Source organism: Daucus carota, chromosome 1, assembly GCF_001625215.2.
Source record: "Daucus carota subsp. sativus chromosome 1, DH1 v3.0, whole genome shotgun sequence".
Lineage (NCBI taxonomy): Eukaryota > Viridiplantae > Streptophyta > Magnoliopsida > Apiales > Apiaceae > Daucus > Daucus carota.
In genome coordinates this window covers 28,953,355-29,025,443 of record NC_030381.2, presented here as the reverse complement: position 1 = coordinate 29,025,443, position 72,089 = coordinate 28,953,355, and the positions used below count along the sequence as shown (strand labels likewise).

At 31.6% G+C, this 72,089-nt stretch overlaps 4 protein-coding genes and 1 long non-coding RNA gene across 16 annotated transcripts in view; 3 read left to right on the top strand and 2 right to left on the bottom strand.

Annotated features, from left to right (window-relative positions):
- Positions 1-14,563: 14,563 nt before the first annotated feature.
- LOC108215051 (uncharacterized) lies at positions 14,564-17,679 on the top strand. 2 transcript variants are annotated; one of them, XM_064079071.1, is made up of 8 exons: positions 14,564-14,702; positions 14,974-15,097; positions 15,216-15,243; positions 15,334-15,426; positions 15,585-15,744; positions 16,614-16,728; positions 16,838-17,039; positions 17,304-17,679. In XM_064079071.1, the coding sequence occupies exons 1-8, from the start codon at positions 14,626-14,628 to the stop codon at positions 17,423-17,425; spliced, it is 921 nt and encodes a 306-aa protein (XP_063935141.1). In that variant the 5' UTR covers positions 14,564-14,625; the 3' UTR covers positions 17,426-17,679. The 2 variants fall into 2 exon arrangements, with proteins under 2 accessions (XP_063935141.1, XP_017242872.1); XM_017387383.2 differs by having other exon boundaries at positions 15,216-15,426.
- Positions 17,680-39,013: 21,334 nt separating this feature from the next.
- On the bottom strand, positions 39,014-40,603 carry LOC108195863 (uncharacterized). 4 transcript variants are annotated; one of them, XR_010289237.1, is made up of 5 exons: positions 40,515-40,603; positions 40,203-40,329; positions 40,067-40,097; positions 39,651-39,869; positions 39,014-39,233 (listed from the first exon to the last, which is right to left on the bottom strand). It is a non-coding gene; the product is annotated as an uncharacterized LOC108195863 (long non-coding RNA). The 4 variants fall into 4 exon arrangements; XR_010289241.1 differs by having other exon boundaries at positions 40,530-40,547; XR_010289239.1 differs by having other exon boundaries at positions 40,480-40,537.
- Positions 40,604-46,920: 6,317 nt separating this feature from the next.
- Positions 46,921-52,511, top strand: LOC108220392 (protein STRUBBELIG-RECEPTOR FAMILY 7). 6 transcript variants are annotated; one of them, XM_064079064.1, is made up of 11 exons: positions 46,922-47,153; positions 47,656-47,785; positions 48,077-48,122; positions 48,181-48,261; positions 48,339-48,401; positions 48,470-48,791; positions 49,178-49,450; positions 49,745-49,819; positions 49,947-50,006; positions 52,113-52,170; positions 52,280-52,511. In XM_064079064.1, exons 2-6 carry the CDS (start codon positions 47,749-47,751, stop codon positions 48,633-48,635), a joined length of 393 nt encoding a protein of 130 aa, XP_063935134.1. In that variant the 5' UTR covers positions 46,922-47,153; positions 47,656-47,748; the 3' UTR covers positions 48,636-48,791; positions 49,178-49,450; positions 49,745-49,819; positions 49,947-50,006; positions 52,113-52,170; positions 52,280-52,511. The 6 variants fall into 6 exon arrangements, 4 of the variants coding, with proteins under 4 accessions (XP_063935133.1, XP_063935134.1, XP_063935132.1 ...); XM_064079062.1 differs by having other exon boundaries at positions 46,922-47,268; XM_064079065.1 differs by having other exon boundaries at positions 46,924-47,268; positions 48,196-48,261.
- Positions 52,512-60,854: 8,343 nt separating this feature from the next.
- On the bottom strand, positions 60,855-65,528 carry LOC108205286 (uncharacterized). Of its 3 annotated transcripts, none has more exons than XM_017375184.2 (3): positions 65,422-65,528; positions 62,920-64,499; positions 60,855-61,535 (listed from the first exon to the last, which is right to left on the bottom strand). In XM_017375184.2, the coding sequence occupies exon 2, from the start codon at positions 64,495-64,497 to the stop codon at positions 62,962-62,964; it is 1,536 nt and encodes a 511-aa protein (XP_017230673.1). In that variant the 5' UTR covers positions 64,498-64,499; positions 65,422-65,528; the 3' UTR covers positions 60,855-61,535; positions 62,920-62,961. The 3 variants fall into 3 exon arrangements, with proteins under 3 accessions (XP_017230673.1, XP_017230671.1, XP_017230672.1); XM_017375182.2 differs by lacking the exon at positions 60,855-61,535 and adding an exon at positions 61,550-61,863; XM_017375183.2 differs by lacking the exon at positions 60,855-61,535 and adding an exon at positions 61,550-61,845.
- Positions 65,529-70,466: 4,938 nt separating this feature from the next.
- The window catches only part of LOC108209189 (uncharacterized), a 2,467-nt gene continuing 844 nt past the window's right edge, over positions 70,467-72,089 (top strand). The window contains exons 1-3 of the mRNA XM_017379976.2: positions 70,467-70,662; positions 70,889-71,199; positions 71,960-72,089. The exon at positions 71,960-72,089 is cut by the window's right edge and continues 162 nt beyond it. Of these exons, the coding sequence (XP_017235465.1) occupies positions 70,904-71,199; positions 71,960-72,089 (426 nt within the window). The 5' untranslated portion in view covers positions 70,467-70,662; positions 70,889-70,903. The remainder of the gene's footprint in view (positions 70,663-70,888; positions 71,200-71,959) is intronic.

Here is a 72,089-nt window from a genome sequence, read left to right as displayed (position 1 = left end):
GCCTTTAGAATGATGAAATTCAAGGATAATATAAGATAAGGCTCTTTGATGACTATTTCTTTTAAAGGTTTCTGATTCCTTGGTTGAAAACTTTATGACCAGTCTCCTTCTAGGGGCTGAGTTGAGCATTGGTCATATCAACTACTGGAACAAGCCCTGCAGAATTAACAAAGGCATCACAAACAGTGACTTGTTAGTCTATACTAAAGAACTACAGCAACAGCAAATATAATTACCCAATGTCTTATCACATATATGTAAGATCTGCATCTGTAGTGTTCGCTAAGTTAATCAGCTTACAACCTGTTATGAAAAACCAAATTTTACAATCAACAAAAGAATGACCAACGGAATGTATCGTAGAGAATAACCTAATCTATATATGTATGAACATTTCTACGGAGAAACTAAAACTTCTGATATATCTCAAACTGATTACATGCAACCATTTATATACTAGTGCACACCAACAGTGGTGGTAGCAAAATAGAAAACTACGTGATAAACTTCAAGACTCATTCATCTACTCAATTTACTCTACTATGCTCCTACATTTCCTCTACTTAATGCTAATCTCCTGATAACCTCCTATTGCATATGACCAAGTCATATTACAAATAGAACACTACGACTAGCTTATTCAATAATAAAATAATAAATAAATAAAAAGATAAGTTAAAGATTAATTTCCAACGATCACCCCCTTAATCTTAAACTTGTCATCAACCCGTTTGGCTTTGAACTTAGCCCGTATGGCTATCAGCTGAGCTTGTATGGCCTTTTTTGTTTGTCCGTCTGACAAATCACTTCAAAAGAATAATCCACCTCATTTTTTCTCGCTTCTGATTATACAACAGAGATGCCACAATAAAAATAATTATTCTCCTTCAATAGTTGCCCTTGTGTCAATTGCCACCTAGGAGGGAATGAGACACCTGTAATCTTGTAACCCTGCACAACAAATACAAAAATATCACCAATATGTTATATATGCCTGAATAAATTTCAACAAGTTAAAAACTAAAATCAAAACACTAACTCAACGAAGAGCAACTTAGAACCCTCAAATTACAAAGAATCAAGTAATACCTTCAAGCTATCTTAGTAGTAAAAACTCAAGAAGTCAATTTGTACAGAGTTATGGCAGGCTTGCGAAGACTTAGAGTCATTGAAAGACTTGACAGTTAACAAATCTGTACCTTAGAGATGACAAAGGGCAACAAAATTCAAAATATTTACCACTATATCTATAGTAAATAAAAATTACAGTGGTAGTAGTATTCTAGTGCTTCATAATACAGTAGAGGAAGAGGATGTGGATTCTTTGAATGTTATAATTGTGGAAAATTTGGTCACTTTGCCAAAGACTGTTGGTTGAACAAAAATGTTGAGGAGAAGGCAAATTTAACAGAAACGGAGCAGAAACAGGAGAATGGTAATCTGTTAATGGCATAAAAAGATGTGATTCCAGAAGATGATATTTTATGGTATCTTGATAGCGGTGCCAGCAGTCATATGTCTGGGCTCAAGCACCCTCTTTACTGATTTAAAAGAGATCGATTCCGGATTTGTTTCTTTTGGAGATTCATAAAAAATTGTGGTTAAAGGAGATTCATCAAAAAAGAGATGTCTCAAAATCGAATGTTCAAACTGAATTTGAAGAACATACAAGAGACATGTATGCAAGTGAAGATGGGGGACAAAGCAACCTTGTGGCACAGGAGACTTGGACACCTACACTATGGTGGTCTAAAGGAGATGTCAAACAAAGGTATGGTTCATGGAATTTCCCAAGTATGGATTTTTCAGGAAGTTTTTGTGAAGATTGTGTAATAGAAAAGCAGACAAGGAACTCGTTCTAGAATAAGGCGACATATCGTGCTACAAAGCCTCTCGAGTTGGTGCATACGGACATATGTGGTCCTATCGCACCCAAATCATATAGTTCCAGGAGGTATTTCCTTACATTCATTGATGATTACTCTCGAAGGATGTGGGTTTATTTTTTAAATGGAAAATCTGAGGCCTTAAAGTATTTAAGAAATTTAAAGTGATGGTGGAAAAGAAGCCAGGCTTGCATATTAAAGGATTGCGTTCAGATAGAGGTGGAGAATACACATCAAATAACTTCACAAAATATTGTGAAGAATAGGGCATTAGAAGGTTCTTGACAGCCCTATACTCTCCACATCAGAATGGCGTGGCTGAACGCAAAAATCGGACTATATTAGACATGGTTTGATCAATGTTAAAATGCAACGAACTTCCCAAAGAATTCAAGGCAATTGAAAAGGAAAAAACCTAGGAACTAGTGGAATTTCGAGAAGGTTGTAAACCCATCGATGTTAAGTAGGTTTATAAGAAGAAAATGAATGCTCAAGGAGAAGTAAAAAGATATAAGGCACGGTTAGTTGCAAAGAGATGCTGACAAAAGGCTGGGATAGACTATAATGAGGTTTTTGCACGCGCAGCCAGAATGGAGACAATACGACTTCTTGTCTCTCAAGCAGCTGAAAACAAATGTCTTATCTACCTGATGGACGTGAAATCCGCATTTTCTGAATGGCATGCTCGAAGAGGAAGTGTACGTAAAGCAACCTCTTGGATATGTAAAGGCTGGAAAAGAAAAATTGGTGTTGAGATTGTATAAGGCGCTATACGGTTTAAAACAGGCGCCACGAGCATGGAACACTTGTATTGATGCTTATTTCAAGAAGAATGGTTTTGTGCAATGTCTATATGAAGCTGCTCTCTATGTCAAGGAAAGGCGAGGTAATTACTAGTTGTTGCACTTTATGTCGATGATCTTATTTTTATGGGCAATAATGAAGAAATGATTAAAGAGTTTAAGAAGGAGATGGCACAAGAGTTTGAAATGACTGACCTAGGCTTGATGAGATACTTTTTTGACATTGAGGTGAAGCAAGACAAGTCAGGTATTTTTATTTCTCAAGAAGCTTATGCAAACAATATCTTAAAGAAATTCAAAATGGAACATTGTAATCTAGTAGCAACACTCATGGAACTGGGAACAAAACTTTCCAAATTTGAGGGAGGAGCTTCGTGGATGCAAATTTATATCAAAGTTTGGTCGGGAGCTTAAGATACCTTACATGTACTAGACCTGATATTGCATATAGTGTTGGTATTGTAAGCATATATGTGGAGGATCCAAAGAAAGCAATTAAAAGGATTCTGAGATACATTCAAGGAACAAAGTCACTGAGATTATTTTATTCTAGTACAACAGACTACAATTTGGTGGGATACTCTAATAGTGATTAGTGTGGAGATGTGGATGATCGTAAGAGCGTCTAGATACTTGTTCTTTATGGGAGAAACAACATTTACTTGGTATTCTAAGAAGCATCCTATAGTCTGTTCATTATCAACTTGTGAGAGGCAGAATATGTCTCAGCCTCTTATTGTGTTTTTCATGCTATATGGCTTAAAAGGTTACTTGGTGAATTATAAATCCCACAGCAAAGATCAACTAAAATTAGAATTGACAACAAATCTGCAATTGAGCTTGCCAAGAATCCAGTTCATCACGAAAGGAGCAAACACATTGATGTTCGATTCCATTCTATTCGGGAGCATGTGAAAGAAAAGAATGTGCATTTATGCCATGTTGTTATTCATGATCAGATAGCGGATGTGCTCACTAAACCATTGTCCAGGACTCCGTTTGATATTTACAAAAAGCTCATGGGAATGAAGGATCGAAAAGAGTTAGCTTAAGGAAGGAATTTGTTAAATAAACTAATCTTGAGTTTCTCAAAATATTCTAAAAGGAAGCATTAAATATCTGAGAATAAATGTAATTTATTGAACCGAGGAGATGTATTCTTATAAATGGAGAAGTTTGAAAAGGAAAAAACATATATCAGAACAAAAATATTCCCAGAAAAATAGTTTTACTATTCCTTGTTATGTTCTGTTCTATACTTTATATACTTAAACTACTAGAATCCTATATACAAAACCAATAGAAGCCACACAAAATTAATAAAACATTAATTTTGAAAATATTATTCTTATTATTTATATTTGTTCATATAATATGTGATAACATAGACTTCATTTGAGTGTTGTAAATCATTACAAGTAAATAAATCTAGTATTTATATATTTAATGATTTCTCGAATAAAGTTCCAAGGACGGTCAAACACTTCGCCATAAGTGACTCATTGCAATGCCTCTCTGCGGTTACAATAGGCCAGAAAAGCATTACAATAGAGTTATTATAACACTAGGAGTGTTACACCTACGAGCATTACATCAGGTCACATGATGTAACACTTTGGAAGTCTATTATAAGAGTAAAAAAAGTCTTAGTACAATAGGACCTAGTGTAATGGCCCAATGTTACATTATGTTCCAATTATTTTAAAAAAATGGGTCCAACATGTAAAATTTTAAATAACAGCCTTGTTCAAACAACATTCCCATATTACACAAATTTACCAAAACATAATCCAAAACACCAAAACTAATACCACAATACTACAACCACCACTCTAATACATATCCAACCTACTATAGCCAACTGCTTAAGTTTTACAAATATGATAAAACTGTGATCCATGCAAAATTCAAACTACCACCAATACCCATGCTGCTCACTTCTTCACCTGTGTTTCCTTGAAAGAGGGCTGCTATGATGCCCTAAGCTATATAAGTTGCTCTTAGAGTCTTCAGCACCTCCTCTATGTGCCTTATTGTGTTTCAATTTCAGTCAATCAGTGCCTTTTCAGCTATTATTGACCGTCTAGCTAGGAACCTTCTTCTGCTTCATATACCATGTAATCCAGTTTAATCACTAATCTGATTGATCTCATAAATCTAGGTGCTAATTACCAAAGTAAGATACGAATCATGTATTTATTTACCATGATCACTAGACTTTAGCTGCAACAAAAACACTTAATGTTTGCTATATAATAAGATATGTTTATGATTTCCAGATTGATATATGAATGACCTTTAAGTTGTGCTTTGGCTCATTAGTGTGCTGTACAAAGTTCACCCATTGTAGAAAAAATTGTAGAAAAAGAGTTTGGTTAAGTGACAGTAATCTTTAGGCTACCAAAGAGGCCTGTACAACCATACGGGACACCCCACCACCAAGAATATCACTGATAACAATCATGACTAGTTTAGTAATAAAAATCAACTGTACGTTGACATCAAATAGATCCAGTCTTCTAATAGTATTTGTTATTCAAGCTTACGTGCATAGATATCTTCACTAATATTCACTCAAGCTGACACTGTAACACAAACAAGTACATTGTAAGTGCCAGAATTCGTTCTTTAACAAGTTGTAACCTAGTCAGCTCGTTGTTATTAACTTTATTATTCACTTGGTTTAAACAACCAACTGATATCATTGCCTTTCACACCCTGTATTTTTAACTTTTTAATAGCATAAGAACAAATTGATGTGCATGATTAGATAAAGCAAAATAGACTAGTAGTATTGAGTATGTATGAAAAAATATGGTGCATATACAGATTGTATATGTATTATCCATGAAATTAGGATCTTGATCAGAGAAAATCAATTCCGAACGTCCGAAGATTTAATTTAGGCATTCTCATACACAGTGGAAGAACGAGAAACCCCGGTAAGGAGTGACATTATTTATTGTTATTTTTAATAATTAAGTATTGGCCTTTTTTCAAAAATAACAAGCTGCAAATTTTTTTTTGGAAATACCGTGCAACCTCATTCGCAATTCCAATAACCAGAAAATCAAATGATTTCAACGAACGGTGCAACGACATATGCGACTTCGTCAATATTTTTGAAAATAAGTTTGAAAACATGGGTATTTATACAAATTTCTCTTCTTTTTTTTTTTTTTTGAGTAATTATACAAATTTCTCTTAATCATTTTTTAAAAGAATATCTCTGGACATAAAATGGTGTTCTAAGTTTGATCATTAATGTATTTGCTAACTATAGACCTTTGTAGTAAAAAGTTATATGGAGACCACTATTTTATTATAGATTTTGGATATCATATACGTACTACAAGTAGAAATGGTTATTGCATATAATAAATTTTGTAACGTTCTTTCTTGCGGTAAATATATAATCCCCCTTCTCCAACAAAAGTGTGGTCACCATTTAAATCAAACCAGCGGTGTATATTCTTATATATAGAGCAAGTACAAATATATTTTACACGAGTAATACTTAAACAAATACTCTGCTAATCCTTAAACATAACACCATAAAGTTTAAGGAAGGGGCAAATGACTCTTCGGTAACTATGCACCTTCAGCCACCGCCCGTACCTGTAGATTTAGACTCTTTAGTATCCATGTTTGAGACGTTGCCTCCGGTAATATCTGCATTCTGCTTTGACGCTTGAATATGTAGTTATAACTAAATCTTGATTTGAAAATTCATGAAGGCTCATGCCCCTCTTGGACCCATGATAAACCAGCACCTTGTTGCAACCTGTCACGATATAGTGGCAAAACTCATTCACCCATTGCGTCACAGAAATCGTAGGACATATTAACAAGATAGCCTTCACTTTTGGCAACTCCAGACATGAACTTGGTGGGGAGTACGCTCCATCCACTGCTCCACTAAATTCCCGCTTTGCCAGTACAAGTCTAATGGCTTGAACTTCGTTCTCACATATTCTTCTTGCCAAGCTTCCCGTCATCCACCGACTCAGTAACAATCACCCCAGCATTCTTACTTTTCCTCTGGTTTGACTGCTTGTTTTCAATAGCTTATTCTGGATAACTGATAAAAGCTCGATGATGAGCCAACAATGCTTCATGAAATAACTTTCCACACCACGTGTATATTTGTTTCTCCGGCAACACATATTTCCTGTATTCAGCTTCGACGACTGAATACGTAGTAATAACAAAACCATGATCGGATAATTCATCAAGGGACCATCCCCTCTTGGATCCATGATAAACCTAGAACCTTGTTGCCACGTGTCAAGGTAAAGGGCTAATCTCATTCACCCATTGCATCACAGCCATCATAGGGCATATTATAGGGATTTATAAGACACAGCTGAAGAGAACAAGACTTACCTTATGGAGCTGTTGAACAACCTCCTCCTGGTCATTTTCACCAGAAATTTCAAACCATTTATCAAAAGTCTCTGAGGAACTAAATATCTCTGGTAGTAGAAAGTTCATCAATAAAGACCAGAGTTCATGGAGATTATTCTGTAAAATAGAATATAGGATATATCAAAAAACAGAACAAAACGTATGTGCATCAAATAATTAATAACTGTATATAATCAGTCATTACAAAAGAATGTGCAAGAAAAAGTAACCTCTCATCTATTGGTTTCATGATGGGTGCCAAGAAGTATCACAAAATGACAGACAATGACAATTTTTTTAATCAAATTACATATATGGGGCTAGTGGATTTCATCTAGAAACAAATACTATTAAAATAATTGAAAAACTAGGCTTTCAAAAGTTACATTCACCACCCATAAAAATAAATGAACTATTATAGAAGTACCTAAAGTGGAGTTCCAGTAATAAAAAGGCGATAGTTAGTATTAAAAAGTCTCATGATTTTTGGAAGAAGTGAGTTCTCATTCAACCTATGAGCTTCATCAATTATTATGTAGCGCCAGCTAAATTGGCCCAAGGCGGACTTCTTTTTTATAGCCATTTCAAAACTGGTGACACAAACTTCCCAGCAGCTAGTAACTCTTCGTGTATGTATCTCTGGAGAAACATATGTAGTATTACTGATTCAGATCCAGTATCCAATGAAGAAATGATAATTAATGAAGCATGGAGAAAACAAAGAAGTTTTTTGTCTGTCCAATATCAAAATTAATGGATTTAAGAACTGTATAGAAAATTATTCGATTTAATCGAAGTCGCAATCAGGTTTGTCTATTTTCTCACACAACAATTCCAAATACTAGGTATTTGCCTCACCAATACACCCTCTTACATTTTGCAATACTAGTCACCCTCACCCACTATTGCAGTTGCCAATGCATAATATTTGTCAAGTTGAATCTAAATATCAGAATTTACGGTTGCATTTCAAAAAATTAACCCTAACGTATAGTAGAGTCTTGGAAAGTATTTATTTGCTTCCACAAAGCACCTGGCTTTGACAATTATGAGTTATCACATAATATGTTCAAGTGTAAACTGCAAAGGTAATACCACATGACTACAATTCAAGTCATACAGATAAAAAGAACATTTATGGCATACTCACCGACCGTAAATTGTTGTTCATTACCAATAAGTCATCAGAAACAATTTCAAACAGTTAATTAATTAAGTATCCTAAGAATTTGAATAGTTAATTTAATCATCACAAAATGTTGTCTAGCCATTCAATCAAACAGTTTGAAAGTAATCTCCAACTAAAGCTTATAAATTAAACAAAAACAAAATTAGAGAACTTTATACCAAAATTATAAATCAAAGAATAAATTACACTTTGCACCCCATTACTTTGAGCGCTTTTGTGTTTTGATCTTCAATATTTTTCTTGGAAAAACACGACCCAATGCTTAATTCCTACTTCAGTTTGCAACCTTTTGATCATCCGCTGTTTAACTTGACTGTTAACGTTAGCAGAGCCCAAAGTAAAATAGTAATTTCCTTGTTCCAACCCCATTTGAAAACAGAGCCCTTCTTTTCTCACTCTTATACAAAATCACCTTTCTTACATTTGTTGAATTTTCAATCGAATTGCTCCTCATTTCTCAATCTCCTCCTTAATTCAGCCAAAATCCATATGAAAATGGCTCATATTTTGAACACTTCTTTCATCTTCACCACCAAAACCCCGTCTATGTACCGCCCAGCAACTCTTTTAGCACAACCTCAGTTCAAAAAACCCATAAAAATCCAAGCCAAGATCATAGAAATTTTCATGCCTACACTTAGTTCTATAATGACTGAAGGGAAGATATTGTCTTGTGTGAAATCAGAAGGTGATAAATTATCGAAAGGAAATAAATAATATTCAAGCTATCATCAATAACTAGCCATAATCAACCTCTCATTGTGTTAGGATTCTAATAGAGCAATTGTGCGATTTTGGGGTGAGAAGATGATAAGTTAACTATGAATTAAAATTAAATAGTGTTTATATATTATGATTGTACACATTTTTTGATAAGTAAATTACAGAATTGACCTCTTGACTTAACGTTAACGGTCAAGTCAAACGGTGGATGGTCAAAAGGGTGCAAACTGAAGCGAGAATCAAATATTCAGTTTTATTATGCCAAGAAAAATTGTATAAGACCAAAACCCAAAAGCGCTCAAAGTAATGGGGTGCAAAGTATAATTTACTTTGGATCAAACAAACAAAAAACATGAGATTCAACTTTCAATGGCCGGAAAACTTTATAACCACAGAATTTACAAAAACAACAAATGTTGACTACAAACTTTCAATCGACTAGAAATGAGTGGCATGTGACTTCAATCGCACCTTCAATCGAAAGGTGATGTGGTTTGCACATAGATCAGTCATTGTTCAATTTAAGGGGAGGGGGAGCGATGGAGAGGGAGTGATATTGCATCATTGTTGTAGCTGTTTTACGAAAAAAATTATCTCCTCGATCAGTGTAGTGATTTTAATTTTTAATTTTTCAGTTTTGGCATCGTTGAATTTTGGCATCACGAATATGACCGGGGCCTAAAATTATTATTTGCATTGTTTAAAAAATAACCGATGCCCAAAAATATTATTTACATTTTGGTTTATATAAAAATGATGCCAAAATTCATCATCGGTGCCTGATTGGTCGATGCCTAAAATTAAAATAGGCATCGGGTTCCCATTGAACCCGATGCCAAAAGCAGTTTTGTACTAGTGTTTTCATGTTGTTTTCAACAGACATTTTTTCTTTATCACCATCATAATCCACATCTAAAATGTTCAAAGCCAAATTATCTTTATCTCAGCTTCATTCTGATAATAATCTCTTGCTCAATAGTAAATCAGAGAGTGATGTAAGTATTATCACTAAATTCAATTCTATTATGACAATATTAACATTCGATAAAAAAACATAACTAAAAGATATCATACCTGTAATGATGCTTCATAATTGAAAAATAATTGTAGATGTATTAGCGAGCTCAATCATGATAGATTCCATGTATTTCATTCCCTAGTGCTGAAGTAAGTCATTAGCGTGAAGACTATTAAATCAATACGGATGAAAACAAGCTCATATGATAAATCGATGTATAGTTGATAAATCTCTATGTTCAACAATCTACTAATGTAAATTGAATGAAGATTTGTTACTTACTTATCGTGCTTATTGACGGCCGCATCAAATACCTAATTTTCATCTTAGGGGATTATTGGGATTTGGCAAGCCCCGTTGCTCTTTATATGAGCTTAAATATATTCCTTATATGTAGAAATAAGAATTTATATTTTTTATTCATAAAACAAGAATTTTTCATTATATATAAAATAAATATGATTCTTACCTATTTTATGATTATAAAGAGTAATTTACACTTTGCACCTCATAATTTAGGCGCTTTATCGATTTGGTCTCAAACAAAATTTTCTGTCAATACCCACCCCTAATGTTTAAAAAGCGCTTCGATATGCACCCCTTTGACCATATTCCGTCAAGTTTAATGTTAAAATTACTATTTTACCCCTGCATCCGTTAATTTTGTATGAAAAGAATCAGTAAAAGGAAGTCTACAAAATTACTATTTTACCCCTGCATCCGTTAATTTTAACAATTAACTTGACGGAATATGGTCAAAGAGGTGCATATCGAAGCACTTTTTAAACATTAGGGTGCATATTGATAAGAAATTTTGTTTGACACCAAATCGAAAAGGCGCGCTTAAACTTATGGGGTGCAAAGTGTAAATTACTTGATCATAAATGATGCTTCTATTAAGAGTAAAGTTTACTTTGCGTAGATATACTTTGGTCATGGCACCAGTCTTAACATTGGAGTTTAAAAATAATTTATTGAAATATCAAACTTTGAAAGGTTTTATACAATGTGCAATTCCGTCTATCCTAATTAATTTATTCATATTTTTTGAGGGTATTTGCGTCTTTTGTTTCTCTAATGACTTTATGGCATATTTAATTGCGTAGACTTGCCCAAAAAGTTACGCAATCTTTTGAAAAATCCTAATTTTTTTCGTTGTTAACACCCAAAGTAAATACTAAATTATGGTTTGCAATAAGATTGCCTAATATTTTGGTATTGTATGCTTTATTAAATAGACCACATGGGGGAACGAATATACACAAATACCCCTAAAATATATTTAACAGGGTTAATAAGAATAGACAAAATTACACATTTTGTAACTAATTTCAAAATTTGATCTTTTAATTATTTGTTTTTATACTTTAATAGTGAAAGTGGTGTGACGATCAAATATAGGTACACAAAGTGCACCTAACTCTTATAATTAGGAAACCTGTCAAATCAAATTCTCATTCCTTATTGTTAATAGTTGACAATCTATTTGGTTAAAATATTATTAAGTTTTGTGTAACAAACGAAAAAAATGTAGAATCTAGAACAACCATGTTAGGTTCCTTAAGCTTGCATAAGACTATATTTAAACTTTCTTGATTAAGAGCACTCATTTGAATTTTATATATAATATATTATAAGAACAAATATATATAGTTCCAGTAATTTCATATATTAATAATTCTTAATAAGTGTAAAATATTTCTACTATAACATTGTAAAATATGATTCAAGTGCTTTCAGTTGTTTCGTAAAACTTAAATTTATTTGAAATTCAATATTAAGTTTGACTATTTCATTTAAAATTTCATGTGTTATTTTTGAATTACATCAAAAAAGGGAGCCAACAGACTATATTAAGGTGCTCATCATTGTGACTAAAATATTCTTGTACATATTTAATTTCAAGCCATCGACCTAATTTCATGTAAGAGTAAGGATAACTTGGTTTTACTTTCAACAAAAGCTGCCTATAGATCAACATGTTATGCAATTATATTTAATATTTTTACGTATAAAGTATCGTATTGTATTTAACATCATCTTACTATTATTTTTAATATTCAAATCAACATATATACATGAAATTATGTCAATTTACATTGAATTCGTAATCAATATATATTGGAGTAGCTATAATACAAGTATGATTTAGTATAATTATAATTATATAATTAAAATTTGATTTTGTTTAATGCCAAAAACTCTCTATAAATTAATATTTATTAATTTATCGATTAATTAATATATCTATAAATTAATAGAATTCTCTGGTCCCAACTATATTAATTTATAGAGTTTTTACTGTATATTTGGTCTAGTTTGGATTTTGCTAATTGTTTTAAAATTGCTTTTATTTCTTCCTTTCATTCAAATATCGTATTTAAAAAGTTTTTGATAGACAATTAGCATTACACCTCTTTATTTTTGGATTTTTATAAATGTAAGAATTAAGAATCATTATTCACATTATGGCAAGATTCGGAAAAAAAAAAGAACACAAAAAAATTAGAAGACATGGCCTAATTGTCTATATGTTTGATTTCTATTCCATTAACTCCGTTTTTTGTTGCTATGCTTTAATTCTTCTTTAGATTTTTCAAATAATTTTTAATGTAGAACTTACCAATATAATTATCGATCTATCGTATTTGTTTAATCGCATTATAATAGTTTCTTCTTACATATAATTGTTTTGTATATATACTGTATTTGGTCAAGTTATGAAAGTTATTTGAAATTAATAATCCGTTATATATAACTATGTTTTCAATGAATATAGCAAATGCGAGGATGCTTATGGTTAAATGTTATATCAGAATTTTGTGGACAATATTTGAATCCTAAAGTTACATATTCTAAATAAAGAGTTGCTATCTTAAAATAATTTAATGAATATATGCAGTACATAACCAATAATTGAATACAATCATTGTTTAAATATCATAAAATTATATCCTCCACTGAAATGGAGTCATAATATACATCACATCAAACAATTGACTTATAATATATGCAATTTTTAATTAAATATTTACGAGACATTCTCAATTAAATTACATTTAAAATTATAGATATAAGAATTTTTTAACATCATAACTATTTTTACGATAACTAAATCTAATCTAAATTTTCTAGGCTAAATAATCTTTTAAATCTTAAAATATATATAATGTATATCAAAACTGTTTTATCCATAGTAATGCAAACATATCGTTTTACTTTTAAATCGGTCGATTTATGTCTATTTTTATTTTTGGTTTTAGGATAAGAAAATAAGTTTTCATTATTTAAGGGAAAAAAGATACGATTTTGAACTATAAAATCTGATGAGTATATTAATGCAAATTTTAAGATTTAAATGGACATTAATAAGCATTTTTTATGACATAATACAAATTAAAAATATTAGATATCACACTATTAGTATGATTATTGACTTATTTATTTATGATATAAAAGAATATTCTACGCCCGTGCGCGGAGCGCGGACAAAAAATATTAGTATGCTGATTAATCGAAAGTTATCGAAAATATTGCTAATCTATTTTTTTTTAACTTATTTTGATTTATTTCCTCAAAAAACAAAATTTATTTTGATTTACTTATTTTTATTAAAATTAATTTTAAAATATAATTTTTTAATTTAAAATTAATAATTTAAAATATTAATATTTAATAATTATTTATTTTAATTTATTTAAATTAGTTAGTCATAACATATTTTTTTTCAATTTAGTTTTTTTTATTATTTATATTGATTTAAAACATAAGATAAGATAGGGCCAAACTTGATAATAGCTCAGTTGAGAGACTGACGGGGGTGTATTCGATGGGGATTTTAATGAATTGTTTTTAATTTATGGATTTTAATGGATTGTGTGTGATTTTGATTTTGTGCGGATTCTTGATAAAATGTCGCAGAGTTTATAAGATTTAAGCACAATGCTTCAAAATCCCATTGATTTTGGTGGGATTTCAAAAAACTTAAAATACACTGAAGAATGCCACAAAATCCATCATTTTATGAAATGCAAAAAAATCCATCAGCATTTGAATACCATCAGATTTTAATGGATTTTAAACAATCCCAATTGAATACCATCAGATTTTAAAACATAATTTAAAATCCCAATTGAATACCACTCAATTGAATACCACCGGATTTTGTAGCTTAATTTAAAATCCCAATTGAATACCTCAAGATTTTAATGGATTTCAGACAATCTCAATCGAATACCCTCGGATTTCATGAATGCAAAAAAAATGATTTAAAATCTCAATCCAATACACCGCTCTGAGAGTCGCTCACCCGGAAATTTCAGATAACACATACTCACTTGTAAGGTTACAAGAAGTGTTGTAAAAAGCGGAATCTGACTTAATCGGTAAAGTCACGGAACAAGGATTAATCGGAGATTAATTGAATTGTTCGAGGATTAATCGGTGATTAATTGGATATGTAATCATCGAGTTCCAGAACAGGAATTAATCGTGATTAATCAAGGTTATAAGTCATATTTGTCAAAAAAAGAAAAAAACAATTTGTTTGGTTTAACACGTTGGAGAGGAGAGGGGGTAAAAGAACGGGGGTAAATTACGATGGTGATTCTGCGTTCAGGGAGGATTTTGAAAACCGGCTGTTCTTCTTCGTCTTCATCATCTGTCGCCTCGATAAGGTAATCCGTTTTATGTAATTTTACAAAGGTATATTGCATACTAAATGTGGACTTAGGGTTTGAAATCCCTAAACTTGTTTTGATCCTGCTTGGTTTTTCTACCTGTTTACACACACATGAAGAGGAAGAGAGTGAGAGAGACAGAGAGAGAGAGACGCACGGAGAGAGAGAAGACGTACACACACAGAGGGAGAGGGAGAGGGAGACCCGGAGAAAATAAACAAGTTATCAAATGTTGATCTGATTTTGGTTTAATTGTCTTAAATTGTAGCCCTAAACAAGTTTCCCATTTCAAGTTACCAAAGAAACCCGGGTGGACGACGGTTAAAAAACGAGCTGATGATCCATCTATGCCATATATAACTGAAGCCTTGAAGTCCTATAACCAAAATTCCGTCAGTTTTCTTCTTGTTTCTTTTTCTATTTCTTTTTACTTTTTCTTAACATTATTCACCTTTTTGCTTAATTCTCTTTATTCTTTGTGTTCTGTTTTCTGTGGCCTACAATTTATAGGGTAAAAGATATAAATTAGTGGATCCAGGTAGTCTTACAACTGTTATTCTGGCGAACTACTTCCTTTACCATATTGACTTTGAGGCTAAGAACACTGATGCTCCTCATGCTTCAACGGAGATGTTTTTTGCCGAGCTCACATCTCCTAGCGCTTGGCAGGTTTTGTCCGTCAGGCTCTGCGTATCCTTGGGGCCAGTAAACTCTATTTCAGGTTTGTTTTTGACACATAAATGTATTGCGATTTAATTTCTGTCTTTCTACAATTATGTTCATTTCTTTTGCTTGCCTTATTGACTTGTTTGGTTTGTTAATTGCTGATCAAGATTACTGGCTACTTGTTTTTGGTAACTCTACGAATTCGTCTTGCAGGGGATATAGATAAATTAAATGGCTGTTATTATTGCCGTAGATTAAACAATGTTCATCATCCTAAAGCTGGAGGGTTTGTACGTGGAGGCGATACATTTTACAAAACAGTTGAAGACATCTGTGGCATCAAGTTGAATGCCGAAGAAAAGCACTTACCTATGTAAGTAGTTATTTGACTCTTGCATTCAACTCCAACTGTCCTCCAAACTCCACAACCTAGGCTGTAACTGAAGCACATTATATATACATTTACACTAATAGTAAAGCTATAGTGTGGCTTCAAGTACCTGTCATTCTTGAACCATTCATGAAGCATGGACATATTTTAATTCTGTGCAGTGCAAGCTCCACTCATTACTCTTGTGTTGTGTTTGGTTGGGATGAATGAAATGGAATGGAATCGAAAGAGATTTTAAGTATAAAATGATTATAATTTTCAAAATGTTCATTCCTTAACTCATTCTATTCCTAACACCTAAACTATAATTTAAACATCCCAATTTGAGATGGAATGCTCCATTCCTTACTAATCTCATTTTCTTCATAATTCTTATCGTAAAAATTTTGCATTTCAATTCTTTTTTCCAAATCTTCCCTCCAATTTCCATTTATTTCATCTGATTTCATCCATTCCATTCCATTCCTTTACATTCATCCCCACCAAACACAACATTGGAGATAAACAAGAAAATCTTTCCTAAAGGTCATCTAATGGATCATATTATATGAGTAACAGATTTGGAAACTGTTATTTTGCCTGTTTTTCATGCCGGGGTCACCTTGTATTATTCCATTGGGTATTTTGGCTGTGACCCCTAATCAGTTTGCTCACAAGGCAATGATGAAAAAACATACCTGAGGAGCCGAGTACTAAACTTGTCCTTGGGCTGTGATCTCCCAGTTGGCTTATAAACTAAACTCAGATATGCTCTTTTGACACATATCTTTATCATTAATGAAATCAAATTGAAACAGTCTTTATTTGCTCAGAATTTTTAGTGAATTTTGTTTTAATTTTTAAATATGCAGGCTTAAAGAAGTTTCTCAGAATTTTGAATGCAATAAGGAGAGTGTAATAGGGGAACAAGTTGATGATGCAACACCTTATTCAACTGAAGCCATAACGTTCTTCAACCGACAACCAGTCAGTTTTCTTCTGAATGTTATTATTTTGTTTTTTTTACTGAAATTAATCGCCATATGTTGGACCTTCATGATCTTCCTTTTCTGTTTGCCTTGCCTGAAATTTATAGCATAGAAGCTACGAACTGATGGAGCCGGGTTTCTTTACACGGGTGGTCCTGCCGACATGCTCACTTATTCATGTCAACTTCACGGCCAAGGAGACTGATGTTGATGTTGCTCGCGAGTTGTTTTTTGCCGAACTGACAAGTACTGGCGAGGTTCTATCTTGTAACTTTTGTGTACGCTTGCATCCAAGAGACTCAGCCTTAGGTTTGTTCTTTACATGTAAAAGTTGTCATGTGATTTGTCACTTACTGCTATTAGGTGCATGTTTTTTCGGCTTGCGTATTGCTTTGTTAGTCTGTCCCTTGAGTCTTGTTTTTTTAATGTGGAATTGGTCATGTGATTTAGTTTATATCTTACTGCTACTAGCTGCATGTTTATGTTGGTTTGCTTATTGATTTGTTTTGGTGTCCATCGGTGATCAAGATTAAGGGCTCCTTCATTTGGTAAACCTATGACTTTGTCTTGCAGGAGATGAAACAGGAGATAAAACGAATGGCTGCTATTATTGTCGCGAGTATAACAATGTTCTGCATCCTAAACGGGGAGGATTCGTACGTGGCGGTGATTCATTATACAAGACTTTTCCCTAGAAATGGGCTTCCTTTGCTGAGAAGAGACACAGTTGATCAACTCTTTCACAGCTTGCTAAGTTTCAGCACCTAGATTCCATGAGATACTATGGATAGAACTTTTTTGACATCCAACTGTTTCTTTGAGTCTGAACTAGGATTTTTTTTATCTACAGATCGTATTTGATGTTGCATGAGTGTGGACAATGAATTGCATATGATGCTTATTCTCCGGTTAAGTTATAAAATTTCGAACTGGTCAATATTTGCTGGTATTAGTGTTCGTTTCCTTGTTTGTTGTTTACGTCACATTTTGTGTTTATTTCCTGTTGCTTGCATTCTCAAGATGGAAATGGACAAGTTTGTATTGTTTTCTTTTAGCTAATGAAGTTGGAATTTTTAACTCTTGCCTGCTATGGGTTAAAAAGAAAAAAATTATGGTTTGCCTGAAATCCTAAATCATACTACTAGCCTCCCTCCAGGAACTTGGCAATCTCTCGCTTGTACTTTTTTTGTTTATTTGGCATCTTTCAAAATCAGCATCTGAGTATTCTGTCAGCTTAAAGTCTGATTATTAGGAAACCAAAGACTTGTGTTCATGGTTCCTTTAAAATATTTAAAAATTCTCTTAACGGGCACTAGATATGGTCGGATACGGGGCAGAGCCCGGGGTTGGATCAACTTGGAATCTTGCACAAAGACAAGTAGCATACATAATATCCGGACTACTAGCAATAAGATATAGGATTGAGCCAATCATACCTCTGTATCTATTAATTTCTTTTGATGAACCGATATTTAGATCTAGTTTGGTAGCATTGGCCATTGGAGTTGAAGTTGAGCTATATGGCATGCCAAATCTATTTAAAATATTTCTAGTGTGTTTGGATTGATTAATGAAGATCCTTTTATCAGTCTGTTTGACTTGTAATCCTATAAAATAGTTCATTTTTCTTCGATCATACTAATTTGATATCTAGAGTGTATAAGCTTAGCAAATTTCTAACAGAGTTTATCATTAGTCAATCCAAAAATGATATCATCAACATATATTTGAACTATAATAAGTCCTTACCATAATTTAAGTAAGATAGGATTTTATCAATGGTACCTCTAGTGAAACTACTTTTCAGCAGGAATTGAGCTAGCTAGAGTTTCATACCATGTGTCCAAGGAGTTTATTTCAGTCCACAGAGTGCCTCATATATCCAATTTGTAAACATGATTTGGATACTTTGAATCAATGAATATTGGAGGCTGTTCAACATAAACTTCCTTTTCAAGTTCACTATTTAAAACACTCTTTATTTCCATCTGGAGCACTCTAAACTTTATGGCCCTGTTTGGAAGTTAGAAATTTGAGGCAAAATTAGAGGTTTGGGGTGGTTTAGAGGTTTGACCACTAGAATCCGCTAATATAAGTATTTGGTAGTTAGCGGATTGAAACAGAGGTTTAGACCCAAAAAGCTAATTTTGAAAAAGCTACTTTGAGGAGTTTTTTGGGTTAGAGGTTTTGGTTTGTGTCAGAAAAAGCTAATCAATCAGCTATTAACCAAACAGTTTTACGATAATCAGCTAATTCAATCAGCTAGTCAAAACATCTATTTCAATCCGCTAGTCAAAACATCTAATTCATTCCGCTAACAGCTAACCGCAAACAGCTAATCCCCAAACAGGACCTATGTGAGCAGCACAGGTTGAAAAGATTCTGAGGGCCTCTAATCTTGCAACATAGGCCTCCAGTTTTTGTAGTGCTTGTCGCGCTTCACTTTCTTTCTTCAGTTGTCCTAAAACTAACCATACCTCATTCCTCCCAATTCCACTTCTTACTTTCCATTGATGCCTGATGAAGTTACTTTTTACAAGTCTTGATCAACTCGGAAGCACTCACACTTCCATCAAATTTTTTCTAGCCACCAGGTTCGTTCCTAATATATTTTTTCTTGGGAAAAAGGCACTACCAATCTCTTTGAAAAAAATGCACAGTATAATTTAAAGGTCAAAATTTTATAATTATTTGATAACATTTTGTTTTGATTACAATATAGCAGACTTTTCCGTGGTACCAATGTCAGTAATCAATAGGAGCATCAAGATAAGTATGCACAAAGTCTAATTATCAATATTAAAAGTCAGCCTCTCACTTAGGCACTCTGATGCCTTCTTCTTTCATGCCCTGGCATTCAATTCTGCACTTCCCTCAAGACCAGGCAAAACCAAAACAGGGGCCTCTTAGTCCTTGCAGTTTGCTGCTTAGTGACTTACCTTAGTGTGCCCTTGAAAACAATAGACACAATGTATACTTTTGTATCAAAAAGGGACAATATATACAACCTATATTTTGTATAAAAAAAAAATTAGATCGTCATTCTAAACGAAAACTTCAGGTTTACAAATATGACCCTGGAGGCCATGTTACGAAGTTTAATAGTCTTCCATCGGAGATGCTCTAGCCATTGAAATTCAGACAAATGCCAAAGATTAAACCCATAACTGAGCTCTGAGCTCCTCTATTGAAGCTTCTGGACCCTCTATTCACCTTGTTGCCAATCCTCTTAAATTCCACGACATGGAAGACACGCCTAAGAAGCTGGTTGGACTATCCGGCACATGCATAAAGGGGGAACATTTGTAAACCGCATTGAGGTATAAGATATATAAGGTCCTTTAGAATGATGAACATGAAAGATAATATAAGATAAGGCTCTTCGATTAATATTTCTTTCAGAGGTTTCTGATTCCATGGTTGAAGAACTTTATGACCAGTCTCCTTGTAGTGGCTGAGTTGAGCATTGGTCATATCAACTACTGGATCAAGCCGTGCAGAATTAACAAAGGCATCACAAACAGAGACTTGTTAGTCTATACTTAATAAAGAAGAGAAAATAAAACATATAGCATTATCTTTTCTGATTTATAGTCTCATTTTGAGATATTAACTAAGGTTGAATACAGATCTACTTGTAAAATGAATTATTAAGTTATAACATCTAACTTCTAGCAGAATAATAAATATTTTGCAGGTATTCGAACTATGCAGATAATGATGGTTAATCTAGGAAGTAGACCCATCAGTAATCTCACAACTTCAACATATTTGCAGGTATCTACAAATTCAATTGAATGCACATGTTCAGCTGCTAGTTTCCGTTCCTCTTGTATTTGTTAGAAAATTGCAACTAAAAATTATATATGCAGGTGAATTGCCTTCATATTTTCCTATAATTTTAATGGTATCAAAATTTTATATTTATTAATATAGTAATATATGGAGCCATGAGGCCGTGGGCGATGACTAATTTTCCGCTGTTGAGTTGGTCATGTATTATTTCAATGATTATTTTTACCCCAAATATTTTCTCATGACCTATTTGAGTTATACTAAAATGAGTAAAGATGATAATTAAGAACTTATTATGTTTCTCTTCCGTGTTAAGTTGACTCGTGATTATATTGAAGCTAAAGTTGTCTAGATTTTATGGACTACAATAATCGTTGTGTGGCATGTTTTTAAGTGATGTGCTTCCTATTTTGGGGTCTTAGAATCATTTGATACTCATCCTGTTATTTTTTTTTATTTTTTTTTTGGTCAGTATACTTAGTGTTAATTATTTTAATAATGAGTCTTGATACCGATACCCCCACTACATGTTTATGATGCAATTGTCTCTAATGTTATCTATTATTTCTTATAAGTGCAATGACATTAGATTATAAAAAAAGTTGCAATTATATCTTAGATTCTAGTATTTTAATACCCTGAATATGATTTTGATTAGTCACGTTAATGTTATGGATGTTGTTGCAATGGAATGCACGTCTCAAAACAATATATTAAAACATTTTTAAACTTATTTTAAAAACAATGTGGTGCAGAAGTGTCACAAAACACTATTATGTGTATTGTGTTTGTCGACAACACACACCGTGTATACTTTCATATCAAAAAGGGACAATACATACAATCTACATTTTATTATATTTTGTACATTGTTATTCTACACGAAAACTTGAGATTTACAAATATGATCACCTTGGAAGCCATGTGAGGATGTTTACAAGTCTTCCACAGGAGATGCTCTATCCACACAAATGCTAAAGGCGAACCCCATAAGTGAGCTGTCTGAGAGCTCCTCTATTTAAGCTTGTGGACCCTGTATTCACCTTGTTGCCAATCCTCTCTAAATCCACGACATGGAAGACACGCCTAAGAAGCTTTTTTACTCTAAAACAAAAGATCATGTTAAGTAGGTTTCTCTTCCCGTTTGTAATGTCATTATGTATAAATGATCATCACAATACTGTATATCTTTGAAGCTTCCATTGTATGCCCAGTTTTATAAGCAAACGAAGCACACGAAGACGCAATTGATTACATGGCGAAGCTCCTGCACATGGCATGGCATCCAAGTGAAAAAGTACCGTGCAAACAGCTTGTTCATGTATTATGCATAAAATACGGATCTTGACTGGAGAAAACCTGTTCCAAACATCCGAAGGTTTAGTTAATGCATGCTCATATGTGTAGATTCCCCCTCTTTATTGTCCAAGTTTGAGACAGTTGCCTCGCGTAATATCTACAAGAAACTTGTGTTATCGGTGTACCTCTCATATCAAAGTAGAGATGTAGTTGCTTTACTCTAGTGAGGAGGTATGACTGAATATGAGGGGAAAATTCTCCTGAACTGCTCCAACAAAAGAATGCTGCTTCTACAAACTACATTGTCTTCAAACTCCTCGGCTTTTTTTTTGTGTAAAAGCCTTATAGTGCATCTAAAACCAGTTTTCCAGGCTCCATTAATTTCCCAAGTGCCTCATAAACTTCATCAGACATTGAATCAAGATCCCCTTTATGGTTGATCAAATACAAGAGCAAGTTGTTTCCATCCATCGTAACAGAAAATCTTATATCTGCATAAGAACCATCATCGCTCCATGGCTCGGGTTTTACAATCGAGAACTCAATGCTGCTGGACTTTTTTGTTTTTATTTCTAGTTCCTTTATCTTCTCTTCCATCTTTTCCTCCCCAGCTCAAGTTTTCCGCATCTTTCTTCACCCAGAATTTGTACCAAATTAATCTCCCTTTTCATTTCAAGCTCAACCCAAGCTTTATTATATAAATTCGAATCATCTCCTTAGATATAACCCTTTTCTCCATCTCTGTCACATCTAACTTGACTAAAACCTCCTCAAATCAGCCTTCAAGCGAACCCTTAAACCTAGTAATTAACCTCCTTCATCTCGGAACAGAACTTCTCAAACATTCAGAAAATGAATATAATTAAAATGACATGAGAGCAATATATTATGAATTGAATATTAGTTACAAAACCATCATAAAACTCATCTTGTAACTCAATGTAGAAATCTAAATCACTTGATTCTATTTATGGCTAAATTCAGTTTTGTATGACAATATTAACATTGTGGCACTCTAAGGGATGAAATTCGATAAACAAGCATTATCATCTCAACTAAAAGATATCATACCTGCAATGATGCTTAGTAATTGTAGATGTATTAGCGAGTTCGATCATGATAGAATCCGTGTATTCCCTTCCCAAACGCTGAATAAAATCATTAGCATGAAGATTATAAAATCAATATCGATGAAAACAAGTCTGGATCATAACTCAATGTATAGTTCATCAAATCTCTATATTGAACAAATCTGCTAATGTAAATTTTGTGAACACTCATGCCTATCCACGTCGCCAGCAAATATGTTATATGTGATTTTCATCCTAGGGTTTACTGGGCTTTGACAAGCCCCATATCTTTTGTATGTAGAAATAAGAATATATAAACTTTTTATAGTAAACATGATTATCACATGATTATCACATGCTTTATATTTGTAAACCATATTTTAGAACTAAAAATGTAAACCACCATATTTAAACTTTCTTAATTAACATCACTCAATTGAATTTTATAGGAAAAAAAAATTTAGTAAGAATAATATTTTCAGTATTAATATTTTATTAATTTTGTGTTGCTTCAACTATCTGTAATAAAATTCAGCTGCAAATTTTCTTTAGCAAAATAAAATTCAGCTGCAAATTTTCTTTAGCAAAATATAAGTATCAATCACAATCTTCCCCTTCGGGAGTCGAACCTGTGACCAAGAGGATACAAGTCCCCTCTTTAACCAGCTGAACCAACCCTTGCGGGCTCAATCACAATCTTTGTTTACAAGTGTTGGAAGATATTGATTATATATCCAAGCAAACCAATCTCACTCACATGATTCCACCTAGCCTGTCAACCGACCTGAGCTCCGACTCCGTCCGATCCGATCCGGAGCCTTTTCAGCGAATATGGATTCGTAAGAAAAAAATCCGATCCGAAATTTGATCCAGAATTCGAAAAATTATCATAATAATTTTTTATCCTTCTAAAATGACTTTAATTTGTATTTGTGTTTAGATTTTTAATATTATGTTGGAGTTTGTATTCTAAACTTTGAATATTTCAATTCAATTACTTCGTTTTTAATTTCAAAAAATCTTATAATTGTTCAATTTTTAAGACTTTCAAATCTAAGTAAAAAAAATCATAGAAAGTTAAATGGATCCGGATATCCGATCCGTGATCCTAAAGGATCCGGATATGGATCGGCCTATAAAAAATCCAGTCCAGATCCTATCCGAATCCGATAAAATAAATGGATATGGATATCAATTTAGGCTCATCCGATCTGAACCCGATCCATTAGAGGCATCATTCAACCTACAAACTTTTCTAAATGTAATTAAAGAAAAGATTGCTAACTATTAAACTAACATATATACATTTTATTTTTTAAGCTTGGACAATCCTCTAGATATAATTTTTCATTATCCTCAAATGTCAAAACTTTTTCATGTACTTTTTCAGTTCTTGTCGTAGTCTATACATATCTGCTACAGTATAGTTTATATGTAACTTATACTTTTAAACAAGGCACATGAAAAAAATCTATAATATTGTTCAATTATAAATTTTATGGCAATATACACAATTTCCATTCATCTAACAGTAGAATATTTCCCGTACACTTATTTTTGTCATAGCTTGAGGTGAATATTGTCAAACTCCCCATACTGCATTATCATTTCTTCTACTCATATTGTACCCACTTCTGCCAAATCTTTAGTTATGAGATATATAAAAAAATATTTGATCAAATATAAAAAGTCCTTGTTTACTTCCAATATTATGTTGAAGGGCATGAAACTCACGTCATCGTCCGTTGTAAATGTACAATCAACCATTCATTCTTCCTTGTGTATAGCGTGACTCTAGATTCGACCTGACATGTGTCTAAACATATCAATAAACTTTTACATATATCTCACAACTTTATGGTGATTTAGACCATATTGTCATAACAACTAGTTACATGAACTGTAATTTGACATGGACAATGTGATAACTTAGTATTCTTCATTCTAAGAAATGTTACAAGCTCAAATTTCATTTTTAATGACCCAATATATCTAATAATCTCTCCTGATTTGTGATTATGCAAATAGGTATTAATTTAATCAATATCACAACTTAAAACTAAATTAAGATAAATCAGAAATAATTAAAATTTTAATTATTTTGAGTGCAATTACAACTGGAAAAAATATCACAAGACCTGCTGGTACTAATTGTTGGGTTTAAAAAAATGTAGAACTGTTAGATCTCAAATAACGTAGAAATGTGGTTAAATAAGTTTTTAGTAGATTTTTTTATTTCAATTTCGAATAATTGAATCAAGTGCGAAAATCTTTAAAAAAACACAATTCATTGAAATATCATTCTAATAATAAACTACGAGCATGCTACAAATTAAAATTTGATGAATTAGCTGGAAATGATCTCATTTATAAATTACCAAGTTTATCCAAAAAAATAAAGTATAATTTATTGTCCACTAAGGAAGTTTTTACTTATAAGTAATGCCCTCTCTGTATTTGAATATTTTCCTTTTAACTTTTTAACTAGAAATGTTATTTTCAAATTTTTTTTAAGAATAAAACTATTAATGTTGTTAGGAATATGACAAAATTGATTATAAGTCAAAACACTTCGTGTATCCGCTGATCAACGCATGGCATACACATTGTAGTATCCGTTGATCAGATAGATCATTAGTAGATGTGACACTGTGACAACAAAACTAGTACTTTTCATTTTAGAAATTAATAGTATTTAGTCAATCAATTGAAAATGTAATTATTCTATCAACGAATATGTAATTAGGGTGATCAATTATAAATATTTTAAGCCATGTAAATTGCACAAGTGAAGTGAATATCAACGACTAATCAAAACATGACAGATGAGAAATAAATAACTACCAATTGATATTCTACCCGTCAACTGTTAAATGCAAAACGATCAATAGCTACTAAATTAGCACATCAACTGGTAATTTAGTTCTTATTAATTAACAGCAACAAATCAAAGAAAGGACAGTAGTCACATAGGTTGAACAGATAAAAGGTACAACTGTTTTGGAAGCTAAGCTATAAAAAGACTTGGTCATATGTTGAAGGCTTCGAAACCTACCAATTCTAGCAATACAACAAAAAAATATACAATCATGCTTTCTGTCATAGAAGACGAATATTTTCCAAAAATGTGGATGTAAAGATTGGAGTAAGAGGCTGTTGCGATAGACTTGGATAGAAAAATAAGTGGTCTCTTAGATATATATTCATCTCATTTTATTTTTCATTTCAAGGTATCAATTGGAATAGAAACTGAAATGCAACCTAGAACAAATTAGGAAGAAAAATCGATAAAGATTAACACTTCAAATCTTGTAAGCAGCCATGTAAATTTACTTGGGAGGTTCTTCAATATAGAAAATCCTCAGGTGGAGAAAAATAATCCACCAAAATTCTGAGAAGCTTCTTGTTCATAATTTCTGTTTATGCAAAAAAAAAAATTATAATGCTTGCTTTTGAATACATTTCTAGTTCGAAAAAGTTGATAAAATTTTTAGATTGTATTCAACCCCTTCCACAATCTAACCTCATTGTTTGTATTGTTAAATAACAAATGTAATATTTTTATTTAGAAAAGAAAATTGAAAATAATATATTTGACTATATAGTCAAAGCACTTTAATATACCTACTAAAAAACTAAACGACAGATATTTAAGAATGGAGTGAATAATTTCTTTTAAACCAAGTCAAATGACTTTAAGTAATAAATAGTGTCTTTTAAACTAAGCAAAACAGCCCCATTATCTTGACAAGAGGCATGGATAACCGCAAGAGACATGGATAAACAATACATGTAATATCCCGTATTTTTAGAATAATATTAATAGATTAGTATTAATAAAAAAGGATTAATATTAAATAGGATTTAAAACTGAATTAGGATAGTGGACTTAGAATATGAATCAGACTTGTATTCAGATAAGGATAGGTCCAGAATTAGGGTTTCAAGACTTTATATATTGATTGTGTCCCTCATTATATTATATACTTTTGAGAGTCACCCAACCTTTTCTTCGTTTTTATTACAAAAAATTCGTAGGGCTTTATTCTCACAAATCAGATGTCTTGTAAAATTCGTAGTAAATTCAATTCTTATCAGAATTCGATGATTCTTGATGTTTCGGAAAGCTCTTTCAATTGTCTATAACTTTCGTTCACAATGTTTTCTCAGATTCTGTTTTGAACTGTCCTCAAAATTACGAAACTTAATTTTATTCTTTGAGTTCTGAATCAACGGATGTTTTATTTAATTCCCGATTCGTTCCAACTCCGTTTTTGACGAGCCTTACCTTTTCGGAAAGCTCTTTTCGTTATCTACGACTTTCGTGTTTTGAATTCTTCCATAAAACATCGTTTGGAGGGTCAAAACAATCGATTATTGGTCTGGGCAGATTGGAATCATGGAGATAATTGGGGTTTAAGATAAAGCGGGGTTCGGGAGTTTAGATGGTCCTTTGTGAGGTTCGTTAGTGTTTGAGTTTGCTATTTTTGAGGTACGAATTTCCTTATTCTTTTCTCCTCATTTGTATAGTGATTACTCTTTATATTTACAATCACGAGTTAATTTTACAAAATTGTGACCTTGTACTCTACGTATATCTTTGTTGCTCATTATTTTATTTCTTTCGTATTCTCTATTGTTGAAACTATTATTGCAAACTCATTTATATTTGTCTCGTTTTGTTTCGCATTTATTTGCGACATTGTTTTGCTCTGTTTTGCTAAATGAGTTTGGCAATTTTTGTAACCTATGTGTTGGGCTCTTAAACCTATCTGTGTGGGTAAATCATAGACAATGTTCACATGGAGTTCGGAGTGAAGGTGAACTAGGCACTTACTCGTATCAGTGCTGTGAGTATACGAGCACGTCTCTGGAGTATGAGATTGTGTATAGATCATGATCACTATTGTGTGTTTTCTTCTCGTGGATTACCGGGGAAGAATTCTCTGTTCTGTACTCTGCTTTGTGCTAGTACATATTTGTATAAGAGACCCTTACGGATACATACCTTACTTGATTCGGCCTTATATATGTTCTGCTTCGATTCAGTGCACTTATTATCGTTCAATTCTTTTCGGCACTATTTCATTTTATTTTCAGTCTCGATTTAAAACGTAAGACACAATTCTTTCAGTTATTTTAAACTTAGTTTTGTTTTAAAATTATATTCGTACTGGGCATCTGGCTCACTCTGTTTACTTCCTTTCCGCAGAAATTCAGGGGTTAGCGGGACTTGAGATGAGTGCTACCCAAATTAGTTTGTTGGATTATTTAATAAGTTCCAGGACTTGGTTTAGTTGACTTCAAACTTTTATTAGTATCACTTGGAGATTTCCGAACTACTTTTAAACATTGAGATTATTATTTTTCCTTCTCAATTTTAGATTAATATCATTCATACTTGATTTTAGGTAATTCATTGTTAAATAATAGCCTGAAAATTTGGGCTGTTACAATACATATATGACAAAATACATGGAAGAGCAAATTGTGAGTTTACACACATTACAAATCAAATAAACCTCATCTTATAAAAGTTGCAGACTTAAAAAGTTGCAGTCAACCAAGTTCCATACATGGAACATAGATAATATGATAATGGTCTTTATATCCTAACGAATTTGAATATAGAAATATCAGTTCAAATGTACTTTTTGATCCATAAATTTTTTTAAAAATATACTCCCTTCGTCCCATTTTAAGTGACCTTATTTGACTTTCACGGAGATTAAGAAAAAAGTAGTAAAAAGAGAGTAAATTTAGGTGGAAAGTGGGTAAAGTGGTGGAACATATCAAAATTTAATAATAGATTTGAGATACTGGAGGTAAGTAGTGAGTGTAAAATAGTGTTTATTTAATATAAAATAGTATAAAATAGAGAAGTAGTGGATGTAATAGTGAAAAGTAGTGTTTAAAAATAGTAAGTATAATAAGTTCATTATTTTAAAGATGTCCCAAAAAGGAATAAGGGTCATATAGAATGGGACAGAGAGAATAATACTTATTATTACTATTAATGCTATTAGGTTGCAAATATTACATTTTTCATATTTACATATATTGTCAAAAAATAAAACGTAATAGTTACCGCTCAAAACAATATGATGACACACGGATATTATTTAAAACACAATACAAACTCAAGGCCCGTACGAGAACAATATGATGACACATGAATATTATTTCAAACACAGCAAAAATAGAGCCCCGTGCCTCGCACGGGCTTTTATGCTAGTTTATATAAAAAATTGTGACAAAATAACTACTCATTATTTATTGTAGACAGAGGACCATCAATTTGATTTTGGTTAATTTATTATATGAGTTTTGTGTAATAAATTAAAAAATGTAAATTTTAGAACTAAAAATGTAAACCACTATATTTAAACTTTCTTAATTAACATCACTCAATTGAATTTTGTAGGGAAAAAAAATTTAGTAAGAATAATATTTTCAGTATTAATATTTTTTTAATTTTGTGTTGCTTCAACTATCTGTAATAAAATTCGGCTGCAAATTTTCTTTAGCAAAATATAAGTATGAATCACAATCTTTGTTTACAAGTGTTACAAGATATTGATTATATATCCAATCGAAAGCAATCTCACTCACATGATTCCACCTAGGCCTGTCAACGGATCTGAGCTCCGACTCGGTCCGATCCGATCCGGAGCCTTTTTAAAGAATATGGATTCGTAAGAAAAAAAATCCGATCCGAAATTTGATCCAGAATTCGAAAAATTATCATAATGATTTTTTATCCTTCTAAAATTTTTTACTTAGAAAAGAAAATTGAAAATAATATATTTGACTATATAGTCAAAGCACTTTAATATACCTACTAAAAAACTAAAAGACAGATATTTAAAAATGGAGTGAATAATTTCTTTTAAACCAAGTCAAATGACTTTAAGTAATAAATAGTGTCTTTTAAACTAAGCAAAACAGCCCCATTATCTCGACAAGAGGCATGGATAATCGCAAGAGACATGGATAAACAATACATATATGACAAAATACATGGAAGAGCAAATTGTGAGTTTACACACATTACAAATCAAATAAACCTCATCTTATAAAAGTTGCAGACTTAAAAAGTTGCAGTCAACCAAGTTCCATACATTCGCCCCACAGCTGGCATTTAGACAAGTGTTCCGGCCTGACCGCAAAATAAAATCTGGTACAATCAACCATATATTTTACTAATTTACCAAATAAAAATTAAAAGACTATTTATTAAAACTTGAGCAAATGCTATATGCATAATATTTCATCATGTAAATTGAGCATTCTCATAAAGGAAGAGTCTAAGGTCAACATGAATAAATTCCCAAGCTTGATGGTCATTATCCATATCTGGGTCTGCATCCTCCAGAAATTCTAACCATCTCACATATTCTTCTTCCCAAGCTTCCGATCATCCCCGGACCCAGTAACATCCACCCCAACATTTTTACTCTTCCTCTCTTTGACTGCTTGTTTTCAAATAACAAATAATAGCTCAGTGATGAGCCAACAATGCTTCATGAAATAACTTTCCACACCACGTGCATTTTTGTTTCTCTGGCAACACATATTTCCTGTATTCAGCTTCGACGGGCCAGAACCAAGATTTGACGGGAAGCCATGTCAATTATTATTATTCAAAGAATTGATCGAACCTTTAAAAATGTGGCAAGAAGAATTGTTTTGATAAATAGAGAATCAAGAGTACTGCATATGAATGTAAAAATTTAAATGAACGGTAGACCACGTCTCCTTTTTCCATGGTAAGAATCCCTTGAACGAGATCTGTGATCCTCCTCCACAACACGCGATTTGCCCTTAGATCCTGCCGATTTGTCCCCGACCACAATCATCCTTGTAAGCCCGATGATTGTCATAGTCATCCTTTTCCTCCCTGTACCCATGCTCCCTGTACTGGTGGTCCCTGTAGCGGTGCTCCCTGTACCTATGCTCGCTGTACTGGCGGTATCGGTTCTCCCTATATCCATGCTCCCTGTCACATGATTGCTCTTATCACCAGGCCTCTTATCAGAGTCTCCTGACCAGTCACGTTCATATCCTTGTTCAGATTTATCAAGGCACCTTCCCCTCTTGGATCCATGATACACCAGCACCTTGTTGCTACCTGTCAAGGTAAAGCGGCTAATCTCATTTACCCATTGCGTCACTTTGGCAACCCAAAAGATGAACTTGGTTGGGGAAAGCTCCATCCACGGCTTAGCCAGTACAAGTGTGATGGCTCCAACAGTCTTGCCCATTTCCATCTCATCTGTAATTAAATGAAAATCTAATTACTTGAGAGCATAATAATATGAACATATTGAGAAAATATTTTCATAAGATAACAATAGCAACATTTTATGCCAAAAATTAAAGAAAAATATAAATATTAAATTGACTCATGTGTTGTGTTTGACACTTATTTCTCATATAAAATTTTAACTTGTTTTTTTCGATATGAATTATTCAAATATAATTCAAGTCTTAAACTATATAAAAATAAAAATAAATGTCCAAGTCAACATAATATTAACTCATTTACTCAAGTTTTAATAGATAATTACTCCAATTACTTTGGGATGAGGCCTTCATACAAACCTGATTGGATTTGTTTTGAGGACCTAAATGGACTCAACTATTTTATAAAAGTCCAACCCAGTCAAAGTCCGTCTAGACCGGTTTTGATCAAAAAGCCCAATCTTTTTAGGGCCCGATCATAACCGAAACTCATGGACTTTTTGTGCGTCTCTGGTGGGAACTGGGATGGAGCCCTGCTTAAGAAAAATTAGGCAAGGATATTTAAAAAGCAGTTGTTATCTTTGCTTGATACATATTTTATCTAAAGGGGATGCTCATCCACCAAATTCTTGTGAAGGAAAATAGTAACACTATTGATAAGATGATGAGTATACTCCACTTGAATTTCCAATCATCCTCCATAAACTAAGTGCAAACTTTTTTAAAGAAGCATTGTTTCTCACACTACTACACATGATCAAGTTTCTATGGACAACTCTGTGTTGATTATTTCCGAAGTAACTCTGTGAAATTCCAATACCCACACCTCCAAAAAATTTTAATTAATCACTCTACTAGATATTTCTTAGTATAATGATTTTATATAATAATATAAATATTACGAATTGACGAGTTGAGGATAGTTTCGAACTCATCTATTATGACTAAATTTAAATCTATTATGACAATATTAACATTCGATAAGGAAGCATAACTAAAAGATATCATACGTGTAATGATGCTTCATAATTATAGATGTATTAGCGAGTTCAATCATGGTAGAATCTGTGAATTCCGTTCTCAAATGCTGAATAAACTCATTAGCATAAACACTATCAAATCAATACCCATGGAAACAAGTTCATATCATAAATCGATGTATAGATGATAAATCTCTATGTTGAGCAAATCGACTAATGTAAATTGTATCAAGATTTGTTTCAAACTTATAGTGCCTCTTGACGGCCGCCACAAACATGCATAATTTTGATCCTAGGGTTTTATTGGGCTTCGACAAGCCCAGTATCTCTTCATATGGGCTTAAATATATGTTTTATATGTAGAAATAAGAATTGATATTTTTTATCATAAAACAATAATTTTCCATATATAAAATAAACAAGATTCTTACAAAATATATAATTATAAAAACGATACTTATATTTAGAGTAAAGTGTACTTTGTGTGCATGTATTTGACTCTGAAATCACTTTTAATATTAGAATTTAAAAATAATTTATTGAAAATTCAAATTTTGAAAGTCGATACAGAATGCGCAATTCCATCTATCTTAATTAATTCCTTTAGATTTTGTAGGGGATTTGCAGCTTTACATTTCTCTAACGGCTCTATGGTCTATTTAATTGAGTAGACAGACCTAAAATATTTTTACACTCTCCCTTTCTTTCTTCAGTTGTCCTAAAACTAAGGCTAACTCATTCCTCCCAATTCCTCTTCTAACTTTCCATATTGATACCTGACGAAGTTACTTTATACAAGTCTTGATCAATTCGGAATCACTCACAATTCCATAAAAAAAATGGCCACCACGTATACTATTTTCTAATTATTTGTCGGGTTCGTTCCTAATATATATATATATATATATATATATATATATATATATATATATATTTTTGAAAAAAGGCACTACCAATCTCTTTAAGAAAAATGCCTCCAAGTACGTATGTAGGGGATTTTTATAAATACGTGGTGTGTCTATATATATATATATATGTATGTATGTATGTATGTATGTATGTATGTATCTATATATATAGGCCAGTGATCAAATAGAAACCAATGTTATTCTAGAAACTATAAACCACTCCTTGAATCACTGTTTATAACTACAGAAATCACTAGTTTCTCTGCTGTTAATCACTAATTTATACAGTATATTCATCAGTTTTTTATTTTTGATGAAAATTTACTTAGGTACTGTTTGGCGTTGCCGTTGTAGACAGCAACAGCAGCTTTTTGCTAAAAACAGGTGAAAAAACTGTTTGGTAAATTTAAAATCAGCTTTTCTGAACAGCAGTTTTTGGCCAAAAAGCTGCTTTTAGAAAAGGCAGGTTCTCCCATGCTTTTGGAAAAAGCTGTTTTTCAGCTTTTACAAGAAGCTGTTACAGATTTCGATATCAAATTGCACCAAAAACATTATTTTTTTTATATTATAACCCAAAATAAACACATATAAAAGAAATTACCAAACAGTTATCTGATTTTCTACAACAGTTTTTTTACCAGCACTTTTTCTGGCAGCACAGCAATTTATAACAGCACTCCCAAACAGATACTTAGGATTGACATTGGTGGTCGATTAATGATGATCAATTATAGTTGTAGAAGGTCTATGATGGTAGAATATGGCGGGATGAGGTGTGTGGTGATGATAGATAGTCAGTAGTAGTAGAAAGTTATGATGACAAACGGTGATAGGCAATTCATGGTTGTAAGTGAAGGCGGCAGCAGTGGAAGGGGTTGATTATGATGCCGGGAGTTTCATCAATGTAGTATAATTGAAGATGATGATTATATACGTTGTATATATGTGTATTTATATATCTATATTTGTCAGATTTTGCATATATAAATTAGTGATTTCTGATATACAAATGAATGATTTTTGTTGTTAAGAACATTGATGAAAAACTGGCCAGGGACTAGTTTCTAGTTTCTAGCCTAATTTAGTTTCTAGTGGACTAAGCCCATATATATATATATATATATATATATATATATATATATATATATATATATATATATATATATATAGGGGTGGGTTCTGGTACAAACTTACAAATTTACAAACTTTATGCGTTCAACACATATATAATTTAAGTTCAACACTTTTTTAACATATTTTGTTGAACATCGATTAAAATCATGTCGGAGAAGTACATAAACTAATTTTTCAATGTAAAAAATATGTTAAACATGTTAATTAACTAATCCCCACCCAAATCCTAGAGGTATAGTTTAAGCATCTTTATGACATATTCAACACAATGTTAATTAGTGTTCTACACCCGAATACCCGATGTTGAACCCCAGTTACAAATGTGTTGAATGCACGATTTATTCATGCTTTATTTTTAAAAATTGTGATGTTTTTTCAAGAATTTTCAACATGGATACTTTCTATAACTAAGGACTATAACTAAGGATTAACACGATGAGAGAATAAAAAAAAGTTTGTAAGTTTGTAACTTAAAAAAGTTTTATTTGATCATATCCCTATATATATATATATATATATATAACATTCCAGAGGGGGACTCCTTATAAGGAGTTACATAGTGCGCCACCATAAATCATCAATTTTATTATAAATTTAGTAATAGAATACATATAAAACGTGATTCTAATATAGAATACTATAAAATATATCTATTTTCGAAACTAATTCTACAACAGAATAATTCTAATATAAAATGTTTGAGACCAAATCGAAAAAGCGCCTGAACATAATGGGTGCAAAGTGTCAATCATTATATTTCAAAAAGCGCTTTTTTGATTTGGTCTTAAACAATGTTTTTTGGCAGTATGCATCCTAAAGTTCGAAAAGCGCTTCGTTTTGTACCCCTTTGACCACTTTCTGTTTAATTGACCGTTAAAGTTAACAGATGTGAGGTTTACACTTTGCACCCCATGATTATAATTTTTTTTCATGAGTATTTTGAAATATTTTTTTTCATGAATCGGAAAATTGTTTATCATTTCCACCCTGGTTTAAATCTTCCAATCTGACAATTAGAATATTCAACAATTTTGGCCAAGTGACAACGATTATAATGATAGTTACCACAGACGACAATTCTCCTTACTCATATTAAACGCTTGTTTCACAAACAAAGAGCGCAAAATATTAAAAATTATCATTTTTCTGGCATTTCAGCAATGACGACTTGGAAGGGAAAATTTGAATTATCACTGAATCATACAATATAGAAAACATATATAGTAATTTTAGGGTTCTCAAACTAGCTAGTAGACTCATGTCAACACTGCATCTATGATGTTTTTCTTTCTATAACAAGATTACATACCAGGCTACAGCCATCCAACTGGATGGCAACAAATCAGTGCTTCTCACAGTTATCAGGCTTGGATTTTCTTGAGCAGGACTTTTGATCAGCATTGGAAAGTTGATTCATAAGCACACAAAGGTAATTATTATATTATATATTCCTTGTCAAAAAGTAAAGAACAAAGACAATAACTTGCATGTAACTAATGGAAAAGAGACAAGAGTTTGTTTTTTTGCTAAGTACAGAAGAGATAGAGTGTTTACTTTATCAAAGAATGGAACCCTGGTATACCGATTCTGATTATCATAATATTCAAAATGACGGTTGATCAAGCAAACCTCCTTTCGCTTATGGTCAGTGCTTGAATATGATCCAGAAGAGGAATCACGAAACTTGCTATTACCAGAGGTGTTACTTGAAGACCTAAGGACCTCATTATGCTTGCTCTCGGCGCTCCAAGATTTAGTAGTACCATTACAAGATCCATTACCAACAGTACTATCAACTTTCTTTATTCTACAGTAAACAAATGTATAATGATGAACTTGATTAGCAATCTCTATGTAGCATCTATAAATCACTTACCAAGTCAGAAATTACTAATTAGGAAAGAGAAATTATTTATAAATACCCTTCGTTTATGGTAAACAATAATAATATCCTGGCAGACGAAAATGATAAACAGTTTTTTATTCATGAAAAAAAAAATTCAAAATACCCATTAAAAAAAATTAAAATTATGAGGTGCAAAGTGAAAATCCCACATCTGTTAACTTTAACGGTCAATTAAACGGAGAGTGGTCAAAGGGGTGCAAAACGAAGCGCTTTTCAAACTTTAGGATGCATACTGCCAAAACAAATTGTTTGAGACCAAATCGAAAAAGCGCCTAAACATAAGGGGTGCAAAGTGTCAATCACTTAATATTTTAATTACAAAAATCAGCGGAATTATCTTTTCTCTAATTAGTTTTATAGCTATAGTTTTTAATCTTTGATTGATACATAAGTAATCTGACGGGGATGCTACCCGTCTAATCCTTATGATGGATAATACTCAATACCTGTTGATAAGATTATTAATCTAGTCCATTTGACTTTTAAATCATAATCCTCCTTAAACGAAGTACAAACTTTTTGGAAGAAGAGTTGTATTTTACACCACTACATATGATCAAGTTTCTAAGGACAACTATGTATTGATTATGGAATAGGTAATATAACTCAGTGAAATTCCACCCACACATCCAAAATTTTGTGACTAATCACTCTATATATCACATCTTTCTTCGTATAAGGATATTATATTATAAAGATTATGAATTGACGAGTTAAGGGTATTTTCGAACACATCTATTTATCTCTAAATTCAATTTTGAATGACAATATTAACATTCTGGCATTTAAGGGATGAAATTTGATAACGAAGCATTATGATCTCAACTAAAAGATATCATACCTTCAGATTGTAGATGTATTAGCGAGTTCGATCATGATGGAATCTGCGTATTCCTTTCCCAAACGCCGAATAAAATCATTAACGTGAAGACTGTAAAAACAATATCAATGAAAACAAGTCGAGATCATCACTCAATGTTATAGTTCATCAAATCTCTATGTTGAACAAATATACTGATGTAAATTGTATGAACATCTGTTTCTTACTTATGGTGGCTACTGAGGGCGGCATCAAATGTGTTATATGTGATTTTCATCCTAGGGTTTGTTGGGCTTTGACAAGCCCAATATCTCTTGATATGGGTTTAAATATATCCCTTTCATGTAGAAATAAGAATATACATTTTTTTAATAAACATGATTTTTACATACTTTATAATTGTAAATGATATTTATATAAAAACCTTACCAAAGAATACTCATTCTTCATTGTTAATAGTGGACAATCTATTTTAGATTTGGTTAAATTATCATATAAGTTTTGTGTGATAAATGAAAAAACGAAATTTTAGCACTTTGCATCCCTTATATTTGGGCCTTTTTTCCATTGTGGTCTCATACTTTAATTCTTTACACTTCGCACCTCATAGTTTAAAAATCATTGCAATTTGCACCATTTTAACAGAGTTCCATTAAAAGAATAAAAAACCCGTTAAAAATAAAAAAATTCAGTTTGCACCTGTTGGGGAAAAAATTGTATTTAAATAAAATAGATTTAATTTAAAAAATAATAAAATCTAACATATTTCGGGTAAAAAGGATGATTAATAAAAAAAATGTTTTCATTATTCCCCTCTGATTGTCTCATCTATAGCAAAAAGGAAAATTGATTAATCTTCATTCTTAAATAGATTTTCGTGAATTATAGTATTATTATTTGCAACAATCAATCGTTCTATTGTTGAGTTATCATCCTCACATAACAAATATTACCTCGGTTGTGGATAAAAAAAAAGGCTATGACATCATAATTGTGCTTAAATTTTGAAAGTTTCGAGTTTTAACTCTAGGTCATGAATATAACCATGGCCATTGACATTCACACAAATGCCAAAGATGAAACCCATAACTGAGCTCTGAGCTCCTCTTAAATTCCACGGCATGGAAGACACGCCTAAGAAAACTATCCGGCACATAAATGTGGAACATGTGTAAACCACAAAGTTTTTACTTGAGGTAAAAGATATATAATGGCCTTTAGAATGATAGAATGATGAACATCAAAGATAATATAAGATAAGGCTCTTTGATGAATATTTCTTTAAAAGGTTTCTGATTCCATGGTTGAAGAACTTTATGACCAATCTCCTTGTAGTGAGTTGAGCATTGGTCATATCAACTACTGGATCAAGCCCTCAGAATTAACAAAGGCAAGACTTGTTAGTCTATACTTAATAAAGAAAAGAAAATAAAACATATAGCATTATCTTTTCTGATTTATAGTCTCATTTTGAGATATTAACTAAGGTTGAATACAGATCTACTTGCAAACACTACAAGAAAAACAGGGTCATACAACGGTTTATCACCGTTGTCTGTCATATCAGGATTCCGTTGAATATCGAGGCGATATCTGATTAAGTGTCACACAATGGTTATTCAACAGTTGTTGAAACGAGATTGCCACAATGGTTTCAGAACACTTGTTTGAAAGAACATGACACAACAACTTGTAAAAGAAAACCGGTTGTTGAAACCACTTAACACAATAGTGTAGTGGAAGAAATACTTGTATGAAATATTTTCACACGACAGTTTTTTAATGTAACCTTTGTTTGTTTGCTTATATACAAGTGTTTTATAGAAATGCACAATTGTTTGGAAGCTCAAGCACAATGTCAAAGTTTATTTACACGGTTGTACTTATTATACACACACAATGGTTTAACATATAAAAACTGTGATCTGAAAGCTTAGCTGCAACAATTTAGATCCAAAACTCAGTTTTTTTTATTTAACACACAATGGTTTATATAACTTAAAACAATTGTTTTAAAGTGTATGCAGAACAGTATAGTTCATACCAAATGTTATTTTTAGTTTAGTTACACAATGGTTTAGCAAATAATCCATTGTTTCTGTTTCTTCATAAAAGGTGGTTTACTAGTTTTTGATATACAACTTGTCCTCATGCATTTACAAAAATATCAAATACAACAACTACATGAAAAATTAATTTGATCATGTCAAGCTACCATCAAATTCTTGAAATATTTACAGTATCTCTATGTCTTCAGTGATTGCTTGGTTGAATTAATGTGACCATTAGGAGCAGAAACATCTTTCTTCCTTGTTCCATATTCTCAGCTGGTATCAGCCCATGAAGGCTGAAAAAGAAAATAGTAGTGACTAAGTGATTAACTAATATTGAATGATTTTACCACGTCAATACAACAAAGTATTACGTACTTTAACTATAGGACAATATCAATCAGTTTGTAATTTTTTTTCCACTGAAGATTATAAACATCGAATAGTATGTGTACCACATATCATGAAATAACATGCTGCTCTTTCCCTATTCATTCCAAAGGTTATCTAGTTCACAAATTCTATTGTTGGACATCCTACTATACCAAAGTGCATCTCCAGGTGCCATTAATATATATTCAAGGATAACAAGAATTAGCACATCAAAATATTCAAGTAATTTTTGTGATAGATAAGTCAAAACAAATACAAAACTCAAGATTTCCATTAATAAACAAGTGATTTCTCTTAAGATTTTAACAGAATGGAGCTACCTCAAAGCCAGAGAGTTGCTCCTTAGTAAATTTAATGGTCAAACTGGTAACAACGACAGCATTGTTAAGCTCTTGCAGCTTGCTGTTGAACATAAACAAGTGCCCTGCTCTTACCAACATCATTCTGTGTGAATATAAAGTTGCTAGACAAATCCAACAATTCACCATTGCCTTTGTCATGCAGGGTCACGGACTTGAAACCAAGTATAAGATTCTTTGCTACATTAGATTAGAAGAATATATTCAATAACAAATTTAAAATTATTCAACTTAAAAAGTTTCGGAAAATTAGATAGACATATGAGGTCATTTTTAGTCCCAAGATGGGCAGACACCCTGGACCATATATGCTAATATGTAAAAAAAATAAAAACATAAATCAATAGGCATGTTTACTATGAGAAACACATACTTACCATAGGCATATATCCCTATAAGAGGATTCTCCTGCAATTTCATAGAACAAAAAAATGTCATAACTTAATGGTAAAATGTGAACATGGGAATATACTTTGTTCGAAACAATCACAATTACAAAATACCGGTTAATACCTATCATAATTAGTGAGTATCAACAAGCCCCAAATCCAAATCTCTAACTTACATAATAATATAGCCACAAATCGAAGCCATAATTCACTGAACAAGCTCCAAATCGAAAATCCAAATCGAGGAAGCACTGAAATCAAAGAGAGAGATAAGTTAATTGAAGTTTCACCGATTAAACTCAAAAATGAAGAACCCTAAGCTGAAAAAGCCTCATCCGAAATCTTCAAAATGGAACACAGATCAATCGAGAAGTCTAAATTTGAAACAAAATACATACTACTTCTAAGAAATTAAAGAATTTGAAGAGACTTTTACAAGAGATAGTTGTACAAGAGAGTGAAAGAGATAGAAATTGAGATCTATGTTTTGTTAAAAGTGAAGCAGAGGAACAAAATTAATGGGCGGCATATTTGCCGCTCTACTATTTCATGGGCCTGTGTGCCATTTTTTTTTTTTTTGTCACAAGATACTTTCACGTATGATGAATTGTATCAGAATACAATAGCCGCTCCCAGGAGTTCCTTTCGTTCAAGAAAGTTTACCATCTAACCCTCGGACATGCAGAGATGACCGGGGACGTTTAGACAATAAAGCTTTAATGTTCGATAAGAAAACACCCATAAAAGGTCCCGTTATCGTTTTTTCTTTCACCTCGCGTACCCTGAAAAATACAATACAAATAAAAACCATAATAAGTTCATACAGACAATAGAATAGTAAAACTATATAAAACGAAAGACGAAAACAGTCAACAAACTCATTAAAAGGTATGAATATAATATAAATTTTTAAAGAATAAGGAAAGTAATATAAAAACTAATATAAAACAAATTATTACAAAAATCTACACCAAAGAATAAGGAAAGTAATATAAAAACTAATATTATTATAAATATATATTTAATTTTTTTGAGACTTTGAAATAAAAAAATTTGCATCTTATAATATATAATAATTTTTAAGTTAATTATGTTTATTATTATGCATAAAAAATTATGCATCTTATTTTAGTGACATACAAAAATAATCAAAAAATAATAAATTTATTTTGTACGACTTATTAAGAAAGATCTAATGAAATTACTAAATCCCTAAAACTTGACTCGTGCCAGATTAATAGAAATATTTTTTAAAATAAATTTTTCACCGATCTAACCGTACGGATGTTATAGCCACTCATTTTAGTCATGCAAAAAAATAATCAAAAAAAAATAAATTTATCTTGCTTAACTTTTTATTGAAATTCTAGTAAAATTACAATTCCCCAAAACAGAATTTGTAACTGATTAACTGAAATATTATTTGAAATAAATTTTTCAATGATCCAACCGTACGGATGTTAATACCCACTCATTTTAGTCTTTTACTAAAATAATCAAAAAATAAAAAGTTGATCTTGTACAACTTTTTAATAAAAATCTAGTAAAATTACTAGTCTCTAAAATGAGAATGGTGCCGGATTGACTGAAATATTTTTTGAAATGAATTTTTCAACCATCCAACCGTAAGGATGTTAATACCCACTTATTTTATTCATGTACAAAAATAATCAAAAAATAATAAATTTATATTGTATGACTTTTTAATAAAAATCTTATAATATTACAAGTCCCTATAATGTGACTCGTGCCAGATTAACTGAAAAATTATTTGAAATGAATTTTTCAACGATCTAACCGTAAGGATGTTAATACTCACTTATTTTATTCATGTACAAAAATAATCAAAAAATAATAAATTTATATTGTATGACTTTTTAATAAAAATCAAATAATGTTACTATTCCCTTACATGAGACTCGTGCCAGATTAACTGAAATATTTTTTGAAATAAATTTTTCAATGATCCAACCGTACAGATGTTAATACTCACTTATTTTTGTCATGTAGAAAAATAATCAAAAATAATAAATTTATCTTATAAAACTTTTTAATAAAAATCTAGTAAAAGTACTAGTCTCTAGAACAAGATTCGTGCCAGATTAACTGAAATTTTTTTTTTGAAATGAATTTTTCAACGATCCAACCGTACTGATGTTAATACCCACTTATTTTATTCATGTACAAAATCCATCAAAAAATAATAAATTTATCTTTTATGACTTTTTAATAAATATCTAGGAAAAAAACTAGTCCCCAAAACAGGATCGTACCAGATGAACTGAAAATATTTTTTTCAAATGAATTTTTCAATGATCCAACCGTACGGATGTTAATATCCACTTATTTTAGTCATGTACAAAATTAATCAAAAAATAATAAATTTATTTTGTATGACTTTTTAATATATATCTGGTAAAAATACTAGTCCCCAAAACGGGATTCGTAGCAGATTAACTGAAATATTTTTTGAAATGAATTTTTCAACGATCCAACCGTCCGGATGTTAATACCTACTTACTTTAGTCATGTAAGAAAATAAAAAATCGTTAATTTATCTTGTATGACTTTTTAATAAAAATACAGTAAAAATACTAGTCCCCAAAACAGGATTAACTGAAATATTTTTTAAAATGAATTTTTCAACTATCTAACCCTATATATGTTAATACCCACTTATTTTAGTCATGTACAAAAATAATCAAAAAATAATAAATTTATATTTATCTTGTACGACTTTTTAAAAAAATGCTAGTAAAATTACGAGTCCCTAAAATAGATATTGTGCCACATTCGTTGAATTATTTTGATAAAAATCCGTTGTTTCCTTAATGAACCTTCTAGAATAAGGTCTAAAGACAAAAGTTATTTCATTAAAGATTGTTGTCTCATCTTTCCTAGAAAGTTCTAGAACGAGTCTTTTAGACAACGGTTTTCTATGGGAAAATATTCTCTGAGAAAATCTGTGACAACATTTCTTTTGACAAAAACCGTTGTGTAAGCGTATCAACGTTTTTTAATCTGATGACGACTGATTTTAAATCTCCTTTCAATCAACGGCTCTCAACGCACCATCTCAGCAATCCAAGTGATAGTCTTATGACTAATCATATGGTGCCACCTCATCATGTGGTGTCTATCGAAATTCTAAAAGAGTTATTTCAGACAACTGTTTCCATCCCGTTGTGTGATATTGTATAGGACAATATATTCGGAAAACCATTTTACAAACTTTTTAATTTGCACAACACAGTTTCAAAAAGGCTTGTCTAATTCATTAATTAGACAATTGTTTTGAAACCGTTGTAGTGATGTTTATTAGACAATGTTATTTTTTTTTAATGAAATGTAACCGCTGTGTGAATTACACAACATCGCGTTAAAAACCATTGTCTTAACGATCTATATTCACAATGGTTACTAGACCATTGTGTCAACAATGTCACACAACACTTTCAAAAATAAAGCTTGTCTGTCAAGTTTTGAAGATTACCACATAGACAATAGTTTACGTAACTAATGTCTATTCCGCACTCAGACAACGGTATGTTAAGGAAAAATATTTCTCCGTTGTATGTCAGATTGGCACAACGGAATTTTTCCAAACCGCTGTGTAATGTGTGTTGTCTGAGGCTGTTTTTCTTGTAGTGAAAATGAATTATTAAGTTATAACATCTAACTTCTAGCAGAATCATAAATTACTCAATATTTTGAGGATTCGAACTATGCAGACCATGATGGTTAATCTAGGAAGTAGACCCATCAGTAATCTCACAACTTCAACATATTTGCAGGTATCTACAAATTCAATTGAATGCACATGTTCAGCTGCTAGTTTTCGTTTCTCTTGTATTTGTTAGAAAATTGCAAATAAAAATAATATTTGCAGGTGAATTGCCTTCATATTTTCCTATAATTTTAATGGTATCAAAATTTTATATTTATTAATATAGTAATATATGGAGCCATGAGGCCCTGGGCGATGACTAATTTTCCGCTGTTGAGTTGTTCATGTATTATTTCAATGATTATTTTTACCCCAAATATTTTCTCATGACCTATTTGAGTTATAATACTGAAATGAGTAAAGATGATAATTAAGAACTTATTATGTTTCTCTTCCGTGTTAAGTTGACTCGTGATTATATTGAAGCTAAAGTTGTCTTAGATTTTATGGACTACAATAATCGTTGTGCGGCATGTTTTTAAGTGACGTGCTTCCTATTTTGGGGTCTTAGAATCATTTGATACTTATCCTGTTATTTTTTTTTTTTTTGGTCAGTATACTTAGCGTGTTAATTATTTTAATAATGAGTCTTGATACCGATACCCCCACTACATGTTTATGATGCAATTGTCTCTAATGTTATCTATTATTTCTTATAAGTGCAATGACATTAGATTATAAAAAAGTTGCAATTATATCTTAGATTCTAATATTTTAATACCCTGAATATGATTTTGATCAGTCACGTTAATGTTATGGATGTTGTTGCGATGGAATGCACGTCTCAAAACAATATATTAAAACATTTTTAAACTTATTTTAAAAACAATGTGGTGAAGAAGTGTCACAAAACACTATTATGTGTATTGTGTTTGTGGACAACACACACCGTGTATACTTTCATATCAAAAAGGGACAATACATACAATCTACATTTTATTATATTTTGTACATTGATATTCTACACGAAAACTTGAGATTTACAAATATGATCACCTTGGAAGCCATGTGAGGAAGTTTACAAGTCTTCCACAGGAGATGCTCTATCCACACAAATGCTAAAGGCGAACCCCATAAGTGAGCTGTCTGAGAGCTCCTCTATTTAAGCTTGTGGACCCTGTATTCACCTTGTTGCCAATCCTCTCTAAATCCACGACATGGAAGACACGCCTAAGAAGCTTTTTTACTCTAAAACAAAAGATCATGTTATGTTATGTTAAGTAGGTTTCTCCTCCCGTTTGTAATGTCATTATGTATAAATGATCATTACAATACTGTATATCTTTGAAGCTTCCATTGTATGCCCAGTTTTATAAGCAAACGAAGCACACGAAGACGCAATTGATTAAATGGCGAAGCTCCTGCACATGGCATGGCATCCAAGTGAAAAAGTACCGTGCAAACAGCTTGTTCATGTATTATGCATAAAATAAGGATCTTGACTGGAGAAAACCTGTTCCAAACATCCGAAGGTTTAGTTAATGCATGCTCATATGTGTAGATTCCCCCTCTTTATTGTCCAAGTTTGAGACAGTTGCCTCGCGTAATATCTACAATAAACTTGTGTTATCGGTGTACCTCTCATATCAAAGTAGAGATGTAGTTGCTTTACTCTAGTGAGGAGGTATGACTGAATATGAGGGGAAATTCTCCTGAACTGCTCTAACAAAAGAATGCTGCTTCTACAAACTACATTGTCTTCAAACTCCTCGGCTTTTTTTTTTGTGTAAAAGCCTTATAGTGCATCTAAAACCAGTTTTCCAGGCTCCATTAATTTCCCAAGTGCCTCATAAACTTCATCAGACATTGAATCAAGATCCCCTTTATGGTTGACCAAATACAAGAGCAAGTTGTTTCCATCCATCGTAACAGAAAATCTTATATCTGCATAAGAACCATCATCGCTCCATGGCTCGGGTTTTACAATCGAGAACTCAATGCTGCTGGACTTTTTTGTTTTTATTTCTAGTTCCTTTATCTTCTCTTCCATCTTTTCCTCCCCAGCTCAAGTTTTCTGCATCTTTCTTCACCCGGAATTTGTACCAAATTAATCTCCCTTTTCATTTCAAGCTCAACCCAAGCTTTATTATACGAATTCGAATCATCTCCTTAGATATAACCCTTTTCTCCATCTCTGTCACATCTAACTTGACTAAAACCTCCTCAAATCAGCCTTCAAGCGAACCCTTAAACCTAGTAACCTCCTTCATCTCGGAACAGAACTTCTCAAACATTCAAAAATGAATATAATTAAAATGACATGAGAGCAATAAATTATGAATTGATTATTAGTTACAAAACCATCATAAAACTCATCTTTTAACTCAATGTAGAAATTTAAATCACTTGATTCTATTTATGGCTAAATTCAATTTTGTATGACAATATTAACATTGTGGCACTCTAAGGGATGAAATTCGATAAAGAAGCATTATCATCTCAACTAAAAGATAACATACCTGCAATGATGCTTAGTAATTGTAGATGTATTAGCGAGTTCGATCATGATAGAATCCGTGTATTCCCTTCCCAAACGCTGAATAAAATCATTAGCATGAAGATTATAAAATCAATATCGATGAAAACAAGTCTGGATCATAACTCAATGTATAGTTGATCAAATCTCTATATTGAACAAATCTGCTAATGTAAATTTTGTGAACACTCATGCCTATCCACGGCGCCATCAAATATGTTATATGTGATTTTCATCCTAGGGTTTACTGGGCTTTGACAAGCCCGATATCTCTTTATATACATGGACTTAAATATATCTTTTCTATGTAGAAATAAGAATATATATACTTTTTAGGGTCGCGCTCAAGAGAGAACCACTCCCTAAAATAGAACCATAGAACCACTAGGGTTCTGCTGCAGAATCCAAAATTTTAAATAGATTTTTAGGATCTAAATCTAAAATACATGTTTTGTTCATGTTTTTTCATCGTTATGGTTCTCTCTCTAATGGTTCTCTTTGGAACATGACCCATACTTTTTATAGTAAACATGATTATCAAATACCTTATATTTGTAAACCATATCTACTTATCAATACTATACTATAATAAGCCAACATAGGTATAATTTGTAGTACTTCCCATTTTTTGGTTTCGTCTCACGTTTTTCGGTTTCTTCTATCTGCTATACTAATGTTTAAAAACCGTTTCTTACACCTCTCTCCCAACACCTATTAAGACTCTCTCAGAGAGAGACTCTCTCCCAACAAAGATTGACGCAGCAGGAGTGAGTTACAGACGAATCAACAGGAACAATAGGAGGAGGAGAAGCAGTGGTTCGCCATCAGAAGCTTTGTCTCTCAATTGATATAGACAAGCGTCGAATTTACGGGTCTCTCTATCTCTCTCCCCCTCTCTCTCTCTCTCCCTCCCTCTCTGGCTCTCTCCCTTTTGAACCATCAGAAGCTTTGTCTCTCAATTGATATAGGAAACGGTCGAATTTACGGGTCTCTATGTCTCTCTCTCTCCCCCTCTGGCTCTCTCCCCTTTAAACTCTATTCATCTATTTGCTCGAATTCGTTAGTACAATCTCTCTCTCTCCCTCTCTCTCTCCCCCCCTTCCTTCCTCCCTCTCTCCCCTTTAATACTCTATTAAGCTATTTGCTCGAATTCGTTAGTACAATTTGTTAATTTGCTTTTTTTGGTGATTGATACGCCCCTGTTTTCATGTCCTGAATTTCTTTTTTTCACCTCATACTACTTTACTATCATCACTATGATTTTAATAGTTGAAAAAACTTTCTACGCTTTTACTATGTTTAATGTTGGCTTTATTAGAAATATATACAAGATAGAGATGATCTTGCTAATTTTGTGTGTTTCATGTTGTTTAGTTACACAGAGCTTCAGGTGGTTGTTCCTGAAAATAGAGCTTTCTATTTACCTGTGTAGAAATCTTAGTCGCAATCAACTAGAGGGCCAGCTAAATGACATGTTTGGATCGCTTTCAGCTCTCTCTACTTTGTAAGATTGCTCATGTCCAGTTTCATACACGTTAATGTTCTTTCGTTATGATTTTTTTTGATGGATTTACTTTTTTGTAAATTTGAGTTTTGTTTATTTATTCATACCGGGAACCGAAAGTGCAGCATACTGGCCACCTTTCTCTCATGAAATTTTCTTTGTGTTGATCTACATTGCAAGGACATTTCAATTTCTCACTTTCCAGGAGTTAAATTTTTGCTTTGCTTTGCTTGACACAATGACATATGTAATCTTCCTTGAACCAGGGTATCTCTTTAAATTCCATGACAGGTGATCTTCCTGAAAGTTTTGCCGCTCTTTCAAGCATGGCCAATATGTAAGTATATTGTCATAGTTTTAGTATCTAAATTTATAAGATTTTTTTGTGTTCAAAGATATTTGTTGTGCAGGAATTTGCAAAACAACCAGTTTACAGGCTCTATTGATGTCCTTTCTAATCTTCCCCAACATAATCTGTGAGTGATACAAGTCTATTACTTATAAAGTGTTTTCAATTGTTGTACTAATAAGTTGATTGTATCTACAATCTCAGGAATATTGGAAATAACCATTTCAGCGGTTGGATTCCTGAAAGATTAAAAAACATAAATATTTAGTAAGACATTCTCACATCAATCGTCTTACAATGGTCTTAATCAAGTAGGGGATTTTATTTTTAAACAGTATATACATGATTATTCTAACAGGACAGAGGGCAACTCATGGAGTTCCGGTCCTGCACCACCTCCTCTACCTGGAACTCCTCCATCCAGCAGTAGCAACCGAAATAGAAAACAAAATGACAATAAAAACTCATCAGATGGTGGTGGAAGCAAGAAATCAGGTATAGGCGGTGGTGGTGTGGCAGGAATTGTGATATCCATTTTAGTTGTTGGAGCCGTGGTTGCATTCTTTGTAGTGAAGAAAAGGTCCGAAAAATCATCTGCAGATGTAGAGAACGCTGGTAGTCAGCCTTTCACTTCTTACGCTTCACAAGAAGTCCAAGGTACAAATCTTCTCCATCCAATAGAAAAGACTTGCTTAACATCTTTTTTCAACTAGTCTTATCATTTTTCTCAGAATCCCACCTCCGACAATCATAGACCTGAAATTACACTCTTAAGATATGACATCAATAATAGAAGACCACTCTATATATTTCAGCTATATAGGTATATTTAGGTATTACCATTAGTTTAGTTTATCACTGTTGACTGCCTGAGGACTGTTCTGTTTAGTTTGCATATCAGGATATGTCCTGTTCTTTTGTTATTGTAATATGTATTGTATTGTAATCTGAATTCTATTTTGCATACCAGTCTGCCACTGTGATTTCAGTTTGATTTATATCTAACTGCTAGACTTTGATTCAGTTTCTTTTCTATTTAACAGATATGCTTTGATCTTGAAGATTTCTATTAACTGCTTGACTGTCCTGGATTTCAAGTCTGCCACTGTGCTTGACTGTCCTGGCTTGGCTTATATTCAAAATTCTATTTAACAGCCTGGGGACTATTCTGATGCTTTTTTATTTTTAGTTTATAGGTTGGCCTTCCTTGTCTTCTGCAGGTTCTGGATAGAATCTCTAATTCCAGCAAATGCTACCAGGAATTCTGCCGCATCACCAAGCCTTCAGACCTGGAAATTTTGATCTGGATAAGAGAGGTATGTAGAACGTACGTAATCATACATTAGCCAGTAAGTTGATTTTGTCGATACCATCTTAGCTCAAATTACACTTGTAGTTGCCCAGAAGTGTGATTTTTCTGATCTTTATGCATATGAATCTATCTGATATTTCTGAACTTACGTGACACTACATGAATGAGAATCCTGTGTGAGAGTAGTTTACTTTTAAAATTAGACCAAAGAACTAGAAAGGTTTGATTTCTTATAAAAAAATACTTTCCCTGAAATATTGTATTAGTCCTTCCACTTTGTTTTTCACAATTTTTTCAGGATTTGTGTTAAGTTCACTTTGTTAGTCCGGATGGTAAACATATTGCTGTTGCTCTTCTGGATTGTACTGTAAAGGTTAGATTTTTTTTTTTTGTTCAGAATGTTCTTTGCTTCTTTTCCTTCACTACTGTAATCTGTTTTTTGCTTGCCACCTTGTTTAACTAAAATATTTGAGTTTGGTCTGATGTATCTTCTATTACAGGCTGTAGAAGATTACGAGAAATCCTTGAGTAGGAATAACAGCCGCAAATGGATTGTACAGGCATGTACTTCTGGTAGATTAATTTGCTAGCATAGGACACAGTGTAATGGTCAGGGAAGGTTTTTTTTTGTCATAGTGGATGAATTGTGCCGAAGTTTATCATCTAACCAAAGATATGTCCCCGGACATTTAGATAATAAAACATTCAAGTATGAAAATAGAACCAAAGGAACATGAAAAAAACAACAAAACTGATGTCAGAATAATAATTATATTAAACTAAAAATAATAATTATAAAAATAATTAAAGAGATACTACTATTAAAATCTCTAAGAAAATAAAATAAATAATTAAATTAAAAAATTATATATCTAATAAATTATATATCTAATACGGACAACGAATTTGATAATAGATAAAATATTATAAAAATATTAATTTGCTAGCATAGGACACAGTGTCATAGTCCGGGAATGCTTTCTTTTGGGATGTAAAAAAAGATTTTTTCCAACAAAAATATTAATTTGCCAACATCTTTTATTATTTGGTTTTAAAACCGAACCGGACCATTTCAAACCAATACCGAATTAAGAAAACCAAACCGCACCATTATTATTTGGTTTGGTTTTGGTTTTTGATTTTAGAAACCGAATAAATATGGTTACAGTGCGGTTTTTGGTTCAAACCGCACCAAAACGAACCACGCTCATCCCTAACCATTACTAGCTTATATCTCGTGCTTAGTGGTATAATAAAGTTTTAATTTTTAATTATTTTTGATGTGGCCTTCTATAATAAATCTAGATAATTAGGCTTATTGATGTGCTTGAATTAATATATTTAAATAAGTCTGGTAAAATTATTTTTAATACTTGGATGTGTTACAATATATTGGAATATAAATTATGCCTAGGTTAAATATTTTTAATATTTAAATGTGTTTTAATAAAAATAAAATAGGGCTATTTTTTAAAATGAAAAGGCCCGTCAACAGGCCCAAGTATGGACCGGCCAAAACTTTTAATATTTTGGCTTTAAAAATTTACTAGCTTATATGCAGTGCGATGCACAAAGAATTTTTAATATTTGTTAACTTTTATTTATGTTTTATTTTTTATACATTTAATTTTGTTCTACAGATGTATTTGTGTTAGAATTCTATGTTTCACTTTTTTATGTTAGTCTTGAGGATGTCCTTGGATTAATATAATTTTATTAGGCCCGTTAATATATGTAAATATATAGGCCCAACAAATGTGTTTAAATTATAATATATGAAGATATTGTAATTAAAGTAGGTTTGACCTAATTGAATAAGTTTTAAAATAAAGAAGCCCGTAAATAGGCCCAAATACCAACGAGATTATATACTGACCAGAAATAATGGAGTTTTTGAATGACCTTTGATACTCACCATTATATGACTTATCAGCTCCATCATAAAGTCTAAAGCCCCATCATAAAGTCTAAAGCCCATTTGGTTGGAAGGAAAGGAATGAGGTGGTAACAAAATGAAAAGTTGAAAAAAATATAGATAAGCAGCAAAGCATGTAGGAGGAAGAGTGAAAAAGATTATAGTGCAAAATTTTTATGATGAGGTTTGAGAAGAACCTGAGTATAGAAAAGAATGGAAATTTCATTCTCAAATTAATGAGTTTGAGGTCTACCTTAAATTTATAGGTATAGAATGGAGAGGGAATGGAAAATTTAAATTTAACAATTAAATAGTAGTATAGTACAATATCCCATCAAAATTTCCGTTGAATCCATCCAAAAATAGCATAAGTTAATTGCAGTAAATGTTTAGTTAATCAACATTTTGCACCAGGAACCATTGCAAAGAAGAAGAAAAGTGTAGCTAATTTCCACATAACCCCATTTCATATTTGTGTTCATAATTGCTTTTGTATTCCAAGTTCTGGCCTCTAATTTGTGACATAACTCTAACATTTGTTTATATGTGATATAATATATTTCAAGATACGATTGTAATATTGATAAATTGTGTAATTTTGTTTATATTTAGTGTAAAATATGATGAAGTAGAATTTAAATAAATTGATGGATTACAAAGAGTAAAAATTGGCTTTCAGAGGTCAACAGGTTGTTGATTTTCTTATGGAGGATATTCTGTATGACTATCATCTCTAATCCTATGTAAACAGGTTGGTGCAATGGCCCATGGGAAAATTGAAAAGGAGTTTGTAGACGATTTTATATCAAGTAAGTTGTTTTGAACTTGTATATTATTGCATCCTCTGTGACTGGATTTTGATAAACTCATATGTCCTGTTTTTTTCCCTTATTAATTATATCTACCTTGGTTGCTCAGTTTCTAGCTACCCATTGAGTGCGGCATATTGTATATCAAAGATCACAAATGCTTTGGAACGGAAATGGAAAATTCTGTAACTCATTGATTCAAGAGTCTTGCAGTTTGGCCAAGATATAAGCAATGGCATACACTTTCTGTATATCCATTAAATTTTAGTTTGTTGTGTTTTTTGGCATCTGGATATTTGGCTGTTGTTTGCAATGAGTAATATACCCTTTCCGTCCCATAATTTATACCCTTTCCAATGTCGTTTTCACTAATGTTCTTCATAACTTAGCTCCAACCTTTCATATTCATTCTATCTCTCCCACCAAACTAGATAACTAGATCCAGACATATTTGAGTTCAAGAAGGGTGCCATTTAATCTTTGTTGATCAGTTGATACACCTTGTTTGTTTTATTTTAGTGATATATATGTGACACATAATCAAACCATTTGCTACGATGATCTTATTAGTCATTCTAAAGATGATACACCGCATTGCTTTGCCACTGCATTAGATTTCCAAGAGTACGGGGAGGACAAGTGATATAAGACAACCTCTCTGTCAATTCAGAAAATTTTCACCAAGTCTTTCATTTTCTAAAGGTTAATATCAGACAAGATACAAGATTAAGTTGGAACATACTGTTAAAGAGAGAAAGAAACTAGGTAATACATGTAGCAAATATGCTAAGTCAGAAAGGGTACTGTTTCACTACAATCGACATGGTGTGCAAATGATAAATGGAAAATTTAGGTTATTTGATAAGGTTGATTTACTGCTCTGGAACATAATGTCATTTCTTCAATGTTTCCTCCAACATTTGGTTTAGTCTTATACACCATACATTGCTTTACCACTCATTGATATCGCCTCAGTGATATCGCCTCCTGGTTACTGACACCTGTTATTTGACTGCTCTGCTACCGGAATGATTGTTAATGCCTTCATAGAGTTATAGAAAGCTTGGCGTCTTTAAACAGCTACAGGATTTAAATCCTACCAGCTCTTCTTCAAAAGCTACATTTTTTTGGCAGCCAGTGATGCATACTAGACCTTCCCTTAAATTGTTGAATTTTCCGCAATCGAGTTGCTTATTCAATAGTAATAAAATTAACGAGAACATTGCAGAAGTTCGACCCACCTGCATGGACTCAAGCTTTGCTCTTGAAACTCTCCATCAATGACCTGCAAGTTCTACCTGCACACATGAATATATAAATCTGTTAGTTCACCTTCTCCACACATTAGACAAACAAGAATACAGTTATTGACAAAGAACTCTGGAGACATCATCCTTATTGTCGTAGCAATTTTCAATATTATCATGTATAGTAATATTAAGAAAAAATTCACATATGGGTATTAAAAACATTTTAATAACTAAATTTTTTAAATGAATAGATTTTTTTCCAATAACTAACAATTTCAGCTCAATATTTTAATATAACTAATCTTTTTTCAAATACAATAGTATCATGTGCTATGCAATCATATTAATCTTATAAATACTCACATTAACGGGTTATAAGCTAGTATATATAATAGCCCAACAGGACTCGAACTCAGGAACTCTCCGATACAAATACATCACTCAAACCACTTGAACTGCACAAACAATTAGTTTGTTATTAAAAGCATTAACCACATACTTTAAAACTTTTGTATTTATATTTGTTTCAATATCTTATTTATTTGAGATAAGTTATTATTTCAGTTAAGTCTCATATATTGTTTACATGATAGATTAATATCTAAAAATTGAAAAAAAAAATGTGAATAATCGGGTTCGAGTCATGATTCAGATTTCTAAAAATAGATTTAATTCATATTCGATTAAAAATGAACAAATTCAAATCTAAGTTAATAGTTTAAACGAGCACCGATACAATATTATAGAAATTTTAAGTATTGAATGTGGGAAATAAGCACAAAAACTGAGGTTTAAGCGAGCATCTTTGAAAGGAATAATTGATGGGCTTTTCAACATGGACTATGTCATATTAATTTCTTTTATTATAAAGGCGATTTATAAAGAGATTACAATATTTTGGAGAACACGAAATAAGGTGATTGAAAGAATATTCCTATTTAGAATAATTTTTTTATTTTAAACTTATGAATTCATAATTTGATGTGCAACTAAATCTTTTTTTAAAAAAAAATTATAGATATAAGAATAGTGACAATACAACAAATTTGGTGTCAGAAAATATATCTAAATGATGTAATTTTGATGATATATGTATTTGAAATACTATAACTTGTCGAAGGTGAATTTAGGGAAATTCTATATTGTTAATCAAAATTCAACCATATGATAATAAAACGCGTTTACGAGAACTACTAAAAAGATTTGAGTTATAAATTTTACTTGGTTAAATAAAATAACACAGAGAAATAAGTTATATATATATATTAAAGTCTTAAAACTATAATTTTTAATATGCCATCATTCAATATATAACATACCAGTTAAATAAAATGATTCAAACTACAATTAAATTAATCATTTACAAATTAAACTAATAAAATACAATTAATTCTGAACCGGATAATCTGACGCGATACGGTGAAAACTAATATCTGATTAAACGGGACTAGAACAAGAATAGTTTTTTCATAATTCAAAATATCAAATATATGACTTGATCTTTAACAATTGAACATGATATGCCACACTGATCACTCCTAATAAATACGAGTATCAAAATATTTAAAAGTGTAAGTTTGCACAAAGCTAAAAAAGTAACCACACGACTAATTGAACTAAATATTTCATGGTTTTATGAAATTCATGATGCCTAACTCATATCTACTCTCTTTTTGCTATTTGAAATTCCAGAAAATCATTTGTTTGGGATCTGGTTTATAACGATTACATGAAAAATCATTAAAAGTCCTAATCGACAAGATCAAAAAATTAATTATAAAAAATTAAAATTTTATAATGAGATAATGTTATAACATACTGTATCAAAGTAATAATCATCTAATATTTTTAAATTAACAATAATAATATAATACGTTGAAGTACTAAATAATTAATATGCAAAATTAAAGGACAAGACACATCAAAGGTGTCAGAAATTTTTGGGGTGCAATAATACGGTTAGTATTTTATAATAAAATAAGGTATGTGTTTTTTTACATACAACATATGTTTCGATTTTTATTTATACAAAATGTGTGCAACATATGCTAAAAAGAATGTGTTGATGATCTGCTCCATTATGTATCACTCTAACAATTATGCAAATATACACTCAAAAAAGAAGAAATATATGTAAGGCAACGCGGACCACACATCTTCATTTAATCATGATTGAGGATATCGTAATTCACATATCAAGAACAAGTTTTCATCAAAATCATGGTATATTAGTTGAAATAATTTAAAATTTTCAACAATAAATTACTGATACTTTTAATGGGGTATAATATATCTAAAATCTCTTGACAAAAAAAAAAATATATCTAAAATCTAAACTTTCAGTATTAATTTCGAATATAATTTTGAACATAGATAATATGATAATGGTCTTTATATCCTAACGAATTTGAATATAGAAATATCAGTTCAAATGTACTTTTTGATCCATAAATTTTTTTAAAAATATACTCCCTTCATCCCATTTTAAGTGACCTTATTTGACTTTCACGGAAATTAAGAAAAAAGTAGTAAAAAAAGAGTAAATTTAGGTGGAAACTGGGTAAAGTGGTGGAACATATCAAAATTTAATAATAGATTTGAGATAGTGGAGGTAAGTAGTGAGTGTAAAATAGTGTTTATTTAATATAAAATAGTATAAAATAGAGAAGTAGTGGGTGTAATAGTGAAAAGTAGTGTTTAAAAATAGTAAGTATAATAAGTTCATTATTTTAAAGATGTCCCCAAAAGGAATAAGGGTCATATAAAATGGGACAGAGAGAATAATACTTATTATTACTATTAATGCTATTAGGTTGCAAATATTACATTTTTCATATTTACATATATTGTCAAAAAATAAAACGTAATAGTTACCGTTCAAAACAATATGATGACACACGGATATTATTTAAAACACAATACAAACTCAAGGCCCGTATGAGAACAATATGATGACACATGAATATTATTTAAAACACAGCAAAAACAAGAGCCCCGTGCCTCGCACGGGCTTTTATGCTAGTTTATATAAAAAAAATGTGACAAAATAACTACTCATTATTTATTGTAGATAGAGGACCATCAATTTGATTTTGGTTAATTTATTATATGAGTTTTGTGTAATAAATTAAAAAATGTAAATTTTAGAACTAAAAATGTAAACCACTATATTTAAACTTTCTTAATTAACATCACTCAATTGAATTTTATAGGGAAAAAAAATTTAGTAAGAATAATATTTTCAGTATTAATATTTTTTTAATTTTTTGTTGCTTCAACTATCTGTAATAAAATTCAGCTGCAAATTTTCTTTAGCAAAATATAAGTATCAATCACAATCTTTGTTTACAAGTGTTACAAGATATTGATTATATATCCAATCGAAAGCAATCTCACTGACATGATTCAACCTAGGCCTGTCAACGGACCTGAGCTCTGACTCGGTCCGATCCGATCCGGAGCCTTTTTAAAGAAAATGGATTCGTAAGAAAAAAAATCCGATCTGAAATTTGATCCAGAATTCGAAAAATTATCATAATGATTTTTTATCCTTCTAAAATGACTTTCATTTGTATTTGTGTTTAGATTTTTAATATTATGTTGGAGTTTGTATTCTAAACTTCGAATATTGCTATTCAGTTACTTCGTTTTTAATTTCAAGAGATCTTATAATTGTTCAATTTTTAAGACTTTCAAATCTAAGTAAAAAAAATCATAGAAAGTTAAATGGATCCGGATATCCGATCCGTGATCCTAAAGGATCCGGATATGGATCGGCCTATAAAAAATCCAGTCCTGATCCTATCCGAATCCGATAAAATAAATGGATATAGATATCAATTTAGGCTGATCCGATCTGAACCCGATCTATTACAGGCATCATTCAACCTACAAACTTTTCTAAATTTAATTAAAGAAAGATTACTAACTATTAAACTAACATATATACATTTTATTTTTAAGCTTGGACAATCCTCTAGATATAATTTTTCATTATCCTCAAATGTCAAACTTTTTCCTGTATTTTTTCAGTTCTTGTCGTAGTCTGTACATATCTGCTACTAGTATAGTTTACATGTAACTTATACTTTTAAACAAGGCACATGAATATACACAATTTCCATTCATCTAACAGTAGAATATTTCTCGTACACTTATTTTTGTCATAGCTTGAGGTGAATATTGTCAAACTCCCCATACTGCATTATCATTTCTTCTACTCATATTGTACCCACTTTTGCCAAATCTTTAGTTATGAGATATATAAAAAAAAAAAATTGATCAAATATAAGTAGTCCTTGTTTTATTTCCAATATTATGTTGAAGGGCATGAAACTCACGTCATCGTCCATTGTAAATGTACAATCAACCATTCATTCTTCCTTATGTGTATCATGACTCTAGATTCGACCTGACATGTGTCTAAACATATCAATAAACTTTTACATATATTTAAATTATTATCTCACAACGTTATGATGATTTAGACCATATTGTCATAACAACTAGTTACATGAACCGTAATTTGACATGGACAATGTGATAACTTAGTATTTTTCATTCTAAGAAATGTTACAAGCTCAAATTTCATTTTTAATGACCCAATATATCTAATAATCTCTCCTGATTTGTGATTATGCAAATAGGTGTTAATTTAATCAATATCACAACTTAAAACTAAATTAAGATAAATCAGAAATAATTAAAATTTTAATTATTTTGAGTGCAATTACAACTGGAAAAAATATCACAAGACCTGCTGGTACTAATTGTTGGGTTTAAAAAAACGTAGAACTGTTAGATCTCAAATAACGTAGAAATGTGGTTAAATAAGTTTTTAGAAGATTTTTTTATTTCAATTTCGAATAATTGAATCAAGTGCGAAAATCTTTGAAAAAACACAATTCATTGAAATATCATTTTAATGATAAACTATGAGCGTGCTACAAATTATAATTTGATAAATTAGCTGGAAATGATCTCATTTATAAATTACCAAGTTTATCCAAAAAATAAAGTAAAATTTATTATCCACTAAGGAAGTTTTTACTTATAAGTAATGCCCTCTCTGTATTTGAATATCTGCCTTTTAACTTTTTAACTAGAAATGTTATTTTCAAATTTTTTTTTAAGAATAAAACTATTAATGTTGTTAGGAATATGACAAAATTGATTATAAGTCAAAACACTTTGTGTATCTTTTACTTGTATTTTAATTGTAGCTGATCAACGGATGGCATACACATTGTAGTATCCGTTGATCAGATAGATCATTAGTAGATGTGGCACTGTAACAACAAAACTAGTACTTTTCATTTTAGCAATTAATAGTATTTAGTCAATCAATTGATAATGTAATTATTCTATCAACGAATATGCAATTAGGGTGATCAATTATAAATATTTTAAGCCATGTAAATTGCATAAGTGAAGTGAATATCAACGACTAATCAAAACATGACGGATGAGGAATAAATAACTACCAATTGATATTCTACCCGTCAACTATTAAATGCAAAACGAACTGTCAGCTGATAATTCAAGAATTCATCAACATCTACTAAATTAGCACATCAACTGCTAATTTAGTTCTTATTAATTAACAGCAACGATCAAAGAAAGGACAGTAGTCACATGGGTTGAACAGATAAAAGGTAGAACTGTTTTGGAAGCTAAGCTATAAAAAGACTTGGTCATATGTTGAAAACTTCAAAACCTACCAATTCTAGCAATACAACAAAAAAAATATACAATCATGCTTTCTGTCATAGAAGACAAATATTTTCCAAAAATGTGGATGTAAAGATTGGAGTAAGAGACTGTTGCTATAGACTTGGATAGAAAAATAACTGATCTCTTGATATATATTCATCACATTTTATTTTTCATTTCAAGGTATCAATTGGAGTAGCAACTGAAATGCAACCTAGAACAAATTAGGAAGAAAAATCGATAAAGATTAACACTTCAAATCTTGTAAGCAGCCATGTAAATTTACTTGGGAGGTTCTTCAATATAGAAAATCCTCAGGTGGAGAAAAATAATCCACCAAAATTCTGAGAAGCATCTTGTTCATAATTTCTATTTATGCAAAAAAAAATTATAATGTTTGCTTTTGAATACATTTCTAGTTCGAAAAAGTTGATAAATTTTTTAGATTGTATTCAACCCCCTTCTGCAATCTAACCTCATTGTTTGTAATGTTAAATAACAAATGTGATATTTTTATTTAGAAAAGAAAATTGAAAATTATATATTTGACTATATCGTCAAAGCACTTTTTTTTTTTTTGTCAAGGTCTACATACTCGTAGATGAGTTGTATCTCGAGATACAATAAGCCGCTACAGGGAATTTCATTCATTCAAAAAAGATTATCATCTAACCGAAAGACATGCAAAGATATCTCCGGACACTTAGATAATAATGCTTTAATGTCTGATAGGAAAATACCCAATTAACACCTCCCAAGGATCCTGCAAAAAAACACACGAAAAAAAAAGAAGATAAGTTCATATACAAAATTATATAAGTTAAAAATTATAAAGGATAATATATCCAATAATTAAGTATTATAGAAGTGTGTTTTTATATTTCTGAAGTTGAAAAATTAGAATAAAGTCTAACCAAAGAAGGATCTTTGGTTAGACACTAAAATAATTAAATATATTTGATTGCTTCTTACAAGCCAAAATATACGCCATCATTTATTGCCACCCATGAATGGTACAAATTCGCCTCAATCAAGGCACAATTAACAATTAAATCATTTATAAAAAAATTATGACATCAATCAATTCAATTTAAAAGAGTCAATCACTACTTAATGTAATATCTCACCATAATATGAATTTATTACAGTCGAATAAAATTAATGAATTTAAAACATATAGAAAATATATTTATTAGCAATTACTCGGTAAACAAAGATTCAAAAATCAGCATTAATCAAACAAGTCAAATAAAATTCAAAAATTAGCACAAATTAAGCAAGTCAACTAGAGATTTAATATAACTAAAATTAAATACATCATTTACTACTATTAAAGCCAATAAAATAAATTAAAAATGGCACCAATTATACCAAACAAACCTTAAATCATGCAAGAGAATTATTCAATAATATATTATTTCAAAATCACAGTAAGTGATAGCACCATCTCATCGACATTGAAGCACTTTTGTCACCAACAGTAACGATATACAAACTCTAACTTTTACAAACTCAAAAAACACAATTGCAAATAAATTTGACGAACTATCCCAACAAACCAACATTGACTAAACTTTTTTCACACATTTCATTGGAGAAATTAGAAGAAAAAGAAACAAGTAATCACAAAACCAATCAAATATTAATAAAAACAAATGATAATCTTAAGGTGTAAACTAGCAAGAGTTAGTGCACAAGAAACTTAAACTTTTAAACAAGAAATAATCCTTCAAAAGACTATGGCGATTAACCAAAACAACTATAGTACTAGTCTTCAACATCTCATAACAAAGTGATCGAGAAAAAATAACAAGTAGCAGATACATGAATTCAAGCCTGTCAAAATTCACGTCTACATCTAACACTTATAAACATAAAACCCAACAAAATCAATATAATGATAAATCTTCAAAAGTTTAAAATAGCGTACCTTGATTGTGGTGTAAATACACACAAAAAACATTCATAAAATGATAAAAGGCTAAAGAAAAACATGTTAAAACATCGATCAGTAATCATGTAGCAATATCTTCTAGTCATCATATTCCCCATGTTCCGATGAATTGAATCTCAGATCCAACATCTTTGTTTCCCGCTGTGAAAGTATATTACTTTTGATCCAAAAGGAAATTTTGAATCCTGAATCAGGTCGAAATACCACAATAGCCGAAAAGAGAGAGAGGGGGGAGAGAGGGGGAGGGAGAGAGATAACCTCTCATGTGTACAATTTTAAGTAAACAAGTAGCGAGATTCATACAATTGCCTATTCCAAATTGATGTCCACTAGTGGGAGAGAATCGTTTTCTGTAATCTGTCCCCTCGTTCAGTTGTGTAGTAGATCACCAACTCATAAACCTTGATACACTAGCATCGTCAAAGCACTTTAATATACCTACTAAAAAACTAAAAGACAGATATTTAAGAATGGAGTGAATAATTTCTTTTAAACCAAGTCAAATGACTTTAAGTAATAAACAGCGTCTTTTAAACTAAGCAAAACAGCCCCATTATCTCGACAAGAGGCATGGATAATCGCAAGAGACATGGATAAACAATACATATATGACAAAATACATGGAAGAGCAAATTGTGAGCTTACACACATTACAAATCAAATAAACCTCATCTTATAAAAGTTGCAGACTTAAAAAGTTGCAGTCAACCAAGTTCCATACACTCGCCCCACAGCTGGCATTTAGACAAGTGTTCCGGCCTGACCGCAAAATAAAATCTGGTACAATCAACCATATATTTTACTAATTTACCAAATAAAAATATAAAGACTATTTATTAAAACTTGAGCAAATGCTATATGCATAATATTTCATCATGTAAATTGAGCATTCTCATAAAGGAAGAGTCTAAGGTCAACATGAATAAAAATAAGGGAAATGTTATATCTAGATCAACTTTTTAATTTCCAGAGTAATTTAGATATTTGTATTGAAAGTGCATTGTTTGTGTAGATGCAAGGGGGAGAGAGAATTGAATTTGCTCTGGAACTAAAAATATTGTTCTGGAAATAACATTTTCCTAAAAATAATCTGATTGTTCCATGTTAAATTGCCATTAAAAGATATCTTAAAGTCATTTTGAGAAATTTTCGCATTTAAAAGTATCTTTACTCGGGAATATATATTAAGAAGTGCATGGAACCATATAATCAATTGTAGTTTATAAAAGATTCACAATGTTCTCAACAGACTAAATTCAATAAATATAGAGTGTTGGTTCAAAATGTAAAACGACATTGATAAACTCAGGCAAGGATTAGTTATTCAGGAAAACAGGAAGCAGTACTATGCAGGAAATAAGAATAAGCTGCCTGTGCTGTTAATGGTGTAAAAACAAGAGAAGCCAGCTGACCAAGCAAGGGGCAGGGATAGTTTAGGTATCAGTAAGTTCTCAGGAAGGTAGGGTAACAAGTATGCGAGGGGTGTTTGTTAAATAGAGAAGTATAGAGAGCGTGACGGGGTGAGAGATCATAGATAATCGTGAGCAATAGAAAAGTAGTAGATTGCCAACCTCTTGAATTTTGGCCAGACTATGTAAATGTATTTCTGTGTATATCAACAGCAATAATCATACCTTGTTCGGTTTTCTTAGTCACTTGTTCTACATAGTTTTATATCTCTCTTAATTGACATACATCATTTAAGTGTCTTTTCTAGCAGAATCCATAGGAAACTAATATACATATCTCTCTTAATTGACATACATCATTTAAGTGTCTTTTCTAGCAGAATCCATAGGAAACTAATATACAAGAGCAGAGTAAAATACTTACTCTCAGCCTCCTGCACTTTTAATTGAATAGACCAGCTTCAATTCACTCCTTCATATCATCATAATCAGTTTCTGCTTCAGTAAGATTTAAATCACCAAGCAACTCATCTAAAGGCACAGTAGGAGCATCCTCTCCATCAGTTACAGATGCCATATCTGATGGCTGGTATTCTTTATTACGGTACAACGACACATTAAACCTTAATTCAGGGTTCTCCTCCAAGTCTTCCAAAAACTTTTCATATTCTGCATCCATCTTTTCTTCATCAAATTTACCTTTAGCAGAATCATCAATTTCCATGCCAAGGGATTTAAGCTTCCAAGCACGAGGCTTCCCACGCTTCTTCATGCGTTTCTCCTCATAGCTCTTTTTTATCAAAACCACATCCGGGAGGACAAAACCTTTGTATTTATTTAGTTCCATATCATTAGTGTTGGCAGCGTGCAAGTCATAACCAAGAGCATAATCCCCAGGAGATAAAAGATGGCCTAAATGTGTTTTTACAAAGTATATAGTATCATTCTTTCCAAAATCTGATAGACGCGCTACTTGTGCATCAGCCAAAAGATAAGTAGACCCACCAACAGTTACTTCAGAAGCACAAGACTCTATATCCAATACTATATATTCGATAAGCTGCCTACTGGAAAGTAGGGACTTGAAAGCTGACCTCCAATATTGATCAGCATCCAGAAAACAGTGTCTAAGAGTGAAGGGGTCCAGTAAAATGATATTGTTGCTTACTTTTGTGCATATTACTAGTGGGCCAAGATGTCCTAAACTAGCCGAAACTTTTGGGGGCAGGCAGATTAGATCCTCACGACAGATTGGGCAGAGTTCAACAGAGAAAGTGTGCTTATAATTGTAGTTATTGCTCTTGGTATCATGGGACACAAGCTGTTTGTCACTCCGACTCTTGACTGGAACAACTTTACCCAGAAATTCTACGAACTTCACACCGTGACTGCGATTAGCAAAAAAGAAATCAATTCCCTGGTCCATCTGAGTAATTCTTATGGCACGGGCAGCGGCATCATGCTTAAGTATAAGCTGTTCCAAGAAGAAAAAGGTTCTCCTATGAGAAACATGCTGCCTTAGTTGAACTGCAGCTACCCACTGATCAGGATTAGCCTGCACTCTGGTGCAAGATTCACACATTTGATCTTGTACAACATATTCAACTGTACAAGTTTGTTCAAGGACTGCACCATTAAGAACCTCCTTCTGTACTCTCAGTTTGACTTTGAGCCTTTTAGAGTGAGGCTCTGTCCATATAAAACCCGCATCGACTAGCTTAACCTTATTCAAATTCTTTACTCTCTTTACACAAAAGGTCAAGAGTTCCTTCGACTCAAGTTGTGCTTTAATCCAAGTTCTGGGTGGCTGCAAGTACGTATCGCATTCTGGGCAATGAACGATAATGACATGCTTTTGTAAACCCTCTGTAATGTCAACTTCAGTACGTAAGCACTTGACACACATATTTGCAGCATTTGGTGCCATTGGAATACCACATTTGCAGCATAAAACACTGCCAACAGTTTGTTGAACAAAAAACATCCCAGCTTCTTCAGCCATACCTGTGAAAAGCAGACGGAGAGAAAACATCATTGTAGAAAGACACATAAGCAGAAAACATATACACAAATAACAGAGGGACAGAATGGGGAAGAGCTAGCAAATACACCTAAATCTTAAGATTAAGCTCCATCCTTTAAGTCGTACAAAAGACTTAATTTGTTAAATAACTAGAAGACTGACTTGAAAATTTGATCATGACTACAAACAGCTTGATAGACTTCAACTACAACTACAGGAGGCAGTTTCTCGCCCCCCACCCCCCATCTCTGCTTTAATTTAATAGATACACCAATTATGACCAAACACATTACTACACTTTTCACCGAAACCACAAATTTGAACAACGCCTCCTCCTTGAATCACCAATTCCAATTAATAAATATATGCATCAAACCACCCCATAATTGTGTTCAAAGATGAGAATACGTGGTAGTATATATTTATCGAGTCCTTCGTATTAAGGTTTCTGTCATATCATAAATATATAGCCTCAGGTCTCAAAATTACACATAATTCAAATCGTATAACAACTAGTTACCAATCGCAATAATCACACACAACATAAACAGAACATGCTAATAAAGTAATCAGCTGATTACTATAAATCCAAAATTAAGCTTCAAATACAATGAATTTCGCATATATAGAACTAATCATGAGTATTAATAAAGTTTTCTAATCGAATATATCATAAATTGCAAACAGATATATACTAAACATTTTAGTATTATAACTATACGGATCAAGCAAACATCAACACTCGGCGCAATCTCAGCAAAAAAAAAAAAAAAAAGGCCAGGTTCGATTTAGGGCAAACATTAACGAAAGCTTGATTTAATTACGATGAATTTGGGGGAAAGAAATAAATAAACCCTAAATATATTAAAAAATGAGGGCGTGAAAGCTGTGAGCTGAGGCTACCTGAGAGACGATTAGGAGCGGGGAAATGTAAAGCAAGCTTATGCTACAGAATTGTTTCTTGGGTTCAGGATGTCGACTATATGGGGATGATTATTGACTATTATTATAGAGCGCTCGGTTCTAATAATATGTAATTTAAATATTTAGTTATAATATTAATATATTTAAAAATAAAATTATGTTATAATAAGAATTTAAATTTTTAATACTTATAATAAAATATATTTTTTGAATTTTTAATATAGTTATTGTTATATTATGAACTATTAATATATAAAAATTGAAAAATTGCAAGTCAAAGTCATTTCGACCGCTTAATCCGCTTAACAATTTCTTTAATTTCACAAACGCTTAATATTCTGCTTAGTGAAAAATTGAAGCGCTTTAGACCCTATTCTTTCGAGGTGATCGGTTAATGTGATTTTTACAACATTGATTAGCTATAAATGATAAAACCGAAAATCTCTTTTTTTTTCTTTTTTTAAAAAAATAATAAGTATTTATACGTTATATTTCTCAAATTTGTGGGTTCCTCATCACCAGTTAAATTATAAATTTCTGTCGGACACCATTTATATACCGATATTATTTGTGAATATTATATTCTTTTTTCTAAAATAATAAATATTTTATCATTTGTAAATATTATATTTTCTTTACAATTTTTTCTCACTGCCTAGATGCAGTTATAGTTCCATAACTTAATTTTTAAAAGATATTCTTACAAATATTTAAACATTTAATTTTCATTCATAAGAAAAAATCAAAATATTTTATGAGATTATAAAAATGCCTGTCAAACACTACAAGAAATTTGAGTTTTACCTACGAATTTCAAATGTAGGCAAAACTACAATATTGGCGGTTAAAGATTTTTACCCGCCAATATTGAATTGGTAGATGTTGGTAGGTAAAGGTTGGTGGAGAAAGACACTTTAGCTACACTTATGATATTGGTAGATAATATATTATGTGGACCTCACAAAAGATGAGTCATCATAATGAGTCATGAGCTGACGTGTTCATAGTTAGTTGACTAGATGTCCACGTGGATATGTGACATGGCATCTCACACACAAGCCATGTGGCAACTTAGCTAGACACATGGCACTTTAATGACAAGTCACGTGGTGCCTTATGATTAAAAACTATAATTTGTATTAATATCAATTTTAATTATATAATATATATTTTTTATATTAGCTTGATGAAGATTTATAATAAAACATATAATAAATAAATTTTTAATAAATAATTTGCTTAAAATAGGAAATCAATCCAAATTTTATATATTATATTGTCATAATACAAAACACATGTAACAACAACTGGCTAGTTTATACAATTCAATCAATTCTAAATTACACAGTCCCTGATTTATTCAGGCATTACAAACACTGATTTTCCTAAATATATTTCAGAAATTCAAAGAACTTGAAGCGTCTGAGGCTTTGACTCGAGGAGCTTATTCTGGCTTTGATTGCAAAGTTATCAACATCAATCATCACGCATGAGACGTGTTTACTGACAGGAAGGAATATTACAAATACTGCTACTAGATGCCATCTCATCCAACATGCAGGGCAACATTAACAAGAATGTCTAAACTTGGGAAGAAAGGCTAGCGTAATGTTCTTGACAATAACCATCCTACCACCATAGTTCCCGCCACTGTGACTCAAATTCCTATAAACAAAATTGAACAACAAAAGTGTCAAGGAAGAAATATAGAATATCACTAATACATAATTCTATATTTGTTCATAAAAAAGATAGAGTATGATTTCTGGACCGATAATCTTTCCAAACCTTGGGCACTCGATATATTCAATATAAAATATCACTAATATATATAATTATATGTACATGTTTGTGCGCGCTTTAAAAAGATAAAGTATGACGCTGAAAAAGATGACCGCTCATTATACCTTTTCAATACATCAACCAGCGTGGAATATCCATTTTTCTCAAGGAACGAGTAGAGCAGCATATACTCAGATGCATTGGGGATTGCACATGATCAATCTTTGTCCTCAATGCAAAGAACCGAAGGGACAGGGAAATACTCATCTTAGTTTTTGCATATAATTCAAGATGTAAAAAATATGTATCTACGCGTTATTTTTATTTTCTTCCTGAAGAAAACTAAAATCTATATTTTGATTCAAAAAATAATTATGCATGTTATCCTTGCAATCTCATAAAATTTGATTCTAATGTAAAATCACACATCCATGTAGTGTTAAATTTTATGCATGGGTATAAATAATATTTAAATTATTTATGTGTAAAAAATCAAAGTGACTATGATCAATATTTTTTAAAATTTTATGCATGTTTTCTTTGAGATCTCATAAAATTTGATTCTAACGTAAAATGTTAATCATGTATAAAATGCACAAATAATTTATCACCTACAACTTAAACAAAAAAATTGATCTGGTTGTATTGCGAAACCACTTTAGACGAATATATATGATTTCACTTTAGAAATTGTTTAGATATTATTATTAATTTTCAATGATTTTTTGGAGAACGATGAAATTTTATTTTATATTCACAAATTAAATATTGAAAAAATAATGAGATTGATACATGTATTTTATGTTTAAATAATGAGATTGGTTTTCTATCGTTGCTCCTAATTTCGGATCATAACAACAATTTGTTTAACAAAAAATTTTGAAATTTATTAACCGAATTCTAAATGATAAATTTGAAGTATAATAACATGAGTTTACATAATAGTTACTAACAGATTCAGGAATATTATTCGGAACTTGATAATCATATGAAAATGCAAATTCAATTTTAACATTTATACGATGAGCAAACATGACAATATCAAATTCTGAAACACACATGTAGAATTAATTGGTTCGATGTTATATAATTTTTTATTAATTCTAAATATATAAATGAATAACTCATCCAAATCGACCCAAACCCACCCAGAACCGACCTAGCTCGGTCATGAGTTAATTTTTTATGGGTTGGATTGGTAATTTTTAAACCCGGGTTGTCAATATGCTCTTAACATATCTGTTATTTAACAATTCAATTAGTGGAAAGATTGTAGAAGGAAAGGTTGAATATAATCTTTGAGATTTTAAATCTTTTCTTCTTATATTCTAACTTAGAGACAAGAAATAAAATTAAGTAAAATTTAAGAAACAAAAGCTCTTTAAAGGTTTCAAATAAGTTTGTCTTTTCACCTAAGAGATTTTTCTATTGAGGAACTTTTCTGTGTTATAAAACACAACTGCTTACAAGATAATTAAGAGATTGTTTGTATAAGAATTTTTTCTAACAACTCTAAGCAATTATCACCATTCTGAGTTGGATGAAATACTATTAAAATGAAGTAGATTACTTGGTCATATATTTCAAGTTTACATTTACCAGAAAATAAATAAAATAGCTTTTTATATCTAGTAGAAGTTGTTCACATGCTCATTTAACTTCAATATATTTATGTTGTGATAGATTATATTTTTGAATAATCACATCTTGTATAACTAGAAATAGCAAGTTTCGAGTTCTTCAATATGGTACTAAGTCAAATATGTACTTAGCTCTCAAAACAGGCGTTATTTTAGCTGAACAACCCATGTGATATTTGTCTTATTTCAAGCACAGTAGCTGCAAATTGATAAGTTTTAGATTAACCATTGATAAGTTCTTTGAGTAGATGTTGATATCTTGTGGGACTAGCAGTTGATAGTTTTCTTGATTATAAGTTTTAGCTTATTTTTTACTAGCCGATGATGGATTTGGATAGTAGTTAATGAACCCTTACTCTTAATTCGTTGATAGCTTTGATATAGCTGTTATCTACACTTCACTTCAGTAATTTACATGACCTCGAATATTTTCAATCTGTCACCATAATTACGCATCCATTGATAAATCATAATTTTATTAGTTATAATCAACTAGTACAATTAACTGCTAAAATGTATAGTGTCTATTATATTACAAAAATTTCATCCTTTGATGGGCTACCTGATCAACAGATACTACAGATAGTATGTTATTCGTGGATCAATCACATTTATTTGAAACAAAATTATGCTAAATGTTTTGTTTTATTATAAAAAAAATCATATTCTTAACAATATCCGACATGTGTGTACACTCCTAGAAGACGGTGAATAGTTTAAAGGGGATGATAATGGATGCATGAGATCCATCATTGTGGGTGAATAAGATGATTGGTACATATAACATATTATGTGTGTGTATTTATATTTATGAGACTTGTAATGTACAACATAGTGATTATTAATATACAATAGGTGATTTCGATAATTAAACATAGTGATAAAAATAATTGTGCAACTAGTTTCTTATTTTTAGACTAATTTGATTTCCAGTAAGATTATATATACATGTAAAATCGTGACAATGAAAATATGTGAAAAATGTTTCATGAACAACATTAGGTACAAAATTTTTCACAAAATAATATGCGTTAAATTTTGATTAAAATAGAGAAATAGCACGAATTAAAATATTTCACTTTAATTATCATGTACTATTGATTATTGAAAGTCAAAACTGGACAATTAAAAATGGACTACAAAATTAATTTTATGTAGGCGCTCATAATTAAAATGACTACACCCTCCATCTCTTACTATTTTTCCTATTTGTCTTTATCATGCTTGCCAACACACGATTTTTATCATTAATAACTTTAATTTCGTATTAGTATTAAAAATAAAAACTTCACTAATAAAGTACTTATAAATACGAATCCAATAAGATCACTTATGACTATATTTTATTTTATAAATTAGATATAAATTAATTATTTGTGTCATGTTATGAACAGTGCCAACATCTCAAATGAGAAATGTTTTTAGAGACGGGGGAGTATTGGTTTAAACTATGGCTATCAAAATACCCCAGTCAACGGATGGTCATAAATTAGGAGGGAAACTCATCTGACCATCCATTAGCATCCAACGGTCACCATTCATTTGACACTATTGAACCAGTGTGTGCATCAATATGTGTGAAATTTTGAAGAAAAAAGCCCAATAGGGTGAACCAACTCCTCCTCTCAGTCTTCAGTTCTTCACATCTTACAATTCACAAGATAACGAGACAGAGATAAATATACTGATATACAAGATTCATACATACATTTGGTTTCTTTGTGAGCGGGGAAATTTTCAGTTACTTCACAGTATTGTTCATTGTTGTATCTCATAATTTTCAAGATTTTAATCTTGGGTAAGCACAAGTAGTTAATTTCTATCTAATTATAATATTCTCATCTAATCTTGTATGGATTTGCTTTAATGGGTTGTTGTTGAAATGTGCTGTGAGTTTTGTTGTTTGCTTATAGATCTTGACTTGTTTGTGCTGTTTTGAATTTAATTGCTTTAATTTGTTCGCTTATAGTGCTTTTATTGCAAAATCTCAGATGGGTTTTTGAGTTTTAATGTTCTTGATGCAGAGATTTAAAGAGAAGATGGATAAATTACAGTGGGGAAGTAGAAAGAGGTTGAGATGTGTCAAGGTGAAAGAGTCTTCATCATCTTCATCAGTGATGAATGGTGCGAAATCTGAAGAAGAGAGTGGTGGTAATGGTCTTATTGTTAAGAAGAAAACCACATCTAGAGTTGATAGGAGAGTTGTTGCCGCTGCTGCACCTTCGACTCCTAATCATCTTCATGATGATAAAAACAATGATATTGCCACTGCTAGTAGACAAGTTCAAGCTTCTTGTCCTTGCCCTCCTTTTCAGTCCCCGAATCGAGCCAGCAGGTAATTCCTTGCACATAGCTCTCCTCGATTACATTTGTTGATGATTATGTTCTGGTTTAATTGACTACATATGTAATGGTTGTAACCCATGTTATCTATTTTTAGCATGTTTAGGGTCTGTTTGTTAACTTGTTTACCTTACGAGCCTAGATTGAGTGTAATTGGTAAAGTTTCCATCTTTGGCTATAATATTTTTCTTATGATACAATAAACTGTCTAGGGGTATAGGGTTTTTTAGTTTGTGATTGTTTAGCCTTTCTAATAATTTGTGTTTCTTCGGTAGGAGTATATGTTTATACAAGTATTTTTGCAAGGGGGATTCTTAGTCCTTACTATGTAAATGGGGAATAGAATTGGCCTTGATCTGGTTTGGTTTAATGGTAGCATAGCCATGCCAAATTACTTATAAGAGAATTCTTGTTTTCATGGTTAGACAATAAGAGCCCGACATAACCCTAATTGCATAATGATGTTTATTGTTAAGAAAGGCCTCATTTTGTTGTTAGACAACTGCAGCTGAAACAATGCCAGCAATGTTTTAATTTGTACCGTGGAACAATGGCATTGCATAATAGATGTAAGGAAACATAATTAAGCATTCAGTTTTTAGATATCTGTTGTGATAATGCAAGATCAATATGTTTATTATTAAAGATATGATTGATATCTTTTATAGAGAATATAGTATCTTTATAAATTGCTAGGTAGAATATCATAATTCAGGAGTTTAAATGTGCAATAATTTGGGTTCGTCTTGTAGAGATTTAGGAACACATAGGTCGAGCGCCAGTGGGAATCGGAAGATGTTATCATTTGCCTCTCCTGAAAAGGAAGATAGGTACTATAGCACAAGGGGATCGGGCATAGGAGTACTGGATGACAACAGCAAG

Coding starts and splice junctions, on each gene's coding strand:
- LOC108215051 (XM_017387383.2), top strand. CDS start 14,626: ATGGTGATTCTGCGTTCAGGGAGGATTTTGAAAACCGGCTGTTCTTCT. Junction 15,098..15,215: donor AGTCCTATAACCAAAATTCC/GTCAGTTTTCTT, acceptor TACAATTTATAG/GGTAAAAGATATAAATTAGT. Junction 17,040..17,303: donor TCCAAGAGACTCAGCCTTAG/GTTTGTTCTTTA, acceptor TTTGTCTTGCAG/GAGATGAAACAGGAGATAAA.
- LOC108205286 (XM_017375184.2), bottom strand. CDS start 64,497: ATGGCTGAAGAAGCTGGGATGTTTTTTGTTCAACAAACTGTTGGCAGT.
- LOC108220392 (XM_064079063.1), top strand. CDS start 47,749: ATGACATGTTTGGATCGCTTTCAGCTCTCTCTACTTT. Junction 48,262..48,338: donor AATCTTCCCCAACATAATCT/GTGAGTGATACA, acceptor CTACAATCTCAG/GAATATTGGAAATAACCATT. Junction 48,402..48,469: donor TTAAAAAACATAAATATTTA/GTAAGACATTCT, acceptor ATTTTTAAACAG/TATATACATGATTATTCTAA.